This window comes from Urocampus carinirostris, chromosome 16 (genome assembly GCF_059441175.1).
Source record: "Urocampus carinirostris isolate Australia breed hairy pipefish chromosome 16, RoL_Ucar_1.0, whole genome shotgun sequence".
NCBI classification, from domain to species: Eukaryota; Metazoa; Chordata; class Actinopteri; order Syngnathiformes; family Syngnathidae; genus Urocampus; species Urocampus carinirostris.
Window position 1 is genome coordinate 7,998,728 of NC_142364.1, and position 63,893 is coordinate 8,062,620.

The 63,893-nt window shown below is 41.2% G+C and overlaps 1 protein-coding gene across 1 annotated transcript; it reads left to right on the forward strand.

The window, feature by feature from the left end:
• The first annotated feature begins 41,859 nt into the window (after positions 1-41,859).
• Positions 41,860-60,549, forward strand: gdnfa (glial cell derived neurotrophic factor a). The gene is made up of 3 exons (XM_088355344.1): positions 41,860-42,159; positions 47,733-47,957; positions 59,240-60,549. Exons 2-3 carry the CDS (start codon positions 47,759-47,761, stop codon positions 59,770-59,772), a joined length of 732 nt encoding a protein of 243 aa, XP_088211470.1. The 5' UTR covers positions 41,860-42,159; positions 47,733-47,758; the 3' UTR covers positions 59,773-60,549.
• The last annotated feature ends 3,344 nt before the right edge of the window (positions 60,550-63,893 follow it).

Consider the following 63,893-nt stretch of genomic DNA (forward strand, 5'->3'; position numbering starts at 1 on the left):
GTTTGTAAGGGCATGGGAGGTATGCTTTTAGAGCAATCCTTATTTTCCTTTGTACGATTATTTTACCTGAAAATAACTGCCTGTCTCTGAAAGTTGAGCTTATTAGGATCTGTGTTGAATTCACTGAGAAGAAAATATTATTAATGTTTATTTTACGTTATATATAATGCCACCAAGGACAACAGTTATTAAAACGTCCACTAGAGGACGACATTTCTCTTTAAATCAAAGCCCTTTTTAAGAAATGAATTGCTAAATATCAAAGCAATCAGTGTACAATAAGACAACAAAATCCCCTTTTTTCTCACCTTAAAAACAGAACACCTAAAATACGCAAAAAAAATGATTGAAATAAAATAAAAGAAATTTTTACTAAGAGAAATAAATACAGACTAACCATGTGAGGAAATGGACTTTAGGGTGGCTCATCCACACTAATAGGGACAGCAACAAATGGCGTGAGGAAAGGACTTTCAGCCATTTAACAACACCCTACCAGTGTGAACATGAAGGAACATTGAAATAATAATAAAAAATAAATAAAAACAACTGCAGAAGAAAAACATAAAAATGTGAAATAAAATGTAGAATAAGATTCAGCTAAAGGTTAGAACTGAAACAAAACAAATTAAACAAAAATTATGAATTAAAAGCCATATTAAAAAAGTGGGTCCAGAGCCCCCTCTTAAAAATATGAAGGGTCCCTGCAGACATGGCTGCATGGCCGCTATTGGTGTGTGAGTGTGTGGGTGAAGGGGTAAGTGTGAAGCACATTGTAAAGCGCTTTGGGAGCTCTTCATTGACTTGAAAAGCAGACTCTTCCATAGATAAGGTCCAAAATGGCTGATACTACTTCACCATAAGTGTGGTTCTTCACCCGAGGAACAGTCAACAAACCGCTGCCAGAGGATCTCAGGGATCGCCAGAGCTGATATGATAAAAGCTAATCAGATAGATAAAATGGCCCAAGACCATTAAGACATTTGAAAACTGGTAAAAGCACCCTAAAATCGATCATGAAAGGCACCGGGAGCCAATGCAGCGATTTTAAAACTGGTGTAACGTGATCACGTACATCTCAATTTTGTCATAGCGGCAAGCTGAAAATCTTTTTGGAAAGACCGGAGAGCAGGGCATTACAATAATCTAAAGAGAGCAATGGGCATACTCTGGCTGTACTCTTTGGATGATTAAACCCAGTTTTAGTTATTTTTTTCAGGGTTCCCGCAGATCCTTTAAAAGTTTTAAATGCATTGAATTCGTTAACCTAAAATTAAGGCCTTCATCGGCATTAAAATGTCTTGAATCCAATTTTTTGGAAAGTCTTAAACATGTGAACACATTAATGGCACGATGTTTTGTGTGCAAGGAATTTTTGCGTTTTGTTTGTTTAAATTGTTTGGTTTTTGGTCGACTTGGTCTTAAATTTGATATCATAAGGCATTTAAAAAGTCTTGAATATAACTCGCCTTAAGCTGTAGGAACCCTGTATTTTTAATATGTGGTATAAAGTAAAAAACAACACCGATGTTTTTAACACAATGTGAGGGTCTATAATCTTGTAGTTTTGGTAAATGTTTCTCTTGACGATTAAAGACCTAGACTTCTATTCTATAGCATATGAATAACCTCTATTTTATGTTGACGATGTCTGTGTATTCTTTGCCCTCATGTAGGTTTTAGATCAGGGGATGGTGTGATAATAGTCTGTGGTGTGCAATAATCTGTGGTCTGTGCAGCCCTTTGAGACTCTTTGTAATTAAGGGCGTCACAAATAAACAGGACTTGATTTGTTTTGTCCCAGTTGAGCTGTAGGAGGTTCTCTGCCATCCATGACTTCATATCTAAAATATCATTTTAAAAAGGGTAGCTATAGGGCTTGTGTCATCAGGGGACACGGCAATGTTCGGAGTAACAGAATGAATGAGAAGGATGCCACTGGACCACAGGTGTCAAACAGGCGGCCCGTGGGCCAAATCAGGCCCGCTAAGGGATTGAATCTGGCCCGCGAGACGACACTCCAAGAAGCGCAAGAGAAAAACAAGTTGCAAGTTGAAATATGTCAACTTGATGTTGCCAAAGCCAGGTGCCTCTCACAAAGACACTGTACTTGTGTGTGTGTGTATCTCTCTCTCTCTCTCACTTTCACCCTTTCTCTCTCTCTCTCTCTCTCTCTCTCTCTCACTCTCTGTGTCTCTCTTTTTCTCTTCCTTTGTTGCTCTCTGTGTATTTTGACCCCTCTTTTGCTCTAACTTCCTTTTTTCCTTTTCTCTCTTTTCTCTTTCTCTCTTTCCCTCTTCCTACCCTTCGCACTTTCTTTTCTCTTTTCCCTCCTTCTGTCTTTCTATTTCTCTTTGGATTTCTTTTTTCCTCTCCCTCTTCCCCCCTCTCTCTCTCGACTTTTTTATCTTTTGTTTCTCACGCTCTCTTTTTCTTTTATTGTCCCGCCCTCTCTCCTTTTCCTTCTCTCTTTCTCTTATTTCTTTATCTCTCTTTTTTTTCTCTATAATCTACAAGTCTGGCCCCCAACAGAATGTTTGTTCTATCGTGTGGCCCCCAAGTTAAAATGAGTTTGACACCCCTGCACCAGACTATAAAACTAGACTTCTTAAACAGATGTATATGTTGTCCACATGGTCTTTAAAATACTAATTAGTCATCACATGTAGAGATAATCACTATTTGTGGAAATCACAATGTCCTACCACTGGTGGAGCCTACCCACTGTTTACAACGGCTTAAGGAGAACTTCTCTTTAGCTTTTGGTTGTTGGTTGTTGCTGTCCCTATTAGTGTGGATGAGCCACCCTAAAGTTTATCGCCCTCTAGTGGTTCGTGGAATCTGTCGGCTACAGTCTTTTTTTGGGAGTGTGAGAGCATCTGGAGGTGGTCCAGGATAGGCCCCTCTCATTGTAAATAGTGTGTGAGACCACTCAGCTGTCTCTGACCTCCTCCCCTTGCTGAAAGCTTTGCTGTACATCCTTACGGAGGCGCATAAAAAGGGGTGGGATGTTTTTTTTTTTAAATCTCAAAACTGTTAGCTGTATACAGTGGCTTGCGAAACTATTCGGCCCCCTTGAACTTTGTGATCTTTTGCCACATTTCAGACTTCAAGCATCAAGATATAAAACTGCAATTTCTTGTGAAAACTTTATTGGGGTTTTTTAAAACTTTTTTAACAAATAATAAACGAAAAAGGGGGTGTGCAAAATGATTCAGCCCCTTTACTTTCAGTGCAAAAAACCCTGTCCAGGAGTTCAGCGAGGATCTCTGTATGATTCAATGTTGATCTAAACGACTAACAATCATAAATGGAATTCACCTGTGTGTAATCAAGTCTCTGTATAAATGCACCTGCACTGTGGTAGTCTTAGAGGTCTGTTTAAAGTGCAGAGAGCATCATGAAGAACGAGGAACACACCAGGCAGGTCTGAGATACTGTTGGAGAAGTTTAAAGCTGGATTTGGATACAAAAAGATTTCCCAAGCTTGAAACATCCCAAGGAGCACTGTGAAAGCAATGATATTGAAATGGAGGGAGTATCAGACCACCAAGATGGAGCCGTCCCCCTACACTTTCAGCTCATACAAGGAGAAAACTGATCAGAGATGCAGCCAAGAGGCCCATGATCACTCTGGATGAACGGCAGATGTCTACAGCTGAGGTGGGAGAATCTGTCCATAGGACAACAATCAGTCGTATACTGCACAAATCTGGCCTTTATGGAAGAGTGGCAAGAAGGAAGCCATTTCTGAAAGATATCCATAAAAAGTGTCGTTTAAAGTTTGCCAAAAGCCACCTGGGAGACACACCAAACATGTGGAAGAAGGTGCTCTGGTCAGATGAGACCAAAATCGAACTGTTTGGCAACAACAATGCGAGACGTTATGTTTGGCATAAAAGCAGCACAGCTCATCACCTTCTACACACCATCCCCACTGTCAAACATGGTGGTGGTAGCATCATGATTTGGGCCTGCTTTTCTTCAGAAGGCACAGGGAAGATGGTTAAAATTGATGGGAAGATGAATGGAGCCAAATACAGGACCATTCTGGAAGAAAACCTGATGGAGTCCGCAAAAGACCTGAGACTGGGACGGAGAATGCAATAAGAGTAAATATAGTTTACAAGGAGGAATGGGCAAAAATATCAGTTTCTCGATGTGCAAAACTGATAGAGACGTACCCCAGGCGACTTGAAGCTGTAATCGCAGCAAAGGGTGGCGCTACAAAGTATTAACTCAATGGGGCTGAATCATTTTGCACATCCACTTTTTCATTTTTTATTTGTTAAAAAAAGTTTAAAATATCCAATCAAGTGTCTTCCACTTCATGATTGTGTCCCACTTGTTGTTGATGCTTCGCCACTGGAATTCCAGGAAGCAAATTTCAAGAATTGAAGTACAGTAGTGGGCAGCACGGCGGAGCAGTGGTTAGCGCGTGTGCGGCACAGTTCTGAGGTCATAAGATCGAACCTTCTTGTGCAGAGTTTGCATGTTCTCCCCGTGCTTGCGTGGGTTTCGTCCTGGCACTCTGGTTTCCTCCTACAATCCAAAAACATGCATGTTAGGTTAATGGGCTGGTCCAAATTGTCCCTAGGTGTTGTCTGTCTCTGTGAACTGGCAACCGGTTCAGGGTGTCCCCTGCCCACTGCCCAAAGATGGTTGGGATGGCCTCCAGCACCCCGCAATAATGGATGGATGGATGGAAGTACAGTAGTAGTTAGAATGGCGGCCTTTAGCATATTTCCAAGTTGCGCCCAGTTCATGTTCCACGTTTGTTTATAACTACATCGTCTTGTTTACGTTCCTTCAAAAACACACGGTCGCAGTATGTTTCTTGCTTTCATCGTTGGCTTCCACATTTTTGACGTTCTGCATTTAGAGAAGTTCTGGTTTGAACCCAGCAGATCAAACGTTTGTGTCTTTGTGACCGGGAACCAAAACTTCTTCATTCAGCTCTCGCTTATTTTCAGATTAAGCACATCTGGGCCGTGTTAGGACACTGGCCCGATTCCGTATACAATCTGCCTTTGTTCGAACCCCCGCAGAAGTTTAGCACGAACGCTACGTCTTCATTTCGTTTGAATAAGACAGACGGGAACAGAGGCTATCCCGAAACAGTACAGAAGCACAGGTGCGGTATTAACAGAAAGGTCTTCAGGTGCGTCTATTCATAGTCGACATGATGTAGTGCGCCTCGGCAGAGATCGGGCATATCGCCGACCTTTGATGGCCGCCGTCGTCGCTCGATTTAACCGCTTCTGTAAAAAGATACACGGGGCTACAATAAGACCCGAAACGTGGCGGCTCTAAGCAAAGCCCCCCCGCCCCGATCCCTATTGTCTGTGAACGCGAGCCGCGAACAATGGCGAGCGGGAGGACAGGGCGGAGGCTCAGCCCAGTAATATGAAGACACACCAAAGGCTAGGTGAGTGAAAGCCTTCCCCGTGTTCCGTGTGCCGGCTTTCTTGTGGTCGCGCTCGTCGTCTCGACGTTTCCCCCGCGGCCATCACCAGAAAGCTCCCATCTGCTGTGGGGCCGAGGTGGAAGGGGGACGGCGGTCGGGGTTTACAGGTTTATTCTCTGCCTAAAAACCGACGGCTCCGGGCGTTTTGGTCACACAGGCCGATCCCGTTTCCATTTTGACACCTCTTTGTTGTACACTTGCAGCAGGTACAAAGATTGCGGTGGAAATACGATCGGTCGTCTTTCTCCAAAGCTCTGCCCTCTGCACCCTCTTGTCGGTTTTTTAACAGATGAAAACCCTTTCTGGAGGGATTCGTGATTGACACGTGACTGGCTCGTAAAACAGGGTGCACACCAGCTCGGTGGCCTTGGGGGTATGGCGCCCGCCCAGAGACCGGGAGGTTGTGGTTCAAGCCTCGGCCGAGTCATACCTAAGACTTAAACATTGGTACCCGTTGCCTCCCTGCTTGCCGTTCAGCATTAGGGGTTGGAATTGCGGGGTTTGGTCACCTAAGGACTCCTAACATCTCAGGTGGGTTGAGCGAGGGGGCTGGGAATCCCCTCCTCTGAATCAATCTCCCAAAAAGAGTCAGAAATGACTAGAGCCAACCCCCACCAGGGGGATATGGCTGTGGTATATACATGTATAGTGTTATACAGTAGTGCAAAGAGTGCAAGAGGAGGAGAAAAGTTGGGGCGGCAGTAGCTCAGGAGGTAGAGCGCTCGTCTTGGGATCAAGGTATCCCAGTTCGAATCCCGGCTCGTCCGTGTTACATGTCGAAGTGTCCTTGGGTAAAACACTGAACCCCTAATACCCCCAATAAGTAGGTTAATGTGGAGCATTGTAAAGCGCTTTGGGAAGTCATTGACTTGAAAAGCGCTATATCAATGCAGATCATTTCATTTCATTTCACACATGCTGAAATTCGGTGTCGATACCGAACCAAGCCAACAATTCCGTCTGAATGATAATTATGAGACTGAGAGTCACCCCATCGATTCGGGTGGATTCATTTTAGAAAATCGCAATGCTATAGTACAAGTAAAACCGGTTCAGAATGGCTATACTTTCAATTACCCAGCAAAAACTTGATGACTGAATGTCTCTAAAAGATCATCCTGTGTATTTTGTTGGCGATAGGAATGAGTGGAGAGGTGTTATGAAAGGATAGTGGGATGTTAAAGACGCGTTCTAAGGGATGGGCAGGGCACCTATATGATGCCGCAGGGGTAAACCAGTCTGTTGAAGAGAAGAGTGTGTCGTGTCACCCTGAACCAAGTGACATGGCCGCTTTCTTGTGCCCCGTTTCATCTGGAGGGACGAAAGCATGACCAACTTGGGTGCCTAACTTGTTAGGATGTTTTGGTTGACCGTGGTCCAAAAATATTTGTGTGCGTTTTTTGCTATTTTTTTTCCCTTTTTTATTTTCTTTGTATGTTTGTCTTGCTGTCGGTCACTCCTCTTGAGGGAAATGACCAAGGTAGGTAGGTATATACTGATATAGATAGATAGATGTCTAGAGAGAGAGAGAGAGAGAGAGAGAGAGAGAGAGAGAGAGAGAGAGAGAGAGAGAGAGAGAGAGAGACAGAGAGAGAGACAGAGAGAGAGAGAGAGAGACAGAGACAGAAAGAGAGAGAGAGAGAAATAGATAGATAGATAGATAGATAGATAGATGTTTAGATGGATAGATGTTTAGATGGATAGATGTTTAGATGGATAGATAGATAGATAGATAGATAGATAGATGTTTAGATGGATAGATGTTTAGATGGATAGATAGATAGATATAGATAGATAGATAGATAGATAGATAGATAGATAGATAGATAGATAGATGTTTAGATGGATAGATGTTTAGATAGATAGATGTCTAGATAGGTAGATGTCTAGATGTCTAGATAGGTAGATGTCTAGATGTCTAGATAGATGTCTAGATAGATAGAAGTCTAGATAGATAGAAGTCTAGATAGATGTCTAGATAGATAGAAGTCTAGATAGATGTCTAGATAGATAGAAGTCTAGATAGATAGATAGATAGATAGATAGATGTCTAGATAGATAGATAGATAGATAGATAGATGTCTAGATAGATGTCTAGATAGATAGATAGATAGATAGATGATAGGTATATAGATAGATACATAGAGAGATAGTTATATAGATAGATAGATAGATAGATAGATAGATAGATAGATAGATGTTTAGATGGATAGATGTTTAGATAGATAGATGTCTAGATAGGTAGATGTCTAGATGTTTAGATAGATAGATGTCTAGATAGGTAGATGTCTAGATGTTTAGATAGATGTCTAGATAGATAGATGTCTAGATAGATAGAAGTCTAGATAGATGTCTAGATAGATAGATAGATAGATAGATGTCTAGATAGATGTCTAGATAGATAGATAGATAGATGATAGGTATATAGATAGATACATAGAGAGATAGTTATATAGATAGATAGATAGATAGATAGATAGATAGATAGATGTTTAGATGGATAGATGTTTAGATGGATAGATAGATAGATAGATAGATAGATAGATAGATAGATAGATAGATAGATAGATAGATAGATAGATAGATAGATAGATAGATAGATAGATAGATAGATAGATAGATAGATAGATAGATAGATAGATAGATAGATGTTTAGATGGATAGATGTTTAGATAGATAGATGTCTAGATAGGTAGATGTCTAGATAGGTAGATGTCTAGATAGATGTCTAGATAGATAGATAGATAGATAGATGATAGGTATATAGATAGATACATAGAGAGATAGTTATATAGATAGATAGATAGATAGATAGATAGATAGATGTTTAGATGGATAGATGTTTAGATAGATAGATGTCTAGATAGGTAGATGTCTAGATGTTTAGATAGATAGATGTCTAGATAGGTAGATGTCTAGATGTTTAGATAGATGTCTAGATAGATAGATGTCTAGATAGATAGAAGTCTAGATAGATGTCTAGATAGATAGATAGATAGATAGATGTCTAGATAGATAGATAGATAGATGATAGGTATATAGATAGATACATAGAGAGATAGTTATATAGATAGATAGATAGATAGATAGATGTTTAGATGGATAGATGTTTAGATGGATAGATAGATAGATGGATAGATAGATAGATAGATAGATAGATAGATAGATAGATAGATAGATAGATAGATAGATAGATAGATAGATAGATAGATAGATAGATAGATAGATAGATAGATAGATAGATAGATGTTTAGATGGATAGATGTTTAGATAGATAGATGTCTAGATAGGTAGATGTCTAGATGTCTAGATAGGTAGATGTCTAGATGTCTAGATAGATGTCTAGATAGATAGAAGTCTAGATAGATAGAAGTCTAGATAGATGTCTAGATAGATAGAAGTCTAGATAGATGTCTAGATAGATAGAAGTCTAGATAGATAGATAGATAGATAGATGTCTAGATAGATAGATAGATAGATAGATAGATGTCTAGATAGATGTCTAGATAGATAGATAGATAGATAGATGATAGGTATATAGATAGATACATAGAGAGATAGTTATATAGATAGATAGATAGATAGATAGATAGATAGATAGATAGATAGATAGATAGATAGATAGATGTTTAGATGGATAGATGTTTAGATAGATAGATGTCTAGATAGGTAGATGTCTAGATGTTTAGATAGATAGATGTCTAGATAGGTAGATGTCTAGATGTTTAGATAGATGTCTAGATAGATAGATGTCTAGATAGATAGAAGTCTAGATAGATGTCTAGATAGATAGATAGAAGTCTAGATAGATGTCTAGATAGATAGATAGATGTCTAGATAGATAGATAGATAGATGATAGGTATATAGATAGATACATAGAGAGATAGTTATATAGATAGATAGATAGATAGATAGATAGATAGATAGATAGATAGATAGATAGATAGATAGATAGATAGATAGATAGATAGATAGATAGATAGATAGATAGATAGATAGATAGATAGATAGATAGATAGATAGATAGATAGATAGATAGATAGATAGATAGATAGATAGATGTTTAGATGGATAGATGTTTAGATAGATAGATGTCTAGATAGGTAGATGTCTAGATAGGTAGATGTCTAGATAGATGTCTAGATAGATAGATAGATAGATAGATGATAGGTATATAGATAGATACATAGAGAGATAGTTATATAGATAGATAGATAGATAGATAGATAGATAGATGTTTAGATGGATAGATGTTTAGATAGATAGATGTCTAGATAGGTAGATGTCTAGATGTTTAGATAGATAGATGTCTAGATAGGTAGATGTCTAGATGTTTAGATAGATGTCTAGATAGATAGATGTCTAGATAGATAGAAGTCTAGATAGATGTCTAGATAGATAGATAGATAGATAGATGTCTAGATAGATGTCTAGATAGATAGATAGATAGATGATAGGTATATAGATAGATACATAGAGAGATAGTTATATAGATAGATAGATAGATAGATAGATGTTTAGATGGATAGATGTTTAGATGGATAGATAGATAGATGGATAGATAGATAGATAGATAGATAGATAGATAGATAGATAGATAGATAGATAGATAGATAGATAGATAGATAGATAGATAGATAGATAGATAGATAGATAGATAGATAGATAGATAGATAGATAGATAGATAGATAGATAGATAGATAGATAGATAGATGTTTAGATGGATAGATGTTTAGATAGATAGATGTCTAGATAGGTAGATGTCTAGATGTCTAGATAGGTAGATGTCTAGATGTCTAGATAGATGTCTAGATAGATAGAAGTCTAGATAGATAGAAGTCTAGATAGATGTCTAGATAGATAGAAGTCTAGATAGATGTCTAGATAGATAGAAGTCTAGATAGATAGATAGATAGATAGATGTCTAGATAGATAGATAGATAGATAGATAGATGTCTAGATAGATGTCTAGATAGATAGATAGATAGATAGATGATAGGTATATAGATAGATACATAGAGAGATAGTTATATAGATAGATAGATAGATAGATAGATAGATAGATAGATAGATAGATAGATAGATAGATAGATAGATGTTTAGATGGATAGATGTTTAGATAGATAGATGTCTAGATAGGTAGATGTCTAGATGTTTAGATAGATAGATGTCTAGATAGGTAGATGTCTAGATGTTTAGATAGATGTCTAGATAGATAGATGTCTAGATAGATAGAAGTCTAGATAGATGTCTAGATAGATAGATAGATGTCTAGATAGATAGATAGATAGATGATAGGTATATAGATAGATACATAGAGAGATAGTTATATAGATAGATAGATAGATAGATAGATAGATAGATAGATAGATAGATAGATAGATAGATAGATAGATAGATAGATAGATAGATAGATAGATAGATAGATAGATAGATAGATAGATAGATAGATAGATAGATAGATAGATAGATAGATAGATAGATAGATAGATAGATAGATAGATAGATAGATAGATAGATAGATAGATAGATAGATAGATAGATAGATAGATAGATAGATAGATAGATAGATAGATAGATAGATAGATAGATAGATAGATGTCAAGATAGATAGATGTCTAGATAGATGGATGTCTAGATAGATGTCTAGATAGATGTCTAGATAGATAGATAGATGGATTAGATAGAGTATTTTGGGGTAAGAAAACCACAAGCTCCAGCAATTGAACTTGGTGAACATTTTGAGATATTTTCCAATGGCAATGACTCAAGCACACGCAGCAAAATACAGCTTATCAAAGCGTCTGAAAAAGAAGATCCTGGGTAATTACTCAGTTTTTTCTGGAAATGGTCAGGGACAACAATTGTTGGGGTTGAACCTGAGATGTGACTTAATCCTTCTAATCACACAGAGCAAAGACCTGACCCTTGTCTATCTCTAAAATGACCCTCGGGTGTTGTTCTGTAGTGGGAGTTGTATTATTAGTATTTCCATTTTCTAATTTGCCTTCTAAAACAGTGCATGTATTTTTCACAATTAGTAGTCGTTACTATATACTAGGTGTCAGCAACGTTTTCGGTGTGGAGTGCCACACCAAGGTTAATGACTCGCACAACAATTTTTTTTGTATCCAACAGAGCTGTCATGTTGTCATGAAATTGTATTACTGACCAATTTATCTTCCACTATTTTTCTTCATCAACAAACTAAAAAATGACTGTGAGCAACATGTGGAAAGGCCTGTAGACATCCATGACTTCAACTCTTCTTCATCAACAATGGACTACAATCAAAAAACGAGTGATATGGACAGCTACCATACCATTCATCAATAAAATCTTATTTTAGAAACTATCAAAACTTGAAACACACACGCACCTTTAATGTATTCGCCATCAGTAAATGGTTTTCCGTGCTTTGCCACGCAGTGAGCAATGTGATAGCTTGCTTCAGTGGTGGCGTTTGTAGCAGTGACAAATGTTTTCAGGGTCTGTGTTTGTTGCCGTACCTGGACACAACGGGTTTTAATGTCTCCGCCTTTCCAGACCCGTCCTTGAATTCATGTTTTGTCTCGTAATGACGCTTAACACTTGTGCGAGGTACAACGCTCTCGAAGCATAATGCACAAACAACACGGTCATTTCTTGCACAAAGCCTCAGTCATCTGTTCTCGTTGGCTGAAAAGAACGAGATTTTTTCGCTGGAGGAGTTGTTGTGATTCGTTCATTTATCGCGCGCCGGTGTTTCTGTGGGTGGGTTAAAACACAGATCTTTCCTCCTCTGAGAGGCGGTGCTACCGTAAAGCCTCTAAATAACACAGCGCGCAACTGAAAATGTCTGAATTTCACCTAGAAATGCGCATTTAAAAAAAAAATCATGTTGCCGTGCGCTCGCGTGCCACTGGTTAACCCCTCGCGTGCTACTGCTGGCACACGTGCCATTGGTTTCCGACCCCTGCTATATACTATTTGTTCGTTTAACATTTTATCTTGAGTACTGGGGATTCGAAACGCATTGTCCAAATACTATAGATTTTTATCCCGATTTTTATCCCTATGTTCCGATCCGGAGCCTTTGCTCTGAAAATTCTGGTCTACTAGTGATCCCAAGAGCCAAGAAGAAATCAGCACGTTCGAGAGCGTTCTCCATTCGGGCCCCGGTGGTGTGGAATGCTCTTCCCTCTGAGATTGGATCTGCAACTTCAGTGGAACTGTTTTTAAATCAAGGCTTAAAACACACTTCTATTCTATAGCATACGAGTAACCTATAGTTTATGTTGACAATATCTGTGTATTATATGCCCAATGTAGGTTTTAGATCGGGGGATGGGGTCATAATAGTCTGTAGTTTGCAATAGTCTTTGAGACTCTTTGTGATTAAGGGTGTCACAGATACTGTAAATTCCAGACTATAAGCCGCTACTTTTTTCCCCAACTTTCAACCCTGCGGCTTATTCAGCGATGCGGCCAATTTATGTCATTTTTCTAACGGCCGCTAGCGGCGCTCGAGTGTTGCTACCATTAACTGCCCTGTCAAAGCTATATTATTATTATTATTAAAGCTTTAAAAATTCTCTCGGTGTACCGTCTTTCTTTGTAAATATGTGTTACCCGTGTATAATATGTATTTGCAACTGCATATTTTTGCAATGTATTTATTTTAGACACTTATTCTGATATGTTTTGCACGGGTGAACGAAAAATGAGGGGCGGAACAAACGCGGTGTGCCGAGTTTAAGTGGGGACCGCTAAAGGTGAGGGACAAACAAGGAAAGAAGAGGGGGTAAAAAGTTGGTTAAAGAAAAAGGAGTTGCGTGAGTAAATGTGTTCATCTGATATATTTTTCCCACCCTTACCTTTGGAAATATACACTTTTTTCCTTGGATTACTTTCAACGGGACCCGGACTCTGCCGGTCTGCATCAAACCTTAAGTACCGGTATAATTTTCCGTTCATTTTGCCGGCTGTGATTTCTGGACTGTGGACGTTAATCAAGGACATTTAGTTTCAATCGCGGGATTCGAAGTCGGGTTTGGGTAAATTTTGAGTTACATGTTTAAATATGGGCGCATGCGGCTTATATACAGGTGCGGCTCGTGTATGTACAAAATCGGTTTTCCTCTTAAAATGTGGTGGGTGCGGCTTATCAGCTGCGCTCTATAGTCCGGAATTTACGGTAAATATGACTTGACTTTACTTTATGTCATATCCTGGGGGTCTACTGTACCTTGTGAGACTTTTGATCAGAAGTTGTATGTAGAAGGCCACATTCTAAGGAACATGCTCTCATCGTGAGGTCAGGTGTTTTGCCTCATCAATAGGTAATACAGGAACCTCGGTTTTCGAACGCCTCTCAGTTCGAACGAATCGGAGTCCGACCAAAAATGTATAGAAATTCTTGCTTCGCTGTTCGGTCAAAAAATCGGAGTTTGAACGCTGGTAATGCGTGAGTGCGTACGCTAGGGTGCCATGCTCTGTGGCGTGACCGACTGTTATCGCGTGCGGACGTGCTTTGTTTTGCTTTCGCTTTTAATATAGGTGTGCGATGTGTTTTAGCCCCTAATTATGCCTCCCAAGAAAGTCAGTGCAAGCAGCAAAGTTGCTACAGGTGAAAAAAGAAAAGTAGTGCGTACAACTATTGCATTTAAGAAAGAAATAACAGCACCGCCGTCCACCTGCGCCTTCTGCTGACTACCACAAAGGTAAGAAATCCTATTCATTATTCTTTTCTTTATCCTTTTTTTCTTTTTACACGTTCATGTTAGCGTAATCTTTCGTACAGAAGATTACGATAACGCGACGTACGATTCGCCTGGGTTAGCTTCATGTTTACATTAAACATTCAAGGTAAACATTCAGGGTGTTGGAACGGAGCCCAACATTGAGGGTGTTGGGACGCAGCCCCCTTTCCAATGAACCGCTCTCGACTTGTTGTGGAGACCCGGGTGCTAAATGACTTGTAAACGACCTGATTTTTTAATTTTTACACGTTCATGTTAGCGTCATCTTTCGTACGGAAGATTCCGAAAACGCAGACGTACGATTAGCCTGGGTTAGCTTTACGTTTACGTTAAACATTCATGGTAAACATTTAGGGTGTTGGAACGGATTAAAACGATTTACATTATTTTTAATGGGAAAAATGATTTCGGTGATCGAACAAATCGGTTTTCGAACAGGGTTCTGGGACGGATTATGGTCGAGAACCGAGGTTCCGCTGTATTTCCAATTGTTAAATTACGTATTTTCCGCACCATAGGGTGCACCGGGTTATAGGGCGCACCTCCAAAAAAATAGTTTTTGGTCCTGTTTTTGACATACATAAGGCGCACCGGATTATAAGGCGCTACAATGGGAACGTCGGCAAAACAGTCAGATAGTTCATTCCAACTTATTACCCATTTAACATTCCGAAAGCTTGCAAAGAAGCAAATACGTGTCGTAGACGCGTACGGATGCGGTGTCCGTACGATGTCACTCAAATGCATCGTTCCAAATATCATTCGGAAGGTTAAAGTCTTGGGATTCAAGAAATGCCAACCATTCCTTAGTTTCTATTTTCTTTTTCGCTCGCAAATTTACCGTGCATATGACAATAAACACTTGGAATTGAGTTTAATTTAAAAAAAGACCCATCACAGAAACATAGATATCACCCTGAAACAAGATACTGGGAAAATAGATAGCCGGAGTAGCTCACCGAAGTCGTTGTGTTCAATAATAATGTGCAACCATGGTCCTCTTATATCCGTGAGTGTAGTAAATCCAGGAGAGTAAAATATTTACAAATACAGAATAGTAAAACATGCTTTCTTTATGCCGTAGACAACCAACCAAACTTGCTATTCACATTCATCTTTTTCGGCCAATTGCAGGCTTTGTTTTGTCCCTCTAGCCCAGGGGTGTCAAACTCATTTTAGCTCGGGGGCCACACGATAGAACAAACATTCTGTCGGGGGCCGGACTAGTATATTAGAGAGAAAGAAAAAGAGAGAAAGAAATAAGACAAAGCGGAGAGAAAAAGAGAGTGGGTGGGACAATGAAAGAGAAAAAGAGAGAAAAAGGGAGGAAAAGAGAGAGAAAAATGGAGGAAGAGAGAGAGAGAGGAAAAGAGAGAGAGAAAGGGAGGAAAAGGGAGAGCGAGAGAGAGAGAGGAAAAGGGAGAGCGAGAGAGCCAGGAAAAGGGAGGAAAAGACAGAGAGGAAAAGAGAGAGAGGGAAAGGGAGGAAGAGAGAGGGAGAGAAACACATACAAGTACAGTGTCTTTGTTCGAGCCACCTGGCTTTGGCAACATCAAGTGGACATATTTCGACCTGCAGCTCATTTTTCTCTTGCGCTTCTCTGAGCGTTGTCTCGCGGGCCGGATTCAACCCCTTAGTGGGCCTGATCTGGCCCCCGGGCCGCATGTTTGACACCCCTGCTCTAGCCTATGCAAGCCTGGAAATGATTAAAAGGATCCGCCCTCTTTACCTCCGAATAACTTTAGCCAATAGTGACCGATTCAACTGATGATTGACACATTGGTTAACCAATGAAACGCCGGTATATAAATCCCAGCATACACCGCGGACGACTTCGCCTTCGGGGGAAAATCTAGTCTAGACTTTGCGACTTAATATTGATCCATATATAAGGCGCACTGTATTATAAGGCGCATGGTCAGCTTTTGAAAAAAATTACGACTTTTAGGTGCGCCTTATAGTGAGGAAAATACGGTAATCTATACCTTCACCAAAAAAAGCTTAGATTCAATAACTAAAAAGGTGTCAGCTACTTAACTACTGTATATCTCCAAGGTTGTTGTTGTTGTTGTTGTTGTCGGTCCTCAGCTGTCTCGCCCTAATTCCACGCACTCATCGGCGCATCACAACGTCAGTAACCGGAACCTGCGCGGAGCATCCCGACCCGCAGTCGGCTCAAAACAAAGCCACCCTGCGCGTTTTACAGGCTCAAAAAGCCGAGCGGCCGTCTCAGATCTCGTTACGACGGAAGAAAAACTCTACTTTGAAATAACGGAGCTGGATAACAGTATGCCCCCGAGCCATTCGACATTCTGACACCTGAACCGGCACCGACCGCCTCGGCGTACGGTTCCAAATCTTTGGTCTATCGTACAGGCGTCAAACAGGCGGCCCGCGGGCCGGATCGGGCCCGCTAGGGGATTGAATCCGGCCCGCGAGACGACACTCAGAGAAGCGCAAGAGAAAAACAAGCTGCAAGGTTGAAATAGGTCAACTTGATGTTGCCAAAGCCAGCTGCCTCGAATAGAATATAGAATAGAATATACCTTTATTGTCATTGTTACAAAATGGGTTAACATATTGTGACAACGAAATTGGGCATGACACTCCAGTTTTACACATTCACAGTGAGGTATGAGCCAAGAAGATAAAGGAACAGAGAAGATAAGGTTATAAAACAAGGGGGATAAGGCTATAGTTAGAATTTACATGGTATTTACACAAGAAATGTCGGCATGTGGGATGTTGTATTTCTCTCCCTCTTTCTCTTTTTCTTTCTTTCTCTTTTTCTCTCTTTATCTCTCTCTTACTCTTCCTCAATTAGTATCCCTCTCTTTTTCTTAATTTGTATCTCCCTCTCTCTTTTTTTCGCAATTTGTATTTTTCTTTCTCTCTCTCTCTTTATCAATTTGTATCTTTTTTTTCTCTCTCTTTCTTCCTTTTTCTCAATTTGCATCCCTCTCTCTCTCTTTTTCTCTCTCTCCCTCTCTTTTTCTCTTTCTTTGTTCCTCTGACTTTTTCTCTCTTTCATTCCCCTTCTCTCTTTCTTTCTCCTTTTTTCTCAATTTGCATCTCTCTCTCTCTCTTTCTTTTTCTTTGTTCCTCTGACTTTTTCTCTCTTTCATTCCCCTTCTCTCTTTCTTTCTCCTTTTTTCTCAATTTGCATATCTCTCTCTCTCTTTTTCTCTTTCTTTGTTCCTCTGACTTTTTCTCTCTTTCATTCCCCTTCTCTCTTTCTTTCTCCTTTTTTCTCAATTTGCATCTCTCTCTCTCTCTCTCTCTCTCTCTTTTTCTCTTTCTTTGTTCCTCTGACTTTTTCTCTCTTTCATTCCCCTTCTCTCTTTCTTTCTCCTTTTTTCTCAATTTGCATCTCTCTCTCTCTCTCTCTCTCTCTCTCTCTCTTTTTCTCTTTCTTTGTTCCTCTGACTTTTTCTCTCTTTCATTCCCCTTCTCTCTTTCTTTCTCCTTTTTTCTCAATTTGCATATCTCTCTCTCTCTCTCTCTCTCTCTCTTTTTTTTTCCTTGCTCTTCGGTCTACTAGTCCGGCCCCCGAGAGAATGTTTGTTCTAACGTGTGGCCCCCCGAGTTAAAATAAGTTTGACACCGCTGGTCTATCGGGTAGACTCACAACTGTTGGGGGAAAAAAAAAAGGGCTGAAGGTTGTTTCTCCACCCTTTGCATGACTCATTTCGCCGCGTTTGTTCCGATTCAGTCCCTCCTGTGGGGTTGACCCGAACGCCTTTGAGATTAGCAAGGAAAAAAACACCTCAGGTGGTCCATTCGCGATATCTTTTCATGATCCCGGCCCTCTAGATCACAGGTGTCAAAAAGGCAGCCCGCGGGCCAGATTCAATCCCTTGGTGGGCCTGATCTGGCCCGGAGACAACACCCAGAGAAGCACTAGAGAAAAACAAACTGCAGGTTGAAATATGGCAACTTGATGTTGCCAAAGCCAGCTGCCTCGAACAAAGACACTGTACTTGTATTTCTTTCAGTAGCTCGGAAGGTAGAGCCCTCGTCTTGGGATCAAGGGATCCCAGTTCGAATCCCGGCGCCTCCGTGTTACATGTCGAAGTGTCTTTGGGTAAGACACTGAACCTCTAATAAGCAGGTTAGCGCCTTACATGGCTGCACGGCCGCTATTGGGAAATGTGAAGCACACTGTAAAGCGCTTTGGGAAGTCTTGACTTGAAAAGCGCTATAGAAATGCAGATCATTTCTCTCTCTATTTTTCCACCCCTTTTCTCCCACTCTCTGTCTCTTTCACTCTCTGTGTCTCTTTTTTTCTCTTCCTTTCTTGCTCTTTGTTTCTTTCTCTCTCTGTGTCTTTTTAATTTCTTTTGCTCTAACTTCCTTTTTTCATTTTCTCTCTTTTCTCTTTCTCTCTTCCTACCCTTCGCGCTTTCTATCTTATCTGTTCCTTTATCTTCTTGGCTCTTTACCTCACTGTGAATGTGTGAAACTAAAGTGTCATGCCCAATTTCGTTGTCACAATATGTTAAACCATTTTGTAACAATGACAATAAAGGTATATTCTATCTATCTATCTATCTTCTGTTCTCTTTTCTCTCCTTCTGTCTTTTTATTTCTCTTTGGATTTCTTTCTTCCTCTCCCTTTCTTTTTCCCCTCTCTCACGACTTTTTATCTCTTGTGTTTCTCACGCTCTCTCCCCCCTTTTTCTCCCACTCTGTGTCTCTTTCACTCTCTGTGTCTCTCTTTTCCCCTTCCTTTGTTGCTCTTTGTTTCTTTCTCTCTCTGTGTCTTTTTAACTTCTTTTGCTCTAACTTCCTTTTTTCCTTTTCTCTCTTTTCTCTTTCTCTCTTCATACCCTTTGCGCTTTCTATTCTCTTTTCTCTCCTTCTGTCTCTTTATTTCTCTTTGAATTTCTTTCTTCCTCTCCCTTTCTTTTTCCCCTCTCTCACGACGTTTTATCTCTTTTGTTTCTCCCACTCTGTGTCTCTTTCACTCCCTGTGTCTCTTTTTCTCTTCCTTTGTTGCTCTTTCTCTCTTTCTCTGTGTCTTTTTAACTTCTTTTGCTCTGACTGGCTTTTTTCATTTCTCTCTTTTCTCTTTCTCTCTTCCTACCCTTCGCGCTTTCTATTCTCTTTTCTCTCCTTCTGTCTTTTTATTTCTCTTTGGATTTCTTTCTTTTTCCCCTCTCTCGCGACTTTTTATCTCTTTTGTTTCTCACGCTCTCCCCCTCTCTCTCTTTTCCTTTCTTTGTCCCGCCCTCTCTCCTTTTCCCTCCCTCTTTCTCTTATTTCTTTCTCTCTCTTTTTCTTTCTCTTTAATCTACTCGTCCGGCCCCCGACAGAATGTTTGTTCTATGGTGTGGCCCCCCGAGTTAAAATGAGTTGCTTTAGATTAATTTAATTTCTGCAAGGAACCGGTTTCATCCAAAACAAAAACAGCTCAACGGCAAGTTTCATTGGCTGATATCCGATCGACAAGAAAGCAGCCGCTTAAGTCTAAGACCCGATGGAGGGACGAGCTTATACAAGCGGTAGCTATCGCTAATTTCCCCGACCTTGGAAAAGGTGTTTCCCGCGACCTTCATTCCCGAGCCAACTGATTAGATTATTCTGGCATGAGGTCCAATTGTCTGGGCTTTGTCAGTTATTCCAAGTCCGCTTATAACGCGCTGTTCCGGAAGCAAAGTTCAAGGCTGTGTATAGAGTTCGGCTTGTTAGTTACAGGAAACTTGCTCGACAATATATGAAATGAAATTTATTCAAGTCAAGACTTCCCAAAGCGCTTTACAGTGTGCTTCACATTTCCCAATAGCAGCCATGTAAGGCGCTAACCTGCTTATTGGGGGTGTTAGGGGTTCAGTGTCTTACCCGAGGACACTTCGATATATAACACGGACGAGCCGGGATTCGAACTGGGATCCCTTGATCCCAAGACGAGCGCTCTACCTCCTGAGCCACCACCTATACACCTATACATAATTACAGTATTGTTTCCTACCTGGTGTTTAATTTGTCAACTGTTCTTGGCAAAAGTTCAAATATGATCTTATTTTCTCCGGTTTATATAAATTGGCATAGGGGTGGTACCATGAGTGCCAACCTTTTGACATTAAAAAGCAGTCGATGTTATTGTGCGTTCTATTTTCATATGCTAAGCAGAATCCACCCATCCATCCATTATCTGCACCGCTTATCCTCAGTAGGGTCACGGGGGTGTTGGAGCCCATCCCAGCTATCTTCGGGCAGTGGGCAGGGGACACCCTGAACTGGTTGCCAGCTAGTTGCAGGGCACACAGGGACAGACAACTAGGTCCCTCGTTTAGGGACAATTTGGACCGGCCAATTAACCTGACATGCAGGTTTTTGGAATGTTTTCCAATGTTTTTTTTTTTTAATTCCTTTAAAAAAAAAGTCTCATTGTGTTTATTTTGTCCAAGCTGTTACTTTTTTCTTATTGTTCTCTATTTTCTTTTTTCATTCATTTCTTTCTTTTCTTTTTTTCTGGCTTTTTTCTAAATGATTCCTTCTTTTTTTCTCTTCCTTTTGTTTCTTTTTTTCCTTGCTTTTCACTACTTTTTCATTTTGGTATTTTTTTCTTTTTTGTTCTATTCCCCCCTTCTTTTAAGTCATTTTGCGCATAGTTTTACATAATATTTGGTCATGTTGGGATGAAAAAAGCAAAAACAACCCGAAGAGCCGTTTAGGACCCGAAAGAGCCGGTTCCTGAGCCACTTCCAATGTTTTTTTCTGTGTTTTTTTGTTTTAATTCCTTTAAAAAAAAAGTCTCATTGTATTTATTTTGTCCAAGCTGTTACTTTTTTCTTATTGTTCTCTATTTACTTTTTTTCCTACATTTCTTTTTTCTGTTTTTTTCTGAATTTTTCCTTCTTTTTTCTCTTTCTTTTCTTTTTTCTGTTTTTTTTTAATTTTCCCTTCTTTTTTCTCTTTCTTTTCTTTTTCCTCAGCTTTTCACTACTTTTTTTTGGGTATTTTTTTTCTTTTTGTTCTATTCCCCCCTTCTTTTAAGTCATTTTGTGATTAGTTTTACATAATATGTGGTCATTAAGGGAATAAAGAAGCAAAAACAACCCGAAGAGCCGTTTAGGACCCGAAAGAGCCGGTTCCTGAGCCACTTCCAATGTTTTTTTTCTGTGTTTTTTTCTTTTAATTCCTTTAAAAAAAGTCTCATTGTGTTTATTTTGTCCAAGCTGTTACTTTTTTCTTATTGTTCTCTATTTACTTTTTTCCTACGTTTCTTTCTTCTGTTTTTTTCTGAATTTTCCCTTCTTTTTTCTCTTTCTTTTCTTTTTCCTCAGCTTTTCACTACTTTTTTTGGGTATTTTTTTCTTTTTTGTTCTATTCCCCCCTTCCTTTAAGTCATGTTGTGCATAATTTTACATCATATTTGGTCATGTTGGGATGAAAGAAGCAAAAACAACCCGAAGAGCCGTTTAGGACCCGAAAGAGCCGGTTTCTGAGCCACTTCCAATGTTTTTTTTTGTTTTAATTCCTTTAAAAAAAAGTCTCATTGTGTTTATTTTGTCCAAGCTGTTACTTTTTTCTTATTGTTCTCTATTTACTTTTTTCCTACATTTCTTTTTTCTGTTTTTTTCCTTTTTTTTCCTCTTTCTTTTTTTTTCCCTTAGCTTTTCACTACTTTTTCATTTTGGTATTTTTTTCTTTTTTGTTCTATTCCCCCCTTCCTTTAAGTCATGTTGTGCATAATTTTACATCATATTTGGTCATGTTGGGATGAAAGAAGCAAAAAACAACCCGAAGAGCCGTTTAGCACCCGAAAGAGCCGGTTGCTTTTAGTGAGCCGAGCCGAAGAAGCCGGTTCTCGACAAACTCTACTAACTTTACTCAACTTCGTTCTACTTCGACTCGACTTCAAAATACAGCATTTAGGACACAACGTCAGGGGAACCCGTGTATTTTGACCTTCATGCACTGTAACTTTGACTAAAATGTTCATATTTTGACATTTGAAACAGGTCAATCTGAACATTGAAAAAAGAAGGGTTGAGTTGATTGAAACTGGAGACGGACCCCACGGGTGCACTTTTGTGTAATCGCCGCTCATAAATGCCAACGGGCGATGTTGTGACTCCATCAAACGCTCCTTCTGGGAACGAGCCCCGAGGCGACAACATGACGTGATTTAGCCAGAATGCCGTCATGCTGCTTCGTCTGCGTATACTCCTTCTCACAGGAAGTGTCTATATCAGTGGTGTCAGAGGGCCACATGATAGAACAAACACTCTCTCGGGGGCCGGACTAGTGGATTAGAGAGAAAGAAAAAGAGAGAGAAAGAAATAAGAGAAAGAGAAGAAGCTGAAAAGAGAGCAGATGGGAGAGAAAGAGAGAGAGTGAGCGAGAGAATGTGAGAAACAAACGAGATAAAAAGAAATAGTGAGGGAGGGGGAAAAAAGAGAGTGAAGGAAATCCAAAGAAAATGAGTAAGAGAGAACGAGAGGAGAGAAAAGAGAAAGAGAGGAGAGAAAGAAATGGAGAAAAAGAGAAGGGAAAACAAATGAGAGAGAAAAGAGAAAAGGAAAAAGGAAGAGAGCGAAAATAAGGTAAAAAGACACACACAGAGAAAGAGAAAGATTGAGAGAGAGATTGAGAGAAAAGGAAAGAGAGAGAGAGAGAAAAGGAGAGGGAGAGAGAAAGAGAGAAAAAAAAGAGAGAGAGAGAGAACAGCGTTGGTGAGAGGCACCTGGCTTTGGCAACATCACGTGGACATATTTCAACTCGCAGCTCATTTTTCTCTTGCGCTTCCTTCAGCGTTGCCTCGCGGGCCGGATACAATCCCTTAGCGCACAGGTGTCAAACAGGCGGCCCGGGGGCCAGATCAGGCCCGCTAAGGGATTGAATCCGGCCCGTGAGACAGCACTCAAAGAAGCACAAGAGAAAAATGAGTTGCAGGTTGAAATATGTCAACTTGATGTTGCCAAAGCCAGGTGCCTCCAACAAAGACACTGTACTTGTATTTTTCTCTCTTTCCCTCAATGTCTCTCTCTCTCTCTCTCTTTCCCTCAATGTCTCTCTCTCTCTCTCTCTCGGTCTCTCTCTCTCTCTTTCCCTCAATGTCTCTCTCTCTTGGTCTCTCTCTCTTTCCCTCAATGTCTCTCTCTCTCGATCTCTCTCACTCTCTCTCTCTCTGTCTCTTTAACTTTCTGTGTCTCTCTTTAATCTCTTCCTTTGTTGCTCTGTCTCTTTCTCTCTCTGTATCTTTTTAACTTCTTTTGCTCTGACTTCCTTTTTTCCTTTTCTCTCTTTTCTCTTTCTCTCTTCCTACCCTTCGCGCTTTCTTTTCTCTTCTTCTGTCTTTCTATTTCTGTTTCTTTCTTCCGCTCTCTTTCTTTCCCCCTCTCTCATGACTTCTTTTTTTTATCTCTTTTGTCTCTCTTTGTCCCACCCTCCCTCCTTTTCCCTCCCTCTTTCTCTTATTTCTTTTTCTCTCTTTTTCATTCTCTTTAATCTACTCGTCCGGCCCCCGACAGAATGTTTGTTCTATCGTGTGGCCCCAGAGTTAATATGAGTTTGACACCCCTGCCTTAGCGGGCCTAATCCGGCCCGCGGGCCGCCCGTTTGACACCTGTGCTCTATATGTATCGGCTCGAGACTCCGGTCCGGTTTCAGGTTTCTGTCGCGGGTTCTCGGCACGGCGGCCAAAACGGTGATTTACGGGGCCGCGGTGGAAGTGTCTGCTCTCAACACATACCGGGCGGGATTAGGACGAGGAATCGGATCCGGGACTCGCCGCCGTCACTCCCGGGACGTTGGCTCGCAAAGACCTCGTCCTCATTTGCTTCCTGAGCCCGATCCGTTTTGTTGCTTTCTAGGAAGAGCAGATCACAAAAGAATTTCATGATTTTCCAATGTCATTGTTTGGACGTGTACTAGTAGATTAGAGAGAAAGAAAAAGAGGGAAAGAAATAAGACAAAGCGAAGGAGAGAAAAGAGAGAGGGTGGGACAATGAAAGAGAGGAAGGGAGAAAGAGAGAGAGAGAGAAGAGAAAGGGAGAGAGAATGTGAGAAACAAAAAAGATATAAAGACAAATAGTGAGAAAGGGGGAAAGAAATAGAGAGAAAGAATGATATCCAAAGAGAAATAGAAAGAGGGAAAGAGAAATAAGAGAAGGAGGGAAAGAGAGAATGAGAGAAGGAGAGAAGGGGAAAGCAGGAGAGAGCGAGAAAGAGAAAAGGAAAAATGGAAGAGAGAGCAAAAGAAGGTAAAAAGACAGAGGGAGAGAAAAACACAAAGAGAAACAAAGAAAGAGACACAAAAAGCGAAAAAGAGAGACACAGAGAGTGAAAAAGGTAGAGAGAGAGAGTGGGAGAAAAGGTGTGGAAGAGAGAGAGAGAGAGAGAGAGAAGAAAAAGGGAGAGAGAATGTGAGAAACAAAAAAGATATAAAGACAAATAGTGAGAGAGGGGGAAAGAAATAGAGAGAAAGAATGATATCCAAAGAGAAATAGAAAGAGAGAAAGAGGGAAAGAGAAATAAGAGAAGGAGGGAAAGAGAGAATGAGAGAAGGGGAAAGCAGGAGAGAGCGAGAAAGAGAAAAGGAAAAATGGAAGAGAGAGCAAAAGAAGGTAAAAAGACAGAGGGAGAGAAAAACACAAAGAGAAACAAAGAAAGAGACACAAAAAGCGAAAAAGAGAGACACAGAGAGTGAAAAAGGTAGAGAGAGAGAGTGGGAGAAAAGGTGTGGAAGAGAGAGAGAGAGAGAGAAGAAAAAGGGAGAGAGAATGTGAGAAACAAAAAAGATATAAAGACAAATAGTGAGAGAGGGGGAAAGAAATAGAGAGAAAGAATGATATCCAAAGAGAAATAGAAAGAGAGAAAGAGGGAAAGAGAAATAAGAGAAGGAGGGAAAGAGAGAATGAGAGAAGGAGAGAAGGGGAAAGCAGGAGAGAGCAAGAAAGAGAAAAGGAAAAATGGAAGAGAGAGCAAAAGAAGGTAAAAAGACAGAGGAAGAGAAAAACATATCATGCATATCAAATATCTATTTTTAACCCAAATCTTTTCCTAGCTATTACTAACTTTTTATTTTTGTTCTCTTTTTACTTTTTTCCTTTGTTTCTGGCTTTTTTTCTGAATTTTTCCTTCCTTTTGTTTCTTGTTTTCCCAGCTTTTCATTACTTTTTCATTTTGGTATTTTTTTTTCTTTTTTGTTCCATTCCCCCCTTCTTTTAAGTCATTTTGTGCATAGTTTCACATAATATTTGATCATATAGGGATGAAAGAAGCAAAAACGACCCGAAGAGCCGCTTAGGACCCGAAAGAGTCGGTTCCTTTTAGTGAGCCGAGCCGAAGAAGCCGGTTCTCGAAAAACTCTACTGACTTTACTCAACTTCGTTCTACTTCGACTCGACTTCAAAATACCGCATTTAGGACACAACGTCAGAGGAACCCTTGTATTTTTACCTTCATGCCCTGTAACTTTGACTTAATTCGCTTCTTAATTAGCAATTTTGAGCCCTGATTTTTGTGAGCTGGCTCGATTTTCTTGTAGAGTAAGTGAACACAAAATGGCCGCTCGCAAAGGCTATCATAAAAATAGCTTAGTCCAAATCCGTAAAATGAGACACCGGTGTAAAAGGCGACGCCGAGAGGGGGGGAGCTTTTCATATTTCAAACCTTAGTATCTGTTTAGACCACAGGTGTCAAACAGGCGGCCCGCGGGCCAGGTCAGGCCCACCAATGGTGTAAATCCGCCTCGCAAGACAACAGTGAGAGAAGCACAAGAGGAAAATGAGCTGTAGTTTTAATTATTTCCACCAGATGTCACCAAAGCCAGTTAATACTTGCAAAACAATTGTAGTATTTCTTCATTTCTCTCTGACTCAATTCTTTATTTATGTCTCGCTCTTTTTCTTTCTCTTGTTCACTCTCTCTTCCACCCCTTTTCTATATTTCTCTCTCTCTCTCTCTCTCTTTTCACTTCTCTTATTCTTTTTATCTTTCTCTTTTTTCACTTTCTTTTTCTCTCTATATTAATTTCCCCCTTCTCCATTCATATCTCTATTCTGCTCTCTCTTTTCTCTCTCACTCTCTAACTCTTTCTCTCTCTCTCTCTCTCTCTTTAACTCTTTCTCTCTTTCTCTCTCTAGCTCTCTCTCTCTCTGTCGTTTCACTTCTCTTATTCTTTTTATCTTTCTCTTTTTTCACTTTATTTTTCTCTCTCTATTTATTTTCCCCTTCTCCATTCATATCTCTATTCTGCTCTCTCTTTTTCTCTCTCTCTCTCTAACTCTTTCTCTCTCTCTCTCTAACTCTCTAGCTCTCTCTCTCTCTGTCGTTTCACTTCTCTTATTCTTTTTATCTTTCTCTTTTTTCACTTTATTTTTCTCTCTCTATTTATTTCCCCCTTCTCCATTCATATCTCTATTCTGCTCTCTCTTTTTCTCTCTCTCTCTCTAACTCTTTTTCTCTCTCTCTCTCCAACTCTTTTTCTCTCTCTCTCTCTCTAACTCTTTCTCTCTCTATTTATTTCCCCCTTCTCCATTCATATCTCTATTCTGCTCTCTCTTTTTCTCTCTCTCTCTCTAACTCTTTCTCTCTCTCTCTCTAACTCTCTAGCTCTCTCTCTCTCTGTCGTTTCACTTCTCTTATTCTTTTTATCTTTCTCTTTTTTCACTTTATTTTTCTCTCTCTATTTATTTCCCCCTTCTCCATTCATATCTCTATTCTGCTCTCTCTTTTTCTCTCTCTCTCTCTAACTCTTTTTCTCTCTCTCTCTCCAACTCTTTTTCTCTCTCTCTCTCTCTAACTCTTTCTCTCTCTATTTATTTCCCCCTTCTCCATTCATATCTCTATTCTGCTCTCTCTTTTTCTCTCTCTCTCTCTCTAACTCTCTTTCTCTCTCTCTCTCTCTAACTCTTTCCCTCTAACTCTCTCTCTCCTGTTGACTCTGTCATTTCACTTCTCTTATTCTTTTTATCTTTCTCTTTTTTCACTTTCTTTTTCTCTCTCTATTCATTTCCCCCTTCTTCTCCATTCATATCTCTATTCTGCTCTCTCTTTTTTCTCTCACTGTTACTCTGTCTCCCTTGTTCTTCCTCTCTTTCTTTTTCTCCCTCTCTCTTTCTCTTTAACTTACTAGTCCAGCCCCGATTTTTTACAGCATTTGTGGCCCCCAGCTAAAACCAGTTTGAGAAAGTAACTGGTTCGTGGGAGAGGGATTAGTGGAGTCGCTTGCCGGGGTGCTAATTCACCCTTGACCACATGAGAGTCATGCGGAAGCATACCGTCGCTCCAAAAAGCACATCAAGCGCTAGCTAGCAACGGTCATCTGAAGTGCGGTTAGCGCAAAAGAAATTCAACATGAAAGATTATCGACAACTCTGAGTTTGAGAAGGTAATGGGTAACCGGTGTCAAGACCGGAACGGAGACAGGACCCAATTGCGTGTGTTTCTCTTAGTTTTATTGGGAAAGTATAGTACACACGATCCATAGATCGCTGGTTGCTGGTAGCTCAGATGCGGAAGTAGTATTTCCGTGGCTAGCGATAGCGGTGTCGAGAGCTGAAAAAAAACAGATCAGTAGTCGGGACGGGGGAGCAAAACCGTAGTCAGGATCAGAAAAGGGGTCGGAGCCGGGAAACAGACGGGAATCGGAACAGGAGAGAGATTTGAGAAGGAAGTTAAATGTTCTTGAGATGAAGTGTTTGAGGAGTATGTTAGGAGTGACAAGATTGGATAGATCGAGGAATGAAATTGTGAGAGACAGAACTGGAGTAGTAGTGGAACTGAGCAAGCGTGTGGGAAAGAGAGTACTTGGTTGGTTTGGACACATGGAGAAGATGGATGAGGAGCGAATGTTGAGGAGGACCTACAGAGCAGGAGTCAATGGAAGGAGACCAAGAGGAAGGCCGTGATTGACGTGGATGGATGGTGTGATGAGTGCACTGGAGGAAAGAGGTCTAATCTATTCCAGAGGTTATGATTGATGCCCACCTCATATTGTGTATTGTCCTGTCTTTTTCCGACTGCCTGCCTGGTGGTGATACGAAGGACGATTTGAGATGAGTCAGCGGACCAGCGTTTGACCTGAAGCATGTGAACGCCTGCATGGACCAGCTGGCAGAGATGGGAAGCTGCGTCGAGGCTGTAATAGACTTTCTGGACTAGTCTGCAGGCTGGGGGCGTTTTCAAGTACTTAGGATTCAGCGGCGTAGTAAAAGGATTGTGGGATGTTTAGACGTGTCTAAGGGATGGGCCTGTATGATGCTGAAGGGGTAAACCGGTGAAAGCGGCCGGGCCCTACTGTTGAACAGAAGACAAATGACATTAAACAGAATGCTTTTTTGTATGTCATCTAAATTACTGGTTTTCAAGTACTTAGGATTCAGCGGTGTAGTAAAAGGATAGTGGGATGTTTAGACGAGTTCTAAGGGATGGGCCTGTATGATGCTGCAGGGGTAAACCGGTGAAAGAGGTCGGGCCCTGCTGTTGAACAGAAGACAAATGACATTAAACAGAATGCTTTTTTGTATGTCATCTAAATTACTGGTTTTCAAGTACTTAGGATTCAGCAGTGTAGTAAAGGGATTGTGGGATGTTTAGACGTGTCTAAGGGATAGGCCTGTATGATGCTGCAGGGGTAAACCGGTGAAAGCGGCCGGGCCCTGCTGTTGAACAGAAGACAAATGACATTAAACAGAATGCCTTTTTGTATGTCATCTAAATTACTGGTTTTCAAGTACTTAGGATTCAGCGGTGTAGTAAAAGGATAGTGGGATGTTTAGACGAGTTCTAAGGGATGGGCCTGTATGATGCTGCAGGGGTAAACCGGTGAAAGAGGTCGGGCCCTGCTGTTGAACAGAAGACAAATGACATTAAACAGAATGCTTTTTTGTATGTCATCTAAATTACTGGTTTTCAAGTACTTAGGATTCAGCAGTGTAGTAAAGGGATTGTGGGATGTTTAGACGTGTCTAAGGGATAGGCCTGTATGATGCTGCAGGGGTAAACCGGTGAAAGCGGCCGGGCCCTGCTGTTGAACAGAAGACAAATGACATTAAACAGAATGCCTTTTTGTATGTCATCTAAATTACTGGTTTTCAAGTACTTAGGATTCAGCGGTGTAGTAAAAGGATAGTGGGATGTTTAGACGAGTTCTAAGGGATGGGCCTGTATGATGCTGCAGGGGTAAACCGGTGAAAGCTGTCGGGCCCTGCTGTTGAACAGAAGACAAATGACATTAAACAGAATGCCTTTTTGTATGTCATCTAAATTACTGGTTTTCAAGTACTTAGGATTCAGCGGTGTAGTAAAAGGATAGTGGGATGTTTAGACGTGTTCTGAAGGATGGGCCTGTATGATGCTGCAGGGGTAAACCGGTGAAAGCGGTCGGGCCCTGCTGTTGAACAGAAGAGTGTGTTGTGTCACCCGGTCGCTTTCTTGTGTCCTGTTTTCCCTTTTTTTCTATTCTTTTGTTTTTGTGTATGTGTTTGTCTTGCCGTCGGTCACCCCTCTCAAGGGAAACGACCAGGGTAGATAGAAAGATAGAAGATCTGAAAATTCCTAGTGTGTTTTTAAACACGGCTCGACTTTACTCCTCGAAGCTTTCCCTTGATCCCCCCCCTCGGCGCTTTTAGCACGGGCGTGCGAGAGCTTCAACCTTACTTCCTTCTGCTATTTTTAAGCGTGTCATAGTCCTGCCTGAACTTTGATAGTAGCGAGTGATCTCATTCGCACACACACGCTCGCACGCGCCGGTGTGTATTTCAGCCGGATCACGATACGAGAAAGATCTGAGCGGCGAGCCAAACAGATGGGAGAGCGGCGCCGACCCGAGTGCCGCGATGGCTCGGGCATCTGGCGCCGGGCCACGGCTCGACTCCGACACGTCCTAATAATGGAGCGGCTGACTGGACTTCCTCGCTCGCCCACTTTTTGTGTGCACGGCCGATGACAAAACTTGCCATACGTAGGCTTGAGCTAGTAAAAGGGGAAAAAAATGCATATTAAATATCTATTTTTAACCCATTAAGTAACAACAATGCTTTAACACTTCTTTTCCTCCGTTCAGGAGAAGGAGTAGCTGCAAATGTCTTTTTTTTCCTGGTGGCACTGACCGTCTTGCTCTCTTTCTATGTCTCTCTCTCTCGTTTCACTTCTCTTATTTTTTTTTTATCTTTCTCTTTTTTCACTTTCCTTTTCTCTCTATATTCATTTCCACCTTCTCCATTCATATCTCTATTCTGCTCTCTCTTTTTCTCTCACTCTCTAACTCTTTCTCTCTCTCTCTCTCCAACTCTCTCTCTTGCTCTCTCTCCTGTTGACTCTGTCATTTCACTTCTCTTGTTCTTTTTATCTTTCTCTTTCTTCACTTTCTTTTTCTCTATATATTCATTTCCCCCTTCTCCATTCATATCTCTATTCTGCTCTCTCTTTCTCTCTCTCTCTCCAACTCTCTCTCTCGCTCTCTCTCCTGTTGACTGTCATTTCACTTCTCTTATTCTTTTTGTCTTTCTCTTTTTTCACTTTCTTTTTCTCTCTCTATTCATTTCCCCCTTCTTCTCCATTCATATCTCTATTCTGCTCTCTCTTTTTTCTCTCACTGTTACTCTGTCTTCCTTGTTCTTCCTCTCTTTCTTTTTCTCCCTCTCTCTTTCTCTTAAACTTACTAGTCCAGCCCCCATGATATTTTTTACAGCATTTGTGGCCCCCAGCTCAAACCAGTTTGACAAAGTAACTGGTTCGTGGGAGAGGGATTAGTGGAGTCGCAGTCACTTGCCGGGGTGCTAATTCAGCTGCAAATGTCTTTTTTTTTCTGGTGGCACTGACCACTAGAGGTCGTTGTAACTTAGAATGGAGCTTAAATGAAATGAAATGATCTGCATTTTTTATATAGCGCTTTACAAGTCAATGACTTCCCAAAGCGCTTTACAATGTGCTTCACATTTCCCAATAGCGGCCGTGCAGCCATGTAAGGCGCTAACCTGCTTATTCGGGGGTATTAAGGGTTCAGTGTCTTACCCAAGGACACTTCCACATGTAACACGGAGGAGCCGGGATTCGAACTGGGATCCCTTGAAGACGAGCGCTCTACCTCCTGAGCCACTGCCGCTTAAGTGTTTGCATTCAAAGAAGACGCACTATAGAACAGGGGTGTCAAACAGGCGGCCCGTGGGCCGAATCAGGCCCGCTAAGGAATTGAATCCGGCCCGCGAGACAACGTTTAGAGAAGCGCAAGAGAAAAATGAGCTGCAGGTTGAAATATGTCCACTTGATGTTGCCAAAGCCAGGTGCCTCGAACAAACGCTATACTTCTATTTCTCTCTCTCTCTTCCTCCCTTTTTCTTTCTCTCTTCCTCCCTCTCCCTCTTTTTACTTTCTTTTGCTCTCTCTTTTGTCCTTTTCTCTATTACATTCTCTCTCTTGCCTTCACCTCCTCTCTTTCTCACCTTCTCTCTCTTGCTCTTTTCTCTTCTCTCTTTCTGTTTATTTCTCTTTGGATTTAATTATTTCTCTTTCTTTCTCCGTCCCTCACTATTTCTCTTTATCTCTTGTTTCTCATGCTCTCTCTCTTTCTCCCTTTCTATTTCTCTGTCCAACCCTGTCTACTTTTGTCCCCCTCTCTTTCTCTTATTTCTTTCTTTTTCTTCTTTCTCTCTAATCTACTCGTTCGGCCCCCGAGAGAATGTTTGTCCTATCGTGTGGTCCCTGAGTTAAAATGAGTTTGACACCCCTGCTATAGAAGGTCAAAGGATACCACTTTGCAAAATGTCAAAGCCTTCTTCCATATTTTTTTGCATAAACTAATTTCAGCCAGCGACAAAAACACGAGAGCTTCTGTTAATCCCTGCAGACGACAACAAAAGCGAACTGATTACACCCGGAGCGGCTGAAAAGAGCAAATGGCAAAAGTTGGTCAGAGCTGGCTAGCAAGAGAGGCTACTAAGAAGGCCATTGAGATTGCGTGACGAGCTGTGGAAGGCGAGTAACAGTGAAGGATGAAAGGCAGCTCACGATAACAGCAAGCCTTAGCCAAGGGACTTACGAGAGTGGCTAAAGGAGGAAACTGTAGAAAAAAAAGTAAAATATGCCTGAATCACGGCGGCGACGTTCGCTTTCATGACCAGCTATGGAAGCTGAGTAACACCGAGGAACAAAGAAAGAGCTGCTAACAGTAACAAGCTATAGCCTGAAGCCAAGTGGCCAATAGTAGTGGCTAGAAATGGAAACGGGTAAAAAGAAAAATGCTTGTAACACAGAACTCAGTGAGCATTCGCTTGCATAACCAGCTATGAAAGCCGAGTGACACCGAAGAACGAAGCGGGAGCAGCAGACAATAACATTAGGAACTCGCGGCGAGCCATAGCCTGCAGCCAAGTGGCGAACATGATTGGATAGAGAAGGAAACAGTGGTAAAAAAAAATTTGTTCTTACAAATTTTTTTTCCCGTGTTTTTTTCTACTTTTTTAAAAATTCCTTTAAAAAAAAAATCTCATTGTGTTTATTTTTTCCGAGCTGTTACTTTTTTCCTACATTTCTTTCTTTTCTTTTTTTCTGGCTCTTTTCTAAATTTTTCCTTCTTTTTCTCTCGTCCTTTTGTTTTTTTTTTTTCTCAGCTTTTCACTACTTTTTCATTTTGGTATTTTTTTTCTTTTTTATTCTATTCCCCCCTTAATTGAAGTCATTTTGTGCATAGTTTTACATCATATTTGGTCATGTTGGGATGAAAGAAGCAAAAACGACCCGAAGAGCCGTTTAGGACCCGAAAGAGTCGGTTCCTTTTAGTGAGCCGAGCCGAAGAAGCCGGTTCTCGACAAACTCTACTAACTTTACTCAACTTCGTTCTACTTCGACTCGACTTCAAAATTCCGCATTTAGGACACAACGTCAGGGGAACCCGTGTATTTTGACCTTCATGCACTGTAACTTTGACTTGAGTCGCTTCTTAATTAGTAATTTCGAGCCCTGATTTTTGTGCGCTGGCTAGATTTTCTTGTGCGCAGCTTAGAGGGAACACTGATGACCACATGAATTTCTTATATCATACTTAAAGTTTGAGTCAGGCTTCTGCTCCCTCTCGGATGATTTCATGTCATCATTGTCCGAGGGTCTCGAATGACACACGGGCGAGTCACCAAGCGAGGGGGCACCTCGGTGACTCTCCAAGTAGGGGGCGGACAATGCCGCCTCTTGTTCATACCCCAAAATAATCCTGACACATCTGAGGCGGTGACGCCAACATGTCGAGTAGATCCTCAAAATTTTTGCTAAAATCTTCCTTTGTTACTGATTAGTTCAAGGGACGACCGGTTTGAAATGCAATTCTTGAAGAACTTTTCTTATATTGCTATGCTGTTACTATGTTTCTTTTGTAGCACCTATGACATAGGTGTGAAACAGGCGGCCCGCGGCCCAAATCAGGCCCGCTAGGGGATTGAATCCGGGAGACAACAGCTAGAGAAGCGCAAGAGAAAAACAAGCAGCAGGTTGAAATATGTCAACTTGATGTTGCCAAAGCCAGGTGCCTCTCACAAACGCTGTACTTAGATCTCTCTGTCTCTCTCTCTCTCTCTCTCTCTCTCTTTCTCTCTCTCTCTCTCTCTCTGTCTCTCTCTCTCTCTTGTCCTTTTCTCTCTTACACTCTCTCTCTTGCCTTCACCTCCTCTCTTTCTCGCCTTCTCTCTCTCTTGCTCTTTTCTCTTCTCTCTTTCTGTCTATTTCTCTTTGGATTTAATTGTTTCTCTTTCTTTCACTGTCCCTCACTATTTCTCTTTATCTCTTGTTTCTCATGCTCTCTCTCTCTCTTTCTCCCTTTCTATTTCTCCGTCCAACCCTCTCTACTTTTGTCCCCTTCTCTTTTTCTTATTCTTTCTCTCTCTCGCTCTCTGTCTTCCACTTCTTTTCTCCCACTCTCTGTCTCTTTCACTCTGTGTCTCTCTTTTTCTTTTCCTTTGTTGCTTTGTCTCTTTCTATCTCTGAGTCTTTTTAACTTATTTGATCTAATTTCCTTTTCTCTCTTTTCTCTTCCTACCCTTCGCACTTTCTTTTCTCTTTTCTCTCCTTCTGTCTTTCTATTTCTCTTTGGATTTTTTTCTTCCTCTCCCTTTCTTTCCCCCTCTCTGACTTCTCTTTGTATCTCTTTTGTTTCTCATGCTCTCTCCCTCTCTCTCTTTCTTTGTCCTGCCCTCTCTCCTTTCTCCCTCTTTCTCTTTAATCTACTAGTCCGGCCCCCGACAGAATGTTTGTTCTATTGTGTGGCCCCTGAGTTAAAATGAGTTTGACACCCCTGACCTATGCCCACATGGTAGAAACAAGATTCTCTCAGGGGTCGGACTCGGAAATTGGCATAAAAAGTGTGCCTTAGCTGGAGGATTGGGAGTCTTTTGCGTTTCTCACAAGTTTTATTGGAAGAAAGAGGAAAGGGCTCCGCCCACGATCCGGTGTTCGCTAGACGCTCTGGTACTCGGATTATGCTCCGAACGCGTAAGTGGATCTTCAGTGGCGAGCGATGGCGGTGTCTGGGACGCAAAAAGCAGGTCGGTAGCCGGGACAGGAGAGCAAAAACTAGGTCAGGGTCGGAAGCGAGTCAGAAGCCAGAAGAGGAGAGAAGACATAGTCGGGGACAAAAAGAGATCGAAAGCCAGGGACAGACGGGAGTAAAAAACTGGACAGGTGGGAGCCAGAGTTGAAAAAGGCTTGCCTAGTGTTCACTGAGGTTCACAGACGGACTGACAAAAGGGGACAGACAGGACTGAGTTCAAATACTGATCGGGAGCCAATCAGAACCCGCGGCAGTTGGCGCCAAAAGAGCTGAGTCACATCAGTAATCATGACAAAAACAGAACAACAAAGACAACTAAAATACCTGCCATTGCACAATATTCTGAAAATAAGGTCAGTAGTACAAATGGTGTAAACACAATCAGATCGAATCTGAAAATTTACTTTATATCTAGAATCTTATGACCCACTAACAACATTATGACAGTGATGGTAAGACAAAGGCAGCACGGCGGCATGTGCAGCACAATTCTGAGGTCATGGGTTCAAATCCAGCTACCAACCGTCCTGTACGGAGTTTGCATGTTCTCCCCGAAATGCGTGGGTTTCCTCCCACATTCCAAAAACATGCATGTCATGTTAATTGTCCCTAGGTGTGAATGAGCGAGCGAATTGTCTGTCCCTGTGTGCCCTGCGACTAACTGGAAACCTGTTCAGGGTGTCCCCTGCCCACTGCCCGGAGATAGCTGGGATGGGCTCCAGCACCCCCGCGACCCTACTGAGGATAAGCGGTACAGATAATGGATGGATGCTAAGACAATATTGATCCCAAGACAATAGTATTGATTCAATCCAAGTACTTGCCCAGTATTGATATTTGAATTGATCTACCTATATTGTCCACCTTTATTTACCAACGAGCAAAAATTACTCAAACTTTAAAATGTAATAATAAAAACTTAGTAATTGAGTTAACAATTACACATATAAGTCACACCGGTGTAGTGAAAGATTGCATGACAAGCTGTGAAAGGCGAGTAGCAGTGAAGGACGAAAGGCAGCTAACGATAACAGCAAGCGTTAGCTAAGGGACTTACGAGAGTGGCGAAAGTAGGAAACTGTGGAAAAAAAGTCAAAGATGCCTGAATCATGCCAGCGACGTTCACTAGTAACGAGTTAACAATTACACATATAAGTCACACCAGAGTACAAGTTAAACTCCTAGCCAAACTACATTAAAAGATAAAAAAAAACTGCGACTTATACTCTGAAAAATTCGTGAAGTTCTTTGTAATGGCGCTAAAATACTTAACTTGTGATTATCAATCTGTTTTTTCCAGGGCGTCCTCTTTGAGAAAATCAAAGAAACAAACAATTAGCTTGAAAAACAAAAACAAACAAAAGAAGCACCGGCGGGCAAACCACAAGCACAAAGTGGCGAAAATTAAGGCCGTCGTCGGGTTGAATGCGGCCGTGTGAGAACTTGACAGCCAGGAATTCCTACAATGAAGATTTGGCTCGCCACCCTTCAGACTTTAACGGAGAAGGCACGGCACGTCGGGATCCCGTAAGGTGAAAAAATTAAAAACCTGTCCCGACAAGAACGCGCAACCTGGCCTAGTCGAAGCCCCGCGGGGGAATATAGTCGTGACGGATTAATAAAAGACATATTTGATATGATGGGAGTGCGAAGACTTCCTGGAAATGAAACAAGCGCAAAAACACATGGTAAACTCAGTTGAGTCACGATTTCGCCTAAAGATAATTTCGGTCATTTCTGAGGCAGGAGACGGCTTACTGCGTCCTTATCTTACGACGATTTGGCGTTGGTAGGGTTCCCCCGGGGTCTCAAAACCTTGAAAAAGTCTTAAATTTGATTACCACAAAGTCAGGCATTGAAAATGTCTTCAATTTCGTCTCCAAGTCTTAAATTCAACCCTTAAATAGAGCTAATAATTGTATAATAAGTAAACTAACTAAAGTATGGAACATCCATCCATCCATTATCTGCACTGCTTATCCTCAGTAGGGTCGCGGGGGTGCTGGAGCCCATCTCAGCTATCTTCGGGCAGCGGGCAGGGGACACCCTGAACTGGTTGCCAAGCAGTCGCAGGCAACACAGAGACAGACAATTAACCTGAGATGCATGTTTTTGGAATGTGGGAGGAAACCGGAGTGCCCGGAGGAAACCCACGTAAGCACGGGGAGAACATGCAAACTCCACACAGGAGGTTCAATCTCATGACCTCAGAACTGTGCTGCACACGCGCTTACCACTGCGCCGCCGTGCTGCCCAGTATGGAACATTGTTTCATAAAATAACTTTCCCTCTTCTCTGAATCTATCGATCTATAAACGATAAATGCGACAAACAACAAAGATTTACCGCACTCCAAACTTTTTGTCAGGCAGATCCGCCATTGTTGTTTTGGTCTCGCGGTTCAAGTTTTCATCTGCACGCCGATCTCCAGTTCGAGTTGCGTAGTGAAAGTCTGTTTCTTTTTAGAGAACCGGCTTTTTCGTCTCAACTCATTAAAAAGAGCCGGCTCTCAAACGGCTCACTTGCTTTGACGCATTATATTACGAATGATGATGTTGTATAAAGAAGTTAAGTTCATTTTTGAACTTTTCTTATAATAAACCTCATTCATGTCGAGCAACTCAGTGTCTCACAACAAAATGTTCATTAACAATAAATATGACATAAGGAAACACATGTACAATATAACATGTTAAACTACATAAATAAACATGTTTGGAAAAAAAAAGATTGTTTTGTATTTTGTAAGGGCATGGAGGACACAAAATTTTGGGGACGCATAGATCTCTGTTGGGACCCATCGATTTTTAAGCATGCGAGTCCCCGGGACCCATCACTTTTCACAGGTAAAATCAACACTGAACCCGCTGTTGTTGTTGTTTCAACGTTGGGATGAGAAAGTGAAGTTTTAACTTTGGATTTAAAGTATAACTGGGTTCTGGCTTTCGAGAATGAGCGGGAGGGGTCGTCCTGCTGACGCCCTAACCTGTCTCGGCGGCGCTGCAGTCCCCTAGCGCGGCAAGGAAAATGCAGGAGTTGGCCGCAGACCTCCGTCACCGGGTTGTCCGGCTGATCTCCGGAGCCAGTCAGGCAGCATAGATAATGGCGGCAGTCTGGCTCAGACCTCTGTCACAGGGTTCCCCGGCTGGCATCCCGAACTGGCCGCTCTACCACCCCAGACTGCGTCCGCCACCTAACGGGACCTGGTCCTGACGCATCGGTGAGGCTGGATTGTGGCCGGCTGGTTTCGGTTCCACCACATCCCCTCCGGGTGCAGGGACCCATACATGGTCCCGTCCTGGGTCAGTCCGTCCCCGACCCCTGCCGGGTAGTGCTCACAGCCGCCTTAGTGCCACCCTCAACCCAGGCCTGGCCGCAGGCCAGTCCCCCCCTTAGTGCCAGGGCGGTTCAGCCGCCCTTGGAAACCTACCCGACCGTTGGGTACGAAATACTATTGTGACCGGGTGGCGTCGGGCGCCAGGGTCTGCGAGATTGGTCTTCAATTGAATGGATGTGGTCTTGAAAAGGTTTTTAAACGTCTTACGTTTGAATGGAAAAACTCTGTGATGGGAAATAAGTTTTTCAGTCCTTAGTTATAGCATTTTTCCCACAACACTAACAATACTAAAACTCAGGTGTTTGCGTGTATGACCGTGCAGGTTACATGCCTCCTGTGTTTCTAAGATGCCTGTTTCTTATTGGTTAAAAGCAGATAAGATGATGGTCTTCTATTGGTTTGCGTCACGACAGCATGAAGATGCCGATTTGCTATTGGCTGACTTCCCTCCCATAATGCCCCATTTTCTCTATCGATCAGTACAGAATAGTTTGTGTTTCAAAGGCTTTTCAAGTTAGTGTGATACAAACTAATAAAAAAAGAGGAAAAAAATGCAAAAATATACAATCTTTGTTCAGCAATAGGATAAAAAAAAAATTATTAGTATCAATAATAATTTGTTTTAATTAAAAAGATACAAAAGTAATGATTTAATTGTAAAAAAGAAAAATAAATATAAATGATGTCGGATAAATAGTTTTTTTTTTAATACAATTTTCGGTTCCTGAACAAAATGTTTCTTAAAGTACCAAAAATATTAATTATGTTTTGGTGCTGCTCTAATGCCCATTGTCCTTAAAAGAGAATTTTTGTTTATTTTAATGCATATTATCAGAATGAGTGCCCAAAAGGGAGTTTTAAAACATTTTTGTTGAAGTGGTCTATTTATAAATAAAAATAAATTATCAATTTAAAAAAAGAACCTAATAATGTGTAATTAATAGTTTTTTTGTTGTTTTTACATTTTTTTCCTTTTGTATATTTTTTGATTTCATTAACTTGCACTTAAAGGAAAATCCCTCCAATTAAATTATAATATTGTATAGTGACGATAAAATAATATTCATATTTTGTACTGTAATTGTTTGCTGTAGGGTCCCAAGTCTTGCAGTAAAGCTAAAGGGAAAAGCATAAAGATGAAGACCATGGAAACAAAGCTCGATAGAATGTAGAAATATGAAGAATTTTACCCTTGCTAAGACATATGTATGAAACCTATCGATGATCGGGATTAGTTACTAAAGCGAGGAGGTGATAAAAGCAAGAAAGTCTTCTGAGGATGTGACAATTCTTACAAGTGGAAGTTTTAAAATCAGTTTTCAATTTGGAATGCCGTCTCCCCTCCCTCTGCATCCACCCATAAACATCACCGTACCAGCTCAAGTTACGTCAGAGCAAAGGTAAGTAAAATTTCCTTTTTCCTTTCAATCCGGTTCGCGTATAGTACACGTAAGTAGCTCTTACTATATGCTATTTCATTTGTGGTAAGCCCGATAAATTCTGAACCTAGCTCAATTTTTCATTTAAAAAGGAACACAGTCGGCACGCGTGTGTCTCTGGAAAGCTCCTATTGACATAACCTTAACGTTACTCGCGGCCGACTGCAAGAAGCCAAGCGGGACGGCAACTTGACGCCGGCGACGAGCTTCCAATCATGCCCGGATCGCATTCCGCGTGCCGACATCCAAATCCAAGGACACCAGGATATGTGACATAATCCCTCTCCCAGAGCCAACCGGGGAGGGCTCCATTAAGGGTAGGGGGGCCCACAAAGGCACATCAGAAGGGGGGCCACGTACACTTCTTCTAAGTTGGGTGGTCGGAATGCTTATTGCTGACATTGAACATTAAAATTCCATTGAAAACAGGAATGGGCAAACTATGGTTTGAGGGCTACATATCGAATCAAAGGATCTCAGGCTCAAATTGGCAAAATTCTCTTTTTTCTTCTTTTTGCATCCATTATTGGCACCCCTTATCCTCAGTAGGGTCCCGGGGGTGGTGGAGCCCATCTCAGCTATCTTCAGGCAGTGGGCAGGGGACACCTTGAACCGGCCTATTAACCTGAGATGCATGTTTTTGGAATGTGGGAGGAAACTCTCCAACTTTATTCAACATCTTCTTGAAGAGGATCATGTCTGAAGCTATGGAGCACATGAAAGTACCGTCAGTATCGGGAGTAACAAAGTCACGAACCTCCGTTTTGTTGACGATATTACCAGATTGGCAGGAGACTAACAGGATCTGGTCAATCACCTGAACGAACCCTCAACCCAAAAGTAATGACCAACAATCCCCAAGGTATCACCACAAACATCACCATCAACCAGAGAACTAGAACCTGTCATCAAATTGAAATACCTTGGAACTGTCACATCAGAAGAAGGGTCAGAACCAGAAATCATGGCCAGGATAACTCCAACCGCAGTTGCACTTGCCAGACTTAAACCCATCTGGAGAGACAAGAACATAGCAGCTAAATCAAAGATCAGACTTGTGCAAGTTCCTCTAAGCTTCCTCTCAGAGCAAAACTGAAAAAGGAAAATCCAGGCCATGGAGTAGTGTAGCAACAGGAAACTTCTAGAAATCAGCTACAGTGGAACCTCGGTTTTCGAACGCCTCTCAGTTCGAACAAATCGGAGTCCGACCAATAATTTCGAGAAATTCTTGCTTCGCTGTTGGGTCAAAAAATAATGCGTGAGTGCGTACGCTAGGGTGCGATGCTGAGCAGCGTACGGGTGTTTTAGCCCCTTAATATGCCTCCGAAGAAAGTCAGTGCAAGCAGCAAAATTGCTACAGGTGAAAAAAGAAAAGTAGTGCGTACAACTATTGCTGATCTTGCCTGCGCCTTCTGCTGACCACCACAAAGGTAAGAAATCCTATTCATAATTCTTTTCTTTATCCTTTTTTTTTTTTTTACACGTTCGTGTTAGCGTAATCTTTCGTACGGTAGGTTACGACAACGCGAACGTACGATTAGCCCGGGTTAGCTTCATGTTTACGTTAAACATTCATGGAAAACATTCAGGGTGTTGGAACGGATTAAAACGATTTACATTATTTTTAATGGGAAAAATCATTTCGGTGATCAAACAAATCGGTTTTCGAACAGGGTTCTGGAACGGATTATGGTCGTGAACCCAGGTTCCACTGTACTTAGCCCATGTGACAATGCACAACACCATTGGCACCCTACCAATAACTGTTAACTCTGCACAGACAGAAAGTTCAGTGGCATAGTCCTATCATAAGATCATCTGGACCGACCAAGATCATTCTCCAGGGCACAGTCCAAGGGGGCAGGAAGAAAGGAAACCCCCAAAAGAACTGGGCCCACAACATTAAGTAATGGACTGGTGCCAACCAAGACCCAAGCACAGACCAGGGACCGTCAGCATCCCCATATCGGTGCCCCAACGTCCCATGCACTAAAGGGATCCGTGACCAGATATTTTTTAGTTTTTTTTCAAAAATAACTAACATTACAGCAACAATATTAATAAAATACATCATTAGAATTTAGACTAAATGCTCAGAAATAAATAAAACGTGCTTCAAACCATCACTGCCCCCTGTGGTTGAAGTTAGCTCCATTTCCACGGTTTTTAATTTCTCATATAATTTGTTAAAAGTTAAAAGTCTCGTTCATTTTTTGCAGCAATTTCAATGTTGCAAATAGTGACAGAAGTGGGCGTGTCGCGTGGATCTCCGCGCGCACGGAGGAGAAAGGGGGGGCGGACACCGAGACCCACGGACTATAAATGGCCGTAGAGCGCCCGCGGAGCGCGGCTCAGCGCTGCTGCTCGGCTGCGCGATGAGGACGAGAAGGAGAGACCCACGCGTGGATTTAGACACTGACCCACCCTCGCCGCTCCTTTTACGCGGGATGTGAGGGCGCACGAGGAAAGGACGGGCGACTTTTCCCACCCGTGGAGTAGGAGATTGCGTCTTTTGCGTTTTCATCGGGGTCCGAAGTGCGCGCACGTCGTGGATCTGAGTGGCGTGTTTTTCTTTCTGGTACGAGTGGAAACTGTCGCGCCAAACAGTGGGATTTTTTTCTTCTCTTTTGGATGCATCATGCCGCGTGGATTTTAACCTGCAGGTCTGCATGGGCCATCTTTAAGGTAAGCGATAAATTTATATTATATATTATATATATTAAATACAGGGTTGGGTAGGGTTACTTTAACTGGATTACTTTCAATTACTTTTGGATTACTCCGATACCAAATATGCTAATAAAAGACGAAAAAAAAACTAAATATGAGTAAAATGACTCAATTTTGTGCAGGCTTGGGGAGTAACGGAATACATGGAACGGCAAAAATGATGTCGGCAAGCTGTTTGGATTTATTTTCTTTTGTTTCTGTCGCATTTTATGTTGGTTTTGCCGGAGATCAAAGAGATCAAAGCCAGGAGAGAGAGCTTACCACGTGTTGTAAGTCATCATTCTAGTCATATTTAGTTTCTTTTGTCTTTGATTAGCATATTTGGTATTGGAGTCATCCAAAAGTAATTAAAAGTAATCAAGTTAAAGTAACCCTACCCAACCCTGTATATATACAATTTACTGCACGTGGGAAAGGAACTAAGAAAGACACTCAAAGAATTTTTTTTTTTTTTTCTTGGTCAATAAATAAAACCAATCCTTGTAAATACAGGGGGATATTGATCAATACCTACCCAATACCTATACTTTTTTTTCTTGTGAATGTCTTGATCGTTAAACAATCGAAAGAATTCGTTTATAATTATGATAAACGCGGCACAAAATTCGTAGGCACCAAAAACGTTGTTTATGAAATCACTAAAATGCAAAATTTAACAGTATAAGTGTAAATCCATTTAAAACAAAAGTGAATAAACCTAAAAAGCTGCAATGTAGCGAAAATAGGAACACGGAATAATGTCTACAAGTCAGTCGTGCAAATAGTCTTAACACAATTGGATCGAATTTGAAAGTGATAATGCATTTTTATACCAGTTTTTGGTTAACATTCTTGGCTCCCACCTCCCTTCGTTGAATCGTCTAATACCCAGAATGGGAAGACAGTGTTGATCCCAAGATAATACTATCAATCTGGTCAGAGTACTCGTTCGGTTTTGATACTATGGTTATCTGGAACGATCCACCCAGCGCTCTTTGTTTTCTTCTACGTATTCCGTCTTGCCGTGAGTAAATAGGCGTCATGTGGTCTTTATAAGGTTTATGATCGGTTAATAAAAGAAACGCAATCGTTCATAAGGGGAGCAACTCGCTGAGGTGATGTAGTTACTAAAAATAGAAAAACAGAACGTGAAGTTCCTTTTTTGTTTTGATGCTCAACAGCCTGATGGAGTACATGTCAAACTACAAAACTTCGAGTCACGCGTTTTGGGGAAGCAGGGTCAGAAAATGGAGTTTGGAGGACAATCAACAGGTGGAGACTCGGAGCGCTTGTGCGTAGTTGAACATGTGCCGGCAACCAGGAATACAAATATTTGGGACTCGCTGTATTTGGCCCGGTTTCCCACGCAACAAACAGTTGTTTTATGAAGGTGTACAATTTAATGGGCGGGGGAGGGGCATGCAATCCGGCCACAACATTGGCTTATCTTTATGACGAGTGTATAAATTGATAATCGGAATGAAATGAAAACTGACGATCGGTATTACGTGCACGGTTCACGGTTTTGTCCTATCAACAGTGTGTTGTGGTTATTGGATATATATATATTTATTACTTTCTCTTTCAGTAACCCTTTACGGTAGCTACGTAGGTGTATATTGCTTTTTTTATTATAAAACAGAAGATGCATCCATTCGTAACGAATCAAATCTTTCCACTTTAAATGTTTCGAGATACTAGGGGAGGGCGATACTTGTCGTATCGATTGATATCGATACTTTTGGCGGGAAATGTGACAATTGATTGATTGAATCCCTTTGAGTTGGTTTATAGTTACGATAAACACGGCACAAAATGTTTTGGCCACCAAAATTGTATTTTCGCTTAAAAGACTAATGCATACTTTAACAGTATAAGAAATAAATAGAAATGATTCTACTTCAACAGTTTGAAATTCGAGAGTCGAACAAAAAAAGCGGCAAAGTGAAAACGAAGTACGAAAACTGTCAGGATCAGAACGGAAACAGAACCCACTTGCGTGACGTTTACCACAAGTATTATTGAAAGAGAGAGGAAAGGCTGCGCCCACGGTCCGGTGTTCGCTCTCGTACTCGGATTGTGATCCGAACGCAGAAGTGGATCTTCCGTAGCGAGCGATGGCGGTGTCAGGGGCGGGAAACTGGTCGGTAGCCGGGACTGAGAGAGCAAGACGTGGTGGGAAACGAGTCGTAAGCCAGAATAGGAGAGAAGATGAAGTCAAGGACAAAAATAGGTCGAAAGCCGGGACGGGAGAGCAGAAGTGGTCAGGATCAAAAAACGGGTCGAAGCCGGGGACAGACGGGAGCAAAAAACGGGACAGGCGGGGTCAGGGTCGAAAAAGGCTTGCCTTGTATACACGGCGATTCGCAGACGGACTCACAATAGGGGACAGACAGGCCTGGGTTCAAATACTGGGAGCTAATCAGAACCCGCGGCAGATGGCGCCAAAGGAGCGGGCAGAGCTGAGTCATATCAGTAATCATGACAAAAACAGTACAACAAAGTCAACAAGACAACTAAAATACCTGCTATTGCACAATATCCTGAAAATAAAGTCAATAGTACAAATACTGTCAACACAATCGAATCGAATTTGAAAATTAAAGTATATGTAGAATCTTATGACCCACTAACAACATTATTATAGTGATAGTAAGACAATATTGATCCCAAGACAATAGTATTGATTCGATCCAAGTACTTACCCAGTATTGATAATGGATATTTGAATTGATCAACCTATATTGTCCACCTTTTTTTACCAACTAGCTAAAAAGGTTAATTGTGCATGTCTTTTTCCATATGTTATTACAAGGTTGTAATTTATGAGTAGTAGGGTTCAATCAACTTACCAAAGCATCAAGCCAGTTAATAAGATCACATTCCTTAGGAAATCACAATGATCCGTCAATAGTGAGCATATATTTAGAACGGCCTGTGGGCTTGCTGAATGTTCTTAGGAAGCTACCTGTTGCCCACGAACCCCACGTTGGTGACCCCTGGTCAGCAACAATACATGTTCTACCTAGTTTGTTGCTATGATTTTGTTACCGCGTTGCATCAAAATTTCTATATCTTGTGTGTACTTTAAACCGATTTATGTTCTATACCGATTTCAAGTCTGTGAAGGATGATTTGCCTAACCAAGCTAGCATCTACCGTTTAATTATGTTAGCACGATTTACATTTCAAGACGATTATATTATTCATACCGATTTTAGGTCTGCGAAAAAATATTTGCTTAATAAGGGCTGGGCTACAAGTTAGCAAGCTTTGATTTTGTACATTATACCTCTTTGAGTTTCTATCCCGTGCGTACTTGATACCAAATTTAAATATCCGAATAAAAGTTTGTGACTAACATGTTGTTAGCATGTTATACATGAAACCATTCATATTACAGTTACACTTTTTGAAGCCATTTATATTTTGTGTTTACTTTATCTCGGTTTTACGTGTGAAAATAGCCTTTTGCCTCTTAAAGGCTACGAGCTAGCAACCATGATTTAATTCTGTTAGCATGTTATACCTTTTCAAGCCATATATATTCTGTGGGTACTTTATGGCAATTTTGAGTCTGCAAATAAATGTTTGTTTATTAAAGGCTACAAGCTAGCTGCTTCTAATTGATTTTAGTAGCCATACCTTTTCAGGCCATTTATATTTTGCCTCGATTTTAAGTCTGCGACTAATTATTTGAATATTTAAGACTCTGAGCTAATGCGGGGTCTTCGACCTTTTCCAAACGTCGAGCTACTTTTAGGCACGAATTAGCGCGAAGGATCAGCAGTTGGATGTGAATTTCTAAAAATGGGAACTTAGCTAAATGGTTTGCTAAATAGCTAAAAAGTAGTTTGAAAGTAAGCTAGAAAAACAAACGGGCGAAAAAACTAATTGGGAGCCAGATAGCCAGCTAGAAAAGTAAACAGCCATCTAAACAGCTAGATAGAAAGCTAAAAACAAAGCTAGATAGCTAGCTAGAAAGGAGGCCAAAATCTAGCAAGAAAAAAAAGCTCAAATGTTAGCTAGGTAACATGCAAAAAAATGTAAAAAAATCTAGCTAGATAGCTTGCAAATAGTTAAAAAGGTAGGAAGCTAGCTAGCTACTAAGCTAAAGACCTAAAAGGAGCTAAATAGCTAACTATAATAGTAAAAAGCCAACTAAATAGTCTGTTAGAAGGCTAAAAACAAAGCTAGATAGCTAGCTAGAAAGGAGGCCAAAATCTAGCTTGACAACTAGCAAAAAAGCTCAAATGTTAGCTAGGTAGCATGCAAAAATGTGAAAATCCAGCTAGATAGCTTTCTAAATAGTTAAAAAGGTAGGAAGCTATCTCTGTACTAAGCTGAAAATCTAAAAGAGAGCTAGATAGCTAACTACAATAGTAAATAGCCAACTAAATAGTCTGCTAGAAGGCTAAAAACAAAGCTAGATAGCTAGCTAGAATGGAGCTCAAAATTTGCCTGACATTTAGCAAAAAAAGGTCAAATGTTAGCTAGGTAGCATGCAAAAATCTAGCTAGATAGCTTGCTAAATTGTTAAAAAAGTAGGAAGCTAGCTAGCTACTAAGCTAAAAACCTAAAAGGGAGCTAGATAGCTATAATAGTAAAAAGCCATCTAAATAGTCTGTTAAAAAGCTAAAAACAAAGCTAGACAGCTAGCTATAAAGGTGCCCAAAATCTAGCTTGATAACTAGCTAAAAAAAGTTCAAATGTTAGCTAGGTAGCATGCAAAAATGTAAAAATCTAGCTAGATAGCTCGCTAAATAGTTAAAAAGATAGAAAGCTAGCTAGCGAGTAAGCTAAAAACCTAAAAGAGAGCTAGATAGCTAACTATAATGGTAAAAAGCCAACTAAACAGCCTGTTAGAAAGCTAAAAAGAAAGCTAGATAGCTAGCTAGAAAGGAGGCCAAAATTGAGCTTAATAACTAGCTAAAAAAAGTGAAATGTTAACTAGATAGCATGATTAAAACAGATGTAAAAAACTAGCACAATAGCTTGATACAAAGCTAAAAGGGTAGCTAGCTAAAAAGAAAATTCCCTTTTGGCTCATTCACTATACAAAACCCAGATATTGAAATTAGTTTGTTGTATTTCCTGGAAATTAAATTATTGAAAAGAAGGATAATTACATTTGTTTGACAAATATATTCTCGTTTTTTTCGCTTATGTTAATTATTTTTTTAAATGAATCATCAATACTTTTTGTCTATGTAGCCCATGAACCAGAACTTATTCATTTGAATTTCTTAAAATAACTTATGTTATTACTATGTTGTTACTATGTTCTTATCAGGGTAATTTTTCAAAATAAAGGTTAAATGACTAGAAAATCATTGAGCTATTTACAAAACAGGCCTGCAGGTACCTCTGCTGTCCTTAAGGGGCGCCATGTTGGAGACCCCTGGCCTAGTGGCTGATTTTAAGTCTGCAGATAAATATTTGTCTTTGGCACTGGCAGGTTAGGTGGGCACCAATAGCCCCCACGACGGTCTTTATTGGAGTTTTTGACTTTTGACAGGAATTAATCCATTCTCTCTCTTGTATTCCAGCTCTCCTCATAGGAACTGAGTCTAAGATGAATTTATGGGATGTGGCGGCCATGTGTTTATTGCTCCTGAGCTCCGTCGCTAGCCGGCCTCTCAACCACAGCACCAAGACCGCCAAGAGGATCTCCTTGGCCGCCAAATACTCCAGTTCTGCACGCCAGTCCGCAGAGGACTGGTTAAGACGCGATGCCCAAGGCGACATAAGGGAGATCTCTGTGGAGGATCCGTGTAAGGTTTTCACTAAACTCGGCGTGGATCACAGTACCACCAAACAGTATTAGACCCCGTCCTGAATTCTGTGTTTTTAGCATATTTATCACTTTCAGATCATCAAACCAACTTGAATATAACACAGAACCAAGGAAACACAAAATGCACTGATGAATGATATGATATTGATTCCAGTTACTAAGGCACTAAAATCAAAACCTATCTGGCCCTTTGTGAAAACGTAATTGCCACCTGAACCTAATGGCGAGTTGGACCACGTTTGGAACCAAATGTTTACGATAATTGCTAATGCGTCTTTTACAACACTGTGGAGGAATGTTTGCCCACTCTTCTTTGCAAAATTGGTTCAAATCTACCATATTTTAGAGGGTTTGCTAGCATGAACTTTTAACATTTAAGGTCACACAATAGCATCTCAATTGGATTTCATTCCGGACTTAGCCATTCCAGATCCTTTCGTGGACTTGCAGGGGTTTTTCGGATTGTTGTACTGCTGCACGATCCGATAGCGCTTGAGTTTTAGGGCACGAACTGATGCCTGGACGTTCTCCTTCAGGATCTTCTGGTAAACACCAGGACTCGTTAGTTTGTCAAGGGAAGTAGTCCAGGTCCTGAGGCAGCAAAGCAGCCCCAGACCATCACACTGCCACTACCATGCTTCACAGTCAGCAGAATGTTATTTTTTGTCAAATAATGTGAGATTTTTATGTCAGATGGGCTGCACACCTTCCAAAAAGCTCAATTTTGGATTCATCAGTCCACAAAAATTTTCTTGGGGATAATTGAGATGCATTTTGGCAAATGTGTTCTTTTGAAGCCAGTGTCTTTCCGATAGTGGAGTCATTAGCACTGGCCTTAATTAATCCTTGGATGTTGTTTCGAGGTTCTTTTGTAACCTCTTGGATGAGCCGTCGTCGCACTCTTGGAGTAACCTTAGTTGGTTGACCATTCCTGTGAAGGTTTGCCACTGTTACCAGATTTCTCCTTTTTTGGGATAATGGCTCTGACAGTGGTTTGCTAAAACCCTGCAGCCTTAGAACAGGCTTTGTGTCCTTTGATTTAACTCACTTTTTTTCTAATTTCTTGTAGAATTTCTTTGGTTTGTGGGATGTCAATTGTGATTTTGAGATTTTGTAGCCTACTTCGCCTTAAGAAATGGAATAAGTCAAAAGTGAATTTTGTATTTCCTTGGGTCTCTGTGTGATATTAAAATCGATTTGATGATATGAAACATTTGAGAGATAATTTTGCAAAAAAAACACAGAATTCAGGAAGGGGGCAAAAACTTTAACACAGCATTGTATGTAATCCTGAGAAAATGCAACACACCGATTTATCTCCAGTTTTTGGTTAACGTTCTTGGCTCCCCCCTCCCTTTGTTGAGTCCTCTAAGCTCCTCTTAGGTTCTGCTGGAGGGTGCGCTCGTTTGTACTTGTGTGCCTGATTGCGAAAGGATTTCATGCGATACGCTGTCAAACCTGCATCAAAAAAAGGAAAACAGACATGTTTATTAATTGATGATCACATTTGCATATTAAATCCATAAACTAATTAAGCAAATCATACACATTACCTCGTCAGTTAGCTAAATGCTAACAAAGAAATGATGATTAAACTGTACAAGGGATATCAGAATTTAGCATGTTAGTGTTAACTCTCTATGAACCCTTAAAGGGACAGTGTGTATGCTATGACCAATAGATTTCCCAAAAGTGTGTAATAGAGCCAAAAACAAGTGCCAAACTATGGAGACTCCAAGTGACCAAAACACACGATTTGACTTTTTATTTGTACTAGTATTTCAAACAAATGCACGTTTATATGAAGTTTCTTGAATTTGTCTACATTTTTTAAATCAGTGCTTTTGTTTTTATCTTTTGGATTGAAATGTATTCACCACTAGTTACCGAAGTCCAAAATGTATCGGGAACACGTATACTTAGGAGGGAGCTCCAGAATATCAAGGGCAAATGATCGAACAGCTTTTGTTGTTGGCACAGTCCTTAAATACTGGTTTTCTGCTTGTGATCAGGTATATTATCATGCTTTGGGGTAACAATGATTATTAGGATTGACTATATTCCTCTTTGTGTCTTGCTGCTATCAGCACAATTGATGGCTACAGACGGCGGAGTTTTAATTTAATAAGATGGCAGTTAAAAAAAAATTTTTTATAACCAACATTTTTGGACCCTTTAGCTCACCGATACATCTTCGTACCCGTACTACCCTGTAAATTACATAATTTTACCTTCTCTGTACTGTCAAAAATATTAAAAAACAAAACGGTTATGTTTTGGTATATGGACCCAAGTGCAGAGAAAAAAATCAACGAGAGTATTTGGGGGCAAAGGGAATTAACATGAGAATAAAATGAGGAACAAAAAAAAAAAACAGTCCGGAAAACACTAGTTCAGGAAGTCCAGAACAGATCAACAAAAAGTATATTCGGGCAGGAGATCAGGAACATCAAGGGCAAAGGATCTAACAGCTTTTGCTGTTGGCACAGTCCCTAAATACTGGTTTTCTGCTTGTGATCAGGTATATTTTTATGCTTTGGTGTAACAATGACTATTAGTATAGACTATATTTCTCTTTGTGTCTTGCTGCTTAACATATTCAGCACAATTGATGGCTACAGGCGGCAAAGTTTCACTTTAATAAGATGGCAGAGTTAAAAAAAAAAATTGATAAACATTTTCGGACCCATCTTTAGCTTACCGATACATCTTCGTAACCTGTAAATTACATAATTTTACCTTCTCTGTACTGCCAAAAATATTAAAAAAACAAAACTTATGTTTTGGTATTGGGACCCAAGTGCAAAAAAAAAAACTGAATGACAAGAGTTTATTTGGGGGCAAAGGAAATTAACAAGAGAATAAAACGAGTAACAAAAAAACAGTCCGGAAAACACTAGTTCAGGAAGTCCAGAACAGATCAACAACAAGTATATTCGGGCAGGAGATCAGGAACATCAAGGGCAATCCAACAGCTTTTGCTGTTGGCACAGTCCAAATATATTAGGTTCTTGCTTATGGACAGTGGCGGATAACGAGCAACAGGCTCTAACACTAAACAACGGAAAAACAACAAGGACAGGAGTCAAAGTTCGCAGAGTTATCTGTTAAGCCGAGCACAGAGGATTTCCCACAATGATGTCGGCCAGCTTATCGTGAAGCGCGTGTGTCGATTTGTGTTTTATGACGCGTTACATCACGGCGGTGTCAAAACAGCCGCGTCTCATGAACCGAACCGTGAGCGCGGCAGACGGCTGCCAAATATTCGCCTCCGCTGTTTACATTCGCCGCCACCGGCGAGTCGGAAATCAACCCCGAAAAAAAACGAGCCCGGGAATGGAAAGTTTGAAGCGTTTTGTTTATACGTGCATTTAACAGCCACACCGGGAAGGAATTTGAGTGTGTTTGGAGCTGCGTGACACTGGATCATCTTCACCTTGGACGCAGGCTAGGGGCCAAAAGGTGGATGGGGAACTTTTCGGGGAGAGAGTTTACCCTGCCACCTCAAGCCTGAAATACAGTAGACCCCAGAGACACTGCATGAATCCATTCTAAAACCGGTAATTAGCTCCCCAACCCTGGTACCTGTGATAAAAACTCCGACAACAAAATAGCATCAGGTGTAATATATGTGTATTTGAATGAATAACGTTATAAATAAATGTACATGTAAAAGAAAAATTAAATTGTATTTACCTTTGGCACGACGTCACTTAAGATGGTGCAGTGGAGTTAGTGGGTGGATGCAGGCGGATGGAGGAGATGGCAGCAGAGGATTAAAAATGGATGGTTATTTTAAAACTTCTACTTGCAAGGATTGTTAGAAAATTCCCTTGCTTTAATCGCCCCCTCATTGTTATTTAAGTCCCGACCATCTGTGGTTACGATTACATTCCTTGGTGAGGGTGTTTCTTAATAATGGTTATCATGTTTTTGCTTCCCCCTTTAGCATCACTACAAGCTTAAGATCCATAACAAATAAATACAAGAAAATACAGTATAGTATTATCAACACTTAATTCTTTACAAGGGGCACAAGATTCTGAACATCATGAAAGGGAAAGAAAGGCATTATGGGAGTTAATTCAGCCATCAGCATGTCTGCGGTTTCATGATACTGTGACGTCAACCAATTGTAGACAGGCATCTTAGAGATAAAACTCGTCATATGCACAAACACCACTAGGTTTGACTTTTATACGTTTTGGGAAGGCAAAATAATTTGTAGTTGATGGTGTATTGAGGGGAAAAAGCTGTAAGGGGAGGACGTCATATCCTGGGGGTCTTCTGTATGAATTTTTTGTTAGTTAAGCTTTCATATCATCAAAACTGACTTATAAGTGGAAAATATCTAGTAATTTTTCTGTAACATAACAGCAAATTTTGAAAGCTAACTACCCAAAAACAAAAAAAACAAAAATATGTCTTGAGCTTAGTAGTAGGTAGTTAGCAGTTTTGTTAGATGAATGCAAAATGGCTGTCTGGTAGTATTCAGTGCTAAAACATTGAATTGTGTCACAGTTTGAATTGGACCCAACGTGCATTGTTAAATAACAAAACCCAGGTACGAAAATACAAAATAACCAACAAAATGTCCAAACAAGGAACAACAAACAAACCTAACGTGACAATAACAGTAGCAAAGACCTAACACCTTCTGGTGTCTTCAATATTAGGCACCGAAATAATGAGATGCAGGTGTGCGCTCTCCAGCCACTCCCCACAGTTTAACATCCTCTAAATGGGAACTAAAGCACCACATCCTGACAGAATCGTACTTCATTACACCGGCAGAGACAACTCAAACGCATTATTTGTGGTAAACCATTGCTGTGAAATTGAAAATCACAGTATAAACCAGAGCTAGAGGAGGTGAAAACGATGTTGAAATGGAATTGTTGTAACGCTGATAGCGTTTGTGTGCTGCTGATTAGTTGCAGCACAGATTGCACAACTGGCGCACGAAAATCAGTCTGGAAGTTGCATTTATACCGCAAGTGACCCACTTTACAGTTTTCACTTCGGTGACGCTAACTTTTAGAAGATTTACACGTACCGTGCAATGTTCCCTGTAATTTTCCCCGGGTCTGAGCGTTCACATAAAGTCGGTGAGCAACGCTTGCAACAACAGTGAGCAACGGCAATCCCAAGTGTGGCAACTAAGTCATCATCAAACATGTCCAAAACTTGACATCACGTTACATTTTGCTGAGTTTCCGGCAATGCAAAATGATTTTTCGCTTTTGAATGAATTGACTCATGTACTATTGCAAAGGTTGTACGGCCTACAAACGTCATTTGTTTTTACAATTCTTTCACAAGATATCCATTTCTTTTTATTTCCTGATATCTTTTGTTGCATAATATTAACATTTTTGGGGGCTTATTTAATCGGTTGTAAGATACAGAACTGTACTTAATCACATTTTTGAGTGGAAGTACAATGTTGGCAACAAGATTCACTTGATATAATTGGAAATTATTTGAATGCAACACAAACTTTTTCTTTTTTTCCGTGTTTTTTTTCTACTTTTTTTTAAATTCCTTTAAAAAAATCTCATTGTGTTTATTTTTTCCGAGCTGTTACTTTTTTTCTTTTTGTTCTCTATTTACTTTTTTCATACATTTCTTTCTTTTCTTTTTTTCTGTCTTTTTTCTACATTTTTCCTTTTTTCTCTTCCTTTTGTTTCTTTTTTTCTCAGCTTTTCACTACTTTTTCATTTTGGTATGTTTTTCCTTTTTTGTTCTATTCCCCCTTCCTTTAAGTCACTTTGTGCATAATTTTACATCATATTTGGTCATGTTGGAATGAAAGAAGCAATAACAACCCGAAGAGCCGTTTAGGACCCGAAAGAGCCGGTTCTTTTTAGTGAGCGGAGCCGAAGAAGCCCGTTCCCCGACAAACTCTACTAACTTTACTCAACTTCGTTCTACTTCGACTCGACTTCAAAATACCACAATTAGGACACAATGTCAGGGGAACCCGTGTATTTTTACCTTCATGCACTGTAACTTTGACTTAAGTCGCTTTTTAATTAATAATTTTGAGCCCTGGTTTTTGTGCGCTGGCTCGATTTTCTTGTGCGCTGAGAATGTGCAAGCAGTGCGCTATTGCACACGCGCGCAGCTTAGAGGCAACACTGTTTGTGAGGTTTGTTCTTTGGTTCAGATAGTTTTATGGTTGTTTTGACCATTTGTTTGTTGAGTCTTTTGTGATGAATTAGCATCTTTTTTTAGCACCTTGCCACGTTTCCTGCTTCCTGCTAGCACAGTAGAAAGTACAGACTTTTTGAGTTGTCTCATTTGATAAATGCAATGCAAAAGCAATGGACTGCTCATGCTGCTAATGCTAGCATAGTGTTGCTGTAGCTGTATGCACAGAACAGTACAGTATTAGCATTAGCGGCTGCTGAAAATTAGTTGCTCAAGTGTCGTTACTGCGGCAAAAGCACAGGACTGCTCATACAGAATGTGCGAGCAGTGCGCAATTGCGCACGCGCGCAGCTTAGAGGAAACACTGGTACCATGGGGCATAGAAACAAGCGAGACTCCGCCTATTCGCTTTGATCCAATCAGCTGTAGGGCGCGGGGGTATCGAGTGGCGCCTAACAAGTGTCCGGAGTGTCCGGTGACACCTCCTAACCGCAAAAACACCTGCCAGACCGACACGGACGCTGGTCGTCATGCGATTTTTACTCGGGCGTCCAATTTCGTTTCCTCTCTGACGATTTTTATTGCGATTCCTGAACCTGCTCAACGGTCTGAACGCCTCCTGTTGGGAAACAGGAGGCACCGTATCGGTTCTAGAATGAATGACCCGTTTGACATTGATTGTTGGAGGAAGCAGGGACTTCTAAGGACATATGTGTAAAATTGAATGAAAGTCTGAAGTTCAGTATCTAGCAATGTTCTGATATAAATGGTAAATGGTCTGCATTCATATAGCGCTTTTCAAGTCAATGAAGACCTCCCATAGCGCTTTACAATGTGCTTCACATTTACCCATTCACACACACACACCGATAACAGTGTCAGCCATGTAAGACAACTACCTGCTTATCGGTGGCATTAGGGATTCAGTGTCTTGCCCAAGGATACTTTGACATATAACACGGAGTAGCCGGGAACCGAACCTGCGACCTCTTGATCCCAAGACAAGCGCTCTACCTCCTGAGCTAATGCCACCCTCTACGTACATCAAATCCCTGTGTCTAGTCGAAACGTAGAAAATACTAGTGGATTGAAAGGGACCTGCAGCACGGCGGCGCAGTGGTTAGGGCGTGTGCGGCACAGTTCTGAGGTCATGAGATCGAACCTCCTGTGTGGAGTTTGCATGTTCTCTGGGTGCTTGCGTGGGTTTCTTCCGGGCACTCCGGTTTCCAAAAAACATGCATGTCAGGTTGATTGGCCGGTCTAAAATTGTCCCTAAATGAGGGACAGAGTTGTCTGTCCCTCTGCCCTGCGACTGGCTGGCAACCAGTTCAGGGTGTCCCCTGCCCACTGCCCGAAGCCGGCCGAGATGCGCTCCAGCATCCCCGCGACCCTACTGAGGATAAGCGGTGAAGACAATGGATGGATGGATGAAAGGGACCTCTTTCCCTCTCAGGGTCAAGGAACTCTCTGCATGCATCCAATCTTCTTGTCTTTTGTCTACTCAAAAGGTAGTTGGTCACTAGTGAACAGAAGATGACTTGGTATCTTCAGGATTCAAGGAACGCTTTGCCTAGATCAAATCCATACTCAAAATGTAGCGAGTTGCTTGAAAGTTACCTCCATTTCTCTCCTAAGTAAAAAAACCCTTGACATTCAGCAAATCCCTGTCTTTGGTTTTAAAGGTAGTGAACTACTAGTGGATTGAAGGGGTCCTCCTCTTCTCAGCGTCAAGGAACGCTCTACATACATAAAATCCCTGTGTTTTTGGACGATTGAAAAGGTAGAGAACTACTAGTGGATTGGAGGGAACCTCCTCCCCACTCAGGAAAAGAACCCTCTGCATACATAAAATCTCCATGTTGGTCTGCTCAAAAGGTAGCAAATCACTAGTGGACAGAAGGTGACCATCTCTTCTCAGGAATCGAGAAACCATTTACACATAAAAAACACTGTATTTGGTCCCAAAGGTAGTGAACAGATGAAGATGACCATCAGTTCTCTTCAGAGTCAAGGAACCCTTTGGATATATCAAAGCTTTACTCAAAAGGTAGCAAGTTGCGAGTGGATTGAAGGTGACCTCCCTTTCTCTCCAGAAGAACCCAATAGGTAACTAAAATTCCCATGTTTGGTCTTAAATGGACTGCTAGTCGATTGAAGGGGACCACTCGTTTTCCAAAGAGAAGGAACCCTTTACATACATCAAATCCCCGTGTTTTTGGTCTGCTTGAATGCTGGCGGATTGAAGGTGACCTCCCATTCTCTTTTTGGTTCTCGAACTTTCTAAATAAAAACCGGACTTGCCTCGACATGGCTGGAATGCAACAAGAGTCAGACTAATTGTTTCATCCAAGAACATCGGTTTAACACCGAGTAATACAAGTAATGTACAGAGACGAAGCTTCGAAACAAATTTTGGATCTAGTCCCCATCAGCAGATGTTCGAGGCGTATTGATGTCTTATTCCCGCTAAATAATTCATATAAAAGCACGTCGGTTCCTGGAGTCGGGATCAAACAAGACAGCAGCAGCTGTCTTTCAGACGGTGTCAGGACGCAAGCTAATATGCTAGCTCGTTTTCACGGGTTTTGTTAGGAGACAGGAAGCAGCTGGAGTATGAGGACGTTTGGCGTCTTTGGAACATCGAAAGAGCTTTTGATGGGCGGTTCTCAAACTTTTAGGGTCAAAGGAACGGAAAAACAAAGGGTTTCCATATCTTTAATTCCAACGAAATGATTCGTGAACCTTAAACTCAGTTGACGCTACCCAGACTACAGTTTAACAAGCACCGCTTCAAACAATCTGTCATCCCACCCTCAACACCTCCGTAGATCCGAAGGAGGTTCTGACAAATGTCTTTTACCAGTTTTAGTTTATGGAATCGTCCTTAAAGTTCTTGGAGCAAACCCAGCAGAGCATTCTGCTGTCCGATTTCCTCACTGGAAGGACAGATACAAAGGGAGCCTTGTGTTCGCTTTCAGGTGGATATGGAAAGATCTTTTGAGCCTTTCCATTTTTGTGGATGGGAATGGGAACTGTAAGGCAGTTTTGGATGAAGATGGTGAAGAAAAAGTAGTCCGTAAAAGTAAAGTATAGTAAACGGATGGGACATTATCCCATTTTGATGTGGGGATTGCAAAGAGAAGTTGCTGTATAGCGGGTGGTAGTAGGATAATGCCTTCCGAACCCCCGGTAACACCGATAAAAACATTAAAATAACAATACAGTATACAATAAGCACTTCTTATGTGTAGTATACATGCATACGATTAACATTATAAATAAATAAATATGAAATTTGATTTACCGTTGGTGTGACGTCTCGAGCTGGCATAGTGGAGTTAGCAGGTGGATGCAGAGGAGAGTGGGTTCTTGCTTATTCCTTTAGCATCATTGCAAGTCTTTGGGCCCATAGTAAAAAAAATACAGTACAAAAATAGTCTTTACAAAAAACATAGGATTCTGAACTGAAAGAAGAGAAAGGCATTATGGGAGGAAGTTCAGCCAATAGCATACCTGTATGATGCTGTGACATGTATTTTATACAATGTCGACCAATTGCAGACAGGCATCTTCGAGACGTAAGTTTTGGGCATGAGAAATAAGTGTTTTTTGAGAAAAAACTGGAAGAGGGGGCAAAAAAAACATCAATTCACACCATAAAGTGAAAACGTCATAAGGCCAGGATGCTGTATCCCGGGTGTCTTTCAAATCTGTCATTGTCTAAACTAAGCTAATTCTTTTCTGTTTATACGAATGACACAATGTCTACCTGCTGCCAACTAGTGGTAAATTGTTGAAACGCGTCATGATCGAATTGGACTCAATGTGTGTTTAACAACAAAGACTGGACACAAAGTAAAAAACAAGTGGTCTCAAATCATATAAAAAAACAAACAAGTGAAAATGTAATAAAGAGGGGGGGCAGTATCCCGGGGGCCACGGTACAGATTTCAATTCCATCAAATTACATGAAGGTCTTGGAAATTTGCCTGGTTATAAATTCCTTATCCACTTGTGTCAGAGCATCACTTCCTGTGGTGTGCCTTGGGTAAGTACAGCCTGGCGACACCTATCCCTCTACAGCAGTGGTCCTTAAATAGTGGGGCAGGCTCCTGGGGGAGCACGAGGCTCCGTCAAGGTGGGCCTGTTTGACCTCGGGTACCTTTATTTTTTAAATTTCCAAGAATAAAGTGAAATTGCACCTCCACTACACTAGGGGGCAGTGGCAATCTCATTCACACTCTGAGTTTTTTTTTTTTTTGCATTTAGCACTTGCTCTTTGCACATAGCACAGAGCATTGAGTAAGAAGTGTTGTAAACATGAAGTGGAGCGGAGCCTCAAGTGACCCCATGAAAAAATGATGGGATGAGGGGCACAAAAGGTTTTCTTCTTCCCATGGGGAAATGACAGAAAATAATTGAGGAACACTGCTGTACGGGCAGTTTTTGTGGGGGGTACGAGGTTTGTTCTCCTACATGAAACAGAGGAGAATCCCCCCGATCTGACTCAGATACAGGACCTTCATCATTTGGTTGCTGTTGTTGTTCAGTGCAAGGCTTCTTCTGCTTTTTAGAGACGAGCCACAAATCTATAATCACTAGGGGGAAAAAAAAAATCAGAAATCTTGAGTACGCATTTGTGTTCACATTGTACGCAAGCAGGGTTGGGTAGGGTTACTTTAACTGGATTACTTTCAATTACTTCTGGATTACTCCAATACCAAATATGCTTATAAAAGACAAAAGAAACTAAATATGAATAAAATTACTAAATTTTGCGCAGGCTTGGGGAGTAACGGAATACATGGAACGGCAAAAATGATGTTGGCAAGCCGTTTGGATTTCTTTTCATTTTGTTTCTGTCGCATTTTATGTTAGTTTTGCCGGAGATCAAAGAGATCAAAGCCAGGAGAGAAAGCTTACCACGTGTTGTGAGTCATCATTTTATTCATATTTAGTTTCTTTTGTCTTTTATCAGCATATTTGGTATTGGAGTCATCCAAAAGTACTTGAAAGTAATCCAGTTAAAGTAACCCTACCCAGCCCTGTACGCAAGTAAAATATTTACAGGACAAGGGAAAGTCAAAAATCATTTGTGTCTTACAGATGACGAAACGAGTCCATACGCGGAGAAGTTCGACGACGTCATGGACTTCATTCAGGCGACGATCGGCAGATTGCGGCGGTCCTCAGAGTCCCGGGGCCCGAGGGAGCAAAGGCGGAGAGGGACAGCAAACGCACGAGGCGAGGGGAAGGCCAACAGAGGCGACCGGAAGCGAGGCCGCGGTAGAGGCGGCAAAACGGGACGGGGAGAACGAGGTCGCGGGAGGACTTCGGGGCGTCCCGGGCGAGGCTGCCTCCTGAAGGAGGTCCACCTCAACGTGACGGACTTGGGTCTGGGCTACCAGACCAAAGAGGAGCTGATCTTCCGCTACTGCAGCGGCCCGTGCGCCGAGGCCGAGACCAACTACGACAAGATCCTCAGCAACCTCAGCCACGGCAACAAGCTGGACAGGGACGCGCCCTCTCGCACGTGTTGCCGACCGGTCGCCTTCGATGACGACTTGTCTTTCTTGGACGACAACGTGGTGTACCATACGCTTAAGAAACACTCGGCCAAGAGGTGCGCTTGCGTGTAAAACCGTGGAGCTGAAAACGGACATACTGTTACATTTCCTTTTTTTCTAACTGCCTTTTGTAAAAAAAAACTCAAGTTTCTTCTGGAAAGCCTCAGAGGAATATCCTTTTCTTTCTTTCTTGGATGAGGACTCTCCCGGACACAAAAGGATTCAGCAGACTTGATATCCCATCATAGGAATATATAGACTTACTGTATATAAATATCTCACTATATATACACAGTATATATATCATTATGTATGTATATGCTCGTGTGAAAGAGGTATATTTATTAAGATGGAATTAACTTATTGTTATTTATTTCATTTACGACACAATGTTTTTTTTATTTATTGAGAAGGGTGCTTTCTCCTTTGTCCACGTGTTCACATCCGTTTCTGGAACCTTTGGCCAATCCAACTCACATAAAAATAAGTTACACATGGATGAAAGCGGACGGAAAGCCCCGAGGGTTTTACTAGAAATGCATGAGAGTCGGGACGGAGACCGGTTTTAAAAGAAATAGCGCAAAACGGGAGACGTTTGGGTGGGATTCACAACCCGTGTAGAAATTCTACTAATCCCTAAGACCTCAGGACCAAAATTGTTTCTAGGTTGTTTCACTGAAGACAAACCAGTGTTGGTGAGTGTTATACACAGAAGGATCGTAGCAGTTCTGGAATAAGCAACCCATTTGGCACAGACTGTCAAAATTGAAGAAAACTGACTTTAAAGACGTTCAAGAGATGGTGTTTCATTATCTTGAACTGTTTAGATCCAAAGTACCCTTACATACATGAAATCCCCACATCTACGGTCTCTTCGAAAGGTAGAGAAATGCTATTGGATTGAAGGTGACTTGCCCTTTACCAGAGTCAAGGAACCCTTCGCATACATCAAGGTAGTGAATTTGCTAGTGGAATTAGGATAACATCCATTATCTCCCGAGTCAAAGAATCCTTTACATATGTCATATCCCTGCATCTTTGGTCTGTTTGAAAGTAAAAGATCGACTAGTGGACTGAAGGTGACTTCCCTTTTTTTAATTGTCAAGGAACCCCTGACATACATTAAATACCCGCCTCTTTAGTCTGCTTGAAAGGTAGTGTGTTGCTAGTGAATTGAAGGTTCCTTCCAGAGTCAAAAAAACCCTTTACGTACAGCAAATCCTCGTGTCTTTGGTCGGTTCATAAGGTAGAGAACTACTAGTGGATTGAAGGTGACCTTTTTTTCTCTCATAGTCAAGAAAAGCCCTTTACTTAAATCAAAGCCCTGTGTCTTTGGTCCTGAAAGGTAGTGAACCGCTAGTGGATTGAAAGTGACCTCTCCTTTTCCTCAGAGTCAAGCTTTTGCATAAATCAAATCCCTACTAAAAAGGTAGCGAGTTGCAAGTGGATTGAAGGTGACCTCACATTCTCTCCAGAGTCAAGGAACCCTTTACATACATCAAATCTCTGTGTCTTTGCTCTCCTCTAAAGCTAGTGGATGGAAGGTGACCTCACATTCTCTCGAGAGTCAAGGAACCCTTTACATACATCACATCCCCATGTTTTTGGTCTCAAAAGATGGACAACTTCTAGTGGAATAAAGGTGACCACCCATTGTCCAGAGTCAAGGAACCCATTATATATAGATCAAATATTTGTGTATTTGCTCTGCTCTAAAGCGAGCGAATAGAAGGTGACCTCACATTCTCTCGAGAGTCAAGGAACCCTTTACATACATCACATCCCCATGTTTTTGGTCTCAAAAGATAGAGAACTTCTAGTGGAACAAAGGTGACCACCCATTATCCAGAGTCAAGGAACCCATTATATAGATCAAATCTGTCTTTGCTCTGCTCTAAAGCTAGCGAATAGAAGGTGACCTCACATTCTCTCGAGAGTCAAGGAACCCTTAACATACATCAAATCCACATGCTTTTGGTCTCAAAAGATGGATAACTTCTAGTGGAATAAAGGTGACCACCCATTGTCCAGAGTCAAGGAACCCATTATATAGATCAAATCGTTGTATCTTTGCTCTGCTCTAAAGCTAGCGGATAGAAGGTGACTTCACATTCTCTCCAGAGTCAAGGAACCCTTTACATACACCAAATCCCCATGTTTTTGGTCTCAAAACATAGAGAACTTCTACTGGAATAAAAGGTGACCACCCATTGTCCAGAGTCAAGGACCCCATCATATACATCAAATCGTTGTGTCTTTGCTCTGTTCTAAAGCTAGTGGATAGAAGGTGACCTTCTCCTCTTTTTGGTTCTTGGGAGTCAAAGAAGCCGTCCGCCAATCAGGGATGCCCTTTCGTGTAGGTGGGGAGTCAGGTTATACTCCACCTCCCGACCCATCCACTCTGAAAAGAGGATTTGAAAGTGATCCCCCTTTAGCATGAGTCTTAAGCAAACAATCCCCGCCGGCTAAGGGAGTTTCAAAGGGGCTGCGCGCTACTGTACGGCTTTTCAACGTCAAAGTGATGTTCCAACAATAGACACACAACAGGGGAAATAGGGGTGGGGAGGGGGAGTCCCTGTATGTTTTCAACAGGCGATAACATGTTCAATCGAGGGAATATCAACATCTCGGTTTAAGGAATCAGCGCTTCAAGTGGAACAAAGAGTCTTCGGGGAGGGTCTTGACGTTTCCACGGATTAGGGACCAAGGTATCTGTGCCCACCCGGCAACAAGCAAGGCAGCTTTACAGTGTGTAATCCCCCTTCCACACACAAATCCACAACATAGAGCTGAATTTAGGCCAAACTCAAGGGAGAGAGAAAAGCTGGCATTTATCGCGGCATACCTCATCAATTGGATCATCTTCACTGTTTGGAGTTTGTTCCAGATGACAACTTTGGAGACTTCCCAGAAACCGCACCCCCTTCGGTTGTATACGTTCTGCTTCTTGAGACCAGGGCTTGTCAAAAACAATTTGCTCCTGTGGAGAAATTTTTATGAAGTGTTCCCTTGTAATCCTAGAACGCATCGAACATAAATCAAATGGGAATTTTCTATAAGACTTTATGTGGATAAGGAATCTTACAAGAATAAAGTTGTACAGTGAACCTTTGTTTATTGCAGGGTTGGGGTTCCAAAAGGAACTTGTGATCGGCGAAATCTGTGAAGTAGAAATGTTTTTTATGAAAGAACTAAAAATTCCAAGAACAAGCCTTAGTGGTGCCCTGGCGACCCAGGAAGTTAGGGGGTTTGTGATTATACAATTAAATACTTTTGTCAGTGTAGCTCTTCTTATTGACATTTTAGAGAACATGAAAATCACATTAGCATTTACACGTAATGAAATTTGGCAAGCTGTTTAACGTTCGTTCACATATTTAACTACATCATTACCAAACAGGCGTTATAGCGAGGGTACACAGAATATAGTTAATTCACATGATAAATATTTATATGAACCCAGAACGTGATTCTTGTATTGTCGAAGAAGTCTTCAAAACAACACATGGAAACGAATCCAACCGTTTTAAATGCGCCCAAAGCTAGAGCAATTTACTGTAAATTGGTTTGTGTATCCCCGCCCGAGGGTTTAAGAAACAGTCTGACGTGTAAATTGCTTACCTTTGTTCGGTTGTCACACATCTGGTCAGGTTGCCACGCGAGTTCATGTACAGTACTATGACTTTTGCAAGTACTTAAAGACAAAGGGAGATCTACGATTTCAATGCTAAACAGGGGGAGTACCTCAACAGAAACTAGGCCTGCAAAAGGGAAAGAAAACACAGAACGGGAAGGAGTCCTTACTGTTCCAGAACCAAAGCTCTCTGCAAACTTTTATTTTTGTACAATACTCATTTTATAGAACTTTTTACAGAAATAAAAAAAGTCTTTCTACATGTGTGCTTCAACTTTTTAAACCTGACCTGCGTAACACTTGTTTCCAATTTGCTTCCCTGTGTTTATGGGAGAGGTAGACGGATTATTGGGCAGGCCAATTATCGGCACCAGTATTTGGGAACTTGACGGATATCGCTATTGGCCTTTGTATTGATTTGAAGGGCCGATTATTTTGGCTCAGATGCAGCAGAGACTCTCTCTCCCTCTCATCCCTCCCTTTCTTTCAGCAATACACACCCCACACTTTCTAATTGGATAAGCGATCATGGGCAAAGCCACTGAAGTGGGAAGAATAA

Bases quoted from the DNA above. Each gene is read 5' to 3' on its own strand.
- gdnfa (XM_088355344.1), top strand. From the start codon at position 47,759: ATGAATTTATGGGATGTGGCGGCCATGTGTTTATTGCTCCTGAGCTCC. The intron at 47,958-59,239 runs GTAAGGTTTTCA...TGTGTCTTACAG, and splicing joins GATCTCTGTGGAGGATCCGT to ATGACGAAACGAGTCCATAC.